Source organism: Lissotriton helveticus, chromosome 12 (genome assembly GCF_964261635.1).
Source record: "Lissotriton helveticus chromosome 12, aLisHel1.1, whole genome shotgun sequence".
Lineage (NCBI taxonomy): Eukaryota > Metazoa > Chordata > Amphibia > Caudata > Salamandridae > Lissotriton > Lissotriton helveticus.
Genome location: NC_136073.1, coordinates 806,276,334 through 806,348,422, shown reverse-complemented (window position 1 = coordinate 806,348,422; position 72,089 = coordinate 806,276,334). Strand labels below are relative to the sequence as shown.

General features: G+C 45.7%; 1 protein-coding gene across 2 annotated transcripts; it reads right to left on the bottom strand.

Annotated features, from left to right (window-relative positions):
- Positions 1 to 14,648: 14,648 nt before the first annotated feature.
- Positions 14,649 to 70,927, bottom strand: TNFAIP8L2 (TNF alpha induced protein 8 like 2). 2 transcript variants are annotated; one of them, XM_078671202.1, is made up of 2 exons: positions 70,715 to 70,927; positions 14,649 to 16,741 (listed from the first exon to the last, which is right to left on the bottom strand). In XM_078671202.1, exon 2 carries the CDS (start codon positions 16,734 to 16,736, stop codon positions 16,176 to 16,178), a length of 561 nt encoding a protein of 186 aa, XP_078527328.1. In that variant the 5' UTR covers positions 16,737 to 16,741; positions 70,715 to 70,927; the 3' UTR covers positions 14,649 to 16,175. The 2 variants fall into 2 exon arrangements, with proteins under 2 accessions (XP_078527328.1, XP_078527329.1); XM_078671203.1 differs by lacking the exon at positions 70,715 to 70,927 and adding an exon at positions 28,716 to 28,861.
- Positions 70,928 to 72,089: the final 1,162 nt, after the last annotated feature.

The window sequence follows — 72,089 nt, the reverse complement described above, 5'->3', positions numbered from 1 at the left end:
CTAAGAAAGTAATGCAATCGCCTTTCAGGATATCAGGTGAATTAAGTTTGCATTACTCATTTTTTGAATAATCTAAAAAGGTTCAACAAACACATTTAGAGAAAGCCCAATCCATGTAATGGGAAACTAAGACATGGGAATGTGAGGCAATATACAGGTTTAATTAATGTATTGCAAGCTTGCTGGTTTGCAAATGGCGACATAAGGTGACCAACAGTGTGGACAGAACAGGGCTCAATGTAAAGTAGTGAGGAACACTTCTGTGAAAACAGCCAGACCTACTGGACCGAAAAGATTTCCTAAAATTACGTCATGCTGTGTCTTTCAAAGTGTCCGCTTGTGGAGCCTAAAATTCTCATTGAGATGCTTCTGAAAACTTGATGTTTCAATCCAGTCATATAGAGTCAGGAGCCTTCATCTGGACTTTAAAGGTGTTATAATACATTTTAGGATTATGTCATTTGTTTCAGCGGTGGGGGCCTGTCAAGGTCCCTCTCTACAAAGAAAGTCGTGATCATTCTTTGCAGTGTTATTGAAGCAAAGGAGGGAACAATGATCAATGTTAATACGACATAATGTGACTGAATAAATGAAGCATTTAAAGTCCAATATATGAATGTAACGCCGCGCCATTTGTAAGCAGCCACGCCAATCCGAAGCAAGTTGTAGAGGGAAGACTTCCAAGTTCCATTGTGTGAATCAAAGGGCCATCACTACGCGTGAGAGCAGTTGTTTGCGCTAGTGGGGGTGGTGAGGGAGTTAGGAATGATAGTTAACAAATGTATGTAAAAGTTGTTTCTTGTGAGGATCACAGATCAGACAAGACTGTAGAAAATGAGCCCCTACAACATCTGTACCATCCTGTGCGTCCTCACCAACCAATAGAAGCAGGTCTTCTTTCATTATACTTCTTTTTTTTTTTAACTCTGATGCCATTTGCTACTAATGATGAAAGTGAAAAATGCCCGGATTTAACTTTTTATGGACAGGGAGATACCTCCTGATGTAAGTCAAATACAGCAAAGACTGGATGGTTGGTTACTGAAAAGTTGCACGAGTGTGCCAATGCAGTCTTGTTCTGCCAGCGCAGTATGCTACAACGTGCTTTGTGTCTCACCTGATGCTAGGGTGTGGCACGGCTGACAAGGCATGATGCATGACCCAACCAGGACTCATCCAGATTTGGGAGCATGAAAGTGGCTTTACACAAGAAACCTTGCTCTGAATGTTGCCTCCTGTGGCCTAGGAGGTGAAATCTGGGCCTTTAATGGTGGTAGCTTCTGTGAAGGATGTCAACTTTGTCTCCTCTCCAACTTCTCGCCTTGTTCTTGAGGTGCATAGGTGTTACAGATCTGCATGGCTCTGCTCTTCCAACCAGCCTTGTTGCACCGTTACATGTTTTTTGTCATTCCACTCATTTGGCAGGGCCTTGCATGTGTTACCATCTGGATTGCAGGGTGTTGTGTGGTTGCTGCCTGTTGTTGGTTAAATGCACACGTGCCCTCCTGATAGGTCAGTACTGTGTAGGTGCCTGTATGATTTAAACGCCGGCTCACCCCGGAGGTAAACTGGCATGTATATGAGGGCCTTTACCTCTGTTTGCACATATACCCTGGTTATTGTATCCGTGGGTTAGGCCTCTTTAACGTCAGTGTGTACTCCATATACTCCTGAGTTGGGTCGCGGCACCTATAATCACAATGTTCATTACCCTGTATTTGAAGCATGTCATTGAACTCCATGGACCTCACACAACTCCTCCAAAATTGGCCAAACTACATCCACCCGCCTATCAACCATGCACGCTGAGATGGTTTCCGGGCTGTAGGAATAGAATTATCGAATCCCTTGTGGCCTTTCCACGATTATAAACTGCTATGTAAATGGTACAACACACAAAAATTTACATTACTTAGATTAAAGAGTTGGGTAATGCATACCACCATCTGGGTTGTCCCATGAGGATTCTTCATGATAGTAGTCCTAACCCACCCACCCAATGATGCTTATGTTACGTACATTGAAAATAGTTAAGTGATACATTAGTGAAAGCTTTTTCACTCATTCCATTTTACCACAGTAGTCCTAGTGGCTTCCCATCGAAGGCAGATGCTTTTTCAAGACAGCCTGCATCACCCACAAAGTGCTTCATACACAAAAAAACAATACTTAGAAACCAGAATCCCAAGAGCTGGAAGAACCCGAACAGTGAGAACCTTCAACGCTTGTCTTCTCCTTCCTCAAAACTTCAAGAACAGATCATCTCAATCTTGTTCCTTCTCAGGTAATGCTCCGAAGATCTGGAACTCTCTACCTAAAGAGGTCAGATGTAACCCCTCCTTCCCCTCATTCAAACGTGAACTCAAATCTTTACTGCTCAACAGCTACTTTCACAGGCACACACACTGTTCTTCGTTCCCCTTGTTGATCAACACCTTCTAGATGGTCACATTACCTGCTCAATTGCCTCATTGTGACTTGCTCATTCACCTTTTTTCCCCCTGATGCCTTTCTCCTCCCTATAACCTGTGTTTTTCTTTTGACTCTATAACCATTGAGTGCTGTACTGCCTTTTACTTTTACATTAAGAGTTCATTTTGTACCTCTTATAAACGTATTTATGTATTTGCATAACCTGTAAAGCGCTCTGATACCCTCTGGTCTATCAAGCACTATATCAAACTCAAATAAATAAATTAAATACTTGTAAACCAAGTTTTTGTATGTCTGTTTCTTAAGACGTGTGCAATCATGATGCATTTGAATCATAATCTACATAGAATTTGTGTTTTTGTTGGGTCGTTGTTCAATGTAATTAATTCCAACTATGCCTTAATAGTTTGTGTGGTATGTTTCACATATAGTAGTGTGGGCGACAAATTGTATTTTCCTACATTTTAAGCGGTGGTGGAACAGCCCCCACAGTTGCAATGTTTGTAGTGTGTACAGGAATCCCCATCTCCTAGGTTGAGGGTCCTCCACGTTAGCACCACACTGTTGGTCCGCAAGCCTCGTTTTAACTGCTGAAGGAAAGGACTAAACTGAGTTCATCTGATGTGTGAGCACCTCAGATAACTCAAAAGAACGAAATAAAAGGGAGTACACTAGATCAGTGGCGGTTGCTTCAATATGGGGTGGTGGGGCGGGGGAGTGGATAAAAAATAAGTAAAATAAATGTAACTTCCCCGCCGCCGCACGCCTCTCCTCCGTACTCTTCTCTCAGCACCGGAAGCACCCAGGCTTACGGACTCTCCCAGGCACGCACGACGCTGCATGAGCAGCATCGTGATTGGTCTGAGCGTCCTGTTTGGCTGCTCAGGCAGGGTCTTGGAGCCTGGGCATGGTCTCCACCTGGCTGTGCAACACAGCCAAGTGGTGAACATGCTAAGTGCGCATGACTGTTTGGCCGGCCAAACAGTCATTCGCACTTAGGGAGTGCAAACCACTCCTCACTCTCCTCTAGGGAGCTCAGCCCCGCCCCGCCCCATCTCAGAGTCCAGGTATGCTCAGACGTGAGTCCCTTGCTCACTTTGCCACTGGATTCAAGCAAGCCTGGCTGAAGACGGCTGTAATGCCAGAAACCGGTCCTAGGAAGCTTGAATCCGGTCCAGGGAAGGCATGGCTTGGCAGTTCGGGCTGGACTGTTCCCATGAGGCACAGGGTCAGACTGATTTGCATATGGCCATGTCTGAACTGGGGTGGCAGAGTGGGCTAAAGAACGGTGATGGATTAAACCCAGATCTGTTGACTGGGTGTGAGTGTTTGATTGGTTCAGATGCTCCGTCCATCACCACCCCCTTTTGTACCATCTCAGAGTCCAGCATTGTTATTATCATTTATTTTTTATTTTTTGCACTACTCAAAGAGCAGTGGGGCAATGCTCCTCTGCCTTAGCGGAGAGCCACCAATGCACTAGATGTGTCTGCACTGCTCTGACTGAAACAGCAACAAATAGATGGACAGAAAGCTGTGGTCTGAGTGGAACATTCCAGGGAGGGGTCTGCTCTGGAAATGGGCATTTCAAATATATAGAACCAGGGAGGAGAGAAAGATACGGAGCTTTCAAATTATCAATGTCCATTCGTGGTTAGCTTCTCCGGTACAGGTCTTGTTTTACTTTGCATTTAAGCATGTGTTGTCCTGATTTTATAGTCGAGGTACAGGACTACAACTTACAAGTCCCAGAAAGCAAATACTTGGACTGGACAGACTGGTATGGCATGGTTATTTATATATAGCGCTTACTACGGCTGACGAAGCAATTGGGTGCTTAGTCGATTAGTAGCACACTACACCATGGGATGAGCTACTCAAGTGGACCTGGAAACCTTAAGGGCTCTGAAGATGTCTCCCATGGGAAGAGGTTGAATGTTCTAAAAAATCATCTTGTTTATCTTCAACAATGTTATCTTCAGCAAACCGAGTCAGAGCCGAATGCTTTACTGATGCCAACTCAGTGCAAAATAAAGACCGTCATCCAGTATCTGCACTGTACTTGTTGGATGTATGTGTGAGGGAAGATTTCAATGCTGATATCTGCACTCTACCTGTTCTATGTATGTGTGAGGGAAGAATTTCATTGCTGATATCTGCCTTGCACTTGTTCTGTGTGGGAGAGAAGATTTCCTTGCTGATATCTGCCCTGTACTTGTTCTGTGTGGGCGAGAAGATTTAATTGCTGATATCTGCCTTGCACTTGTTCTGTGTGGGAGAGAAGATTTCCTTGCTGATATCTGCGCTGAACTTGTTCTGTGTGTGAGGGAAGATGTCATTGCTGATATCTGCCCTGTACTTGTTCTGTGTGGGAGAGAAGATTTAATTGCTGATGTCTGCGCTGTACTTGTTCTGTGTGTGAGGGAAGATTTCATTGCTGATATCTGCCCTGTACTTGTTCTGTGTGGGCGAGAAGATTTAATTGCTGATGTCTGCGCTGTACTTGTTCTGTGTGTGAGGGAAGATTTCATTGCTGATATCTGCCTTGCACTTGTTCTGTGTGGGAGAGAAGATTTAATTGCTGATATCTGCCTTGCACTTGTTCTGTGTGGGAGAGAAGATTTCCTTGCTGATATCTGCGCTGAACTTGTTCTGTGTGTGAGGGAAGATTTCATTGCTGATATCTGCCCTGTACTTGTTCCGTGTGGGAGAGAAGATTTCATTGCTGATATCTGCCCTGTACTTGTTCTGTGTGTGAGGGAAGATTTCATTGCTGATATCTGCCCTGTACTTGTTCTGTGTGTGAGGGAAGATTTCATTGCTGATATCTGCCTTGCACTTGTTCTGTGTGTGAGGGAAGATTTCATTGCTGATATCTGCCCTGTACTTGTTCCGTGTGGTAGAGAAGATTTCATTGCTGATGTCTGCACTGTACTTGTTCTGTGTGTGAGGGAAGATTTAATTGCTGATATCTGCCCTGTACTTGTTCTGTGTGGGAGAGAAGATTTAATTGCTGATGTCTGCGCTGAACTTGTTCTGTGTGTGAGGGAAGATTTCATTGCTGATATCTGCCCTGTACTTGTTCCGTGTGGGAGAGAAGATTTAATTGCTGTCTGCACTGTACTTGTTCTGTGTGTGAGGGAAGATTTCATTGCTGATATCTGCCCTGTACTTGTTCTGTGTGGGAGAGAAGATTTAATTGCTGATGTCTGCGCTGTACTTGTTCTGTGTGTGAGGGAAGATTTCATTGCTGATATCTGCCCTGTACTTGTTCTGTGTGGGAGAGAAGATTTAATTGCTGATGTCTGCGCTGTACTTGTTCTGTGTGTGAGGGAAGATGTCATTGCTGATATCTGCCCTGTACTTGTTCTGTGTGGGCGAGAAGATTTAATTGCTGATGTCTGCACTGTACTTGCTCTGTGTGTGAGGGAAGATTTAATTGCTGATATCTGCCCTGTACTTGTTCTGTGTGGGAGAGAAGATTTAATTGCTGATGTCTGCGCTGTGTTTGTTCTGTGTGTGAGGGAAGATTTCATTGCTGATATCTGCCCTGTACTTGTTCTGTGTGGGCGAGAAGATTTAATTGCTGATGTCTGCGCTGTACTTGTTCTGTGTGTGAGGGAAGATTTCATTGCTGATATTTGCCCTGTACTTGTTCTGTGTGGGCGAGAAGATTTAATTGCTGATGTCTGCACTGTACTTGTTCTGTGTGGGAGAGAAGATTTAATTGCTGATGTCTGCACTGTACTTGTTCTGTGTGGGAGAGAAGATTTAATTGCTGATGTCTGCGCTGTACTTGTTCTGTGTGTGAGGGAAGATTTCATTGCTGATATCTGCCCTGTACTTGTTCTGTGTGGGCAAGAAGATTTAATTGCTGATGTCTGCGCTGTACTTGTTCTGTGTGTGAGGGAAGATTTCATTGCTGATATCTGCCCTGTACTTGTTCTGTGTGGGCGAGAAGATTTAATTGCTGATATCTGCACTGTACTTGTTCTGTGTGTGAGGGAAGATTTCATTGCTGATATCTGTGCTGTACTTGTTTTGTGTGTGAGGGAAGATTTCATTGCTGATATCTGTGCTGTACTTGTTTTGTGTGTGAGGGAAGATTTCATTGCTGATATCTGCCCTGTACTTGTTCTGTGTGGGAGAGAAGATTTATTTGCTGATATTTCTGCGCTGCCCCTCTTCTGTGTGTGTGAGCAAAGATTGCCTGTTTTTTGTGCGCGAATGAAGATTGTACTCTGCGTGCTTCACCTACACTACGTCTTTTGTGTATGTGCTTTCACTATAGCCCAATGTCCTATGCTTTGCTGTGTTTGTTAAGTAAATAAGTGCCACCCCAAAGGTAGTTTTTAGGAAGTTACTTTGGCTGGCACAACCCCCTGCCCATGCCAGTGTGAATGCCAATGTCATTGGTACCAGTTAACAAACATAATCATAATAGACAGTTTGGACTATTCTAGGTCACCATATGCTGAAATTATGGAATGGACTTCCTGGTTTATTTTTTTTAAGTATGTTGAGCTGATAAACGCTCTGCTCCTTTGCCATGTTCAACAGTAGAGATGCAGTGTCACTATGTGGTGGACCGTCATAAATTGGTGCAGTGTTTGGAAATAAGTGCTGGAGTCGAGCACCGGTAAACACTGGCGCAAATTAAGCACTGGGACCATGGCTGTTCTGTGTGTGTCAAAGGACTTCACAGTTGTGTTGCCTCAGCTCTGTGTGTAATCCTTGCATTCTATATTTTCTAGAATATAACTCAATCTTGTGTTGCGGCTGTCCGACGTGTTACTCTGCACATTAGGGGAAGCTTGTGTGCTGTCGCTGTTCTGGTTTCACAGGCAAGGCTGCACGTTGCTGTGCATGTGTGCTGTGCCTTTTCTATTTGGGCGAGGGACCTTTCCACTGGGGCAGCCCACACAGTAGCTTGTATTTGTGGGAGGGTTGCACTTTTCTTTCCCTATGCTGCTCACGTGGTGTGATAAGCCTGAAGTATTGCTCTCCATGTCTGTATGAAAGGGAAGCTTGGCTACTTCCTCTTGTGCTGTGCCTCTTCTGTGTATGTGAGGGACGCTTGCACTGATGCACCCCGTGCAATATCTGGTATGTGAGGAAGAACTGCATTTGCTGTGCCTGCACTGTTCCTGTGCTGCGTGCAAGAGAAGCTTCAACAGATACTCCTCCTTCCTCTTTGGGTAAGGGATGACTTGCTCCATCGGTTGGTGCTTTGGTGTTTTGTTAATGTGATGGAAGCTTGCACCACTGCAGCCCTGCTATACCTTTTGCGTGTTCAGAAAGCAGATTTATGATTTTATATAGACTGGTAATCCTCCACACCCAGTAGGCATGAACCATAGCCGGAAGGAAGGGAGTATGCTCTATTCACCATGCTGGCCTATGGATGACAGCCATGTTGGCATTCTGGATTTACTCTGTCTGCAGCATTCAATGTCGTTGACCACACAGTCGTGCAACAGTGATTTCACATGTAGCAACATGAGCCCCAAGGGACCCGTCTTCATCCCCAATGTTGTTTAATATAGCCTTAGAGCCCGACGTAGCCTGTTCTACCAGCCATTAAAGGCCCATTCCAGCGTTAACAAGTGAGCAGGCCTTTAATAGCTGGTAGATAGACCCCACTACAGAGGGCTTGAAGGCTATTAGAACATTCTGCCCCTAGAGGACAGATTGTACTAATTTGTCAAACAAAGGCCTCACGGAGCCCGAGGGGGTTGAAATCCCCTTGGCCTCCGTGAGGCCTTTGTTCACAGCAACACCTATGGACCGCAAACATTTGAATGTTGTAGTTCCGGGCTTCTACCGGCCATTGGAAGCCTGAAGCACTCCAATGTCTTCAAGGGAGCTCCCAACATTCCAGTGTTCTAATATAGCCTTATAGCCCGCCGTAACGGGCTATACCAGCCATTAAAGGCCCGCTCCAGCCCAGCTACGGAGGGCTATAAGATTATTAGAACATTCTGCCACTAGGGGGCAGAATGTTCTAACAAATAAAACAAAGGCCTCTCGGAGCCAGAAGGGGTTTAAATCCCCTCGAACTCCGAGAGGCCTTTGTAAAACAACATTGGAATGTTGCTTTGCTGGTCTGTAGAAGCTCGGAGCACTCCATTGTATTCAATAGAACTCTCAACATTGCAATGTTCTAATAATAATGGTATCCATGAACTCAGCCATCTGTTTGTTTCTCTTTTTTCCCCTGAAGTGTGTATTACACTAATCATAACATCTTCTATATAGGGCTTGCTACATCCCACATTCTTCCAAACACACACTCCATAAGAGAGCTAGCCGCCCAATAAAATTGCAGCGCTTTAACCTTTTCGATGCTTCGGACAGCCCCCGGTTGTCTGGCGTCAGGGTGGGCATGTGCGTCGGACGGCCGGGGGCCGTCCGAACTGCGCACGCGTCGTTTTTTTCCGCACCGCGGCACACTTTCTGCTGCGGCGAAGCGGTTAAAGCCTCGGAAGGGTTATGAACGCTGTAATACATTACAGTGGGGAGGTTGAAAATGCTTAAGCCCCTCCTTAGCGGTATGTAGACCAATCATTTGACGCAGAATAATAATATTGCCATACGATAGCTTTGTAATGTAAACCATTCACAAGCGTAGCCATGGAGTGGAATCATGGCAGGTAGTATCCATGGAAGACGTTGCAGTAGAGGTAAACGAGGGCTGATCAGGTCTCCTGGTGCAGCACAGTTGCCTAGAGCATTTGTTACAAGCCTCTCAATCTAAGCCATACTGGTTTGTTAAGGTGTGCACAGGTGACCACGCAGCTGCTTCCCAGGTGTCAGTTATTGAAATATTTGCAAAAGTGGAATACCGCAGGTGACCTTCCTCAAGAAATTGACTTGGGGTTGGAGGAAAAGGCAGTCGTCTAAGTGGTTAGTTACATGCTTGAATCTAGAAACTGAAACAGGGTCGTAGCTATCAATATTGCAGCAAGTGCAGTGCCACCAGGGCCGATTCTGGAAGCTGAAAAATATGCATAGGCTGTCAGTAGTGAACCAGGTCAGTGGGACATAAATACCTTACTTTTCTATATGACGCGCTAAAACCCACATGAGATTCAATGGCTGAAACCTCTTCCCCCAAAAGGAAATTCCATTAGCGGATCCAGCTCCCTTTATCACATTTTGTCCAGAAATCAAAGGGTTTTCCGTTGCAACCCTTCTAACTCAGGTCTTATGTATGGTTAGCAGGTTAGGTGAGTGGCCTTAGTGTATCATGCAGGTCATGGCTCAAGGTAACAGTGTAACAGTCTTGATAAAAATTTTCAAGGGTTTAAGCAGCTGCTGCAGGCATTTTATTTTACTAGTATGTTTCCCTAAAATATTTCTAGTGTTAATGCGTCAACCAGAAATTTGTATTTGAGCCTTAGCTTACAACTTTCAAACCCAGTGAAAAAACGTAATTTTCTTGGGCATCCTCTTAAGATCCACTGAAGGCCCGCGAGCGAATCCCAGAAGAGCTAACTCCGCCTCTGACTCTTGAAAGGAGCGTTGAACTGATTTAAGCCGCGAGGCACAATTCTGCTATATGTCCACTGTATGGCTTAAATAGTAACCGTAAATCCCCAGAGCCCTAGAGCTGTCCTACACATTGACCGACAGAGGGCCTTGGCTACTGTTGTACTTGGAGGCGGGGCCTGTTACAGTGACCTATGAGTGACATAAAGTGCATAAGTGTGTAATAAAGGTCAAAGAAATACACAAATTAGGTACATATACATATACAAACAGAATTTAAACAAGGACTAGGAAGTGGGGCCGTCCCTGCTAAATGTATACAAAGTTCTATCAACATCCTTAGGACTGGAATAAAATTGTAGGCAGCCTATATAAATAAAGATAATCAGAATAAATTAGGGGTTCTGGCTAATCTGAGTTGTTAATTAAAGCGCGAGGGCGAGTATAACTCAGCTATTTAGCAAAACTCCTCCAAGCCTGGATGGAGTATGAGAACGAGAGATCGAGTATTCGAAAGCCACATGTTTCCTTGGATAGGGCCGGGAGGAGTTCCAATGGATAGCTCCAATACGCGATCACTCAAGTTAATGACAAGGCTAGTATATGCTTTAAATAAATTAAATGTATTTTTATTTATATAGGCTGCCTACAATTTTATTCCAGTCCTGAGGAAGACCCGCTGTGAAGTTTTTCTAGTTTTGCATACCAATTAGTTCGAAACGTTGACGCTTCTTTGTTCTGTCCACTTCCCCAGTCTCTCCAACCCTGAATTAAGAAGGCGACAATACAAAGTGTTGATAGAACTCTGAATATATTTAGCAGGGATGGCCCCATTTCCTAGTCTTTGTATAAATTCTGTGAATGAGGTCTCCGCAGCCAAACAGAATGTTTCAGGTGGACTCCCCAACACTGGGCATAAAAGTCCATATGTTGCCCCCAGAACTAGATAGAATGCACAAATTGAGATGTCTAGGACCGGGTACACTAGACCTCCTGGGACGAGCACCGCTCTCAAGATGAGACCTGAAGAATATGCAAAACTTGAGTAAAAGAGCTTCCTGAAAGGGACGGAATATACCAAACGAGGCCTCAAAAACTGTGAAAACTACTCCAAGAAATGTGGTCATCCCAGGATACTTCAGATAGGTCTACAGAATTGAACACCATGTATAAGTTGTGGCCTTGATAGTGACATGTTCAGTGTTAACACAATTCCTATTTTTTACACATTCGATCTGTTTTTAAAGAACACGTAAGTGCAGGGACCCAAAGTATTTTTAGGAGCCAGGCGCCGTTGCTGCTGCATGCCGGGCTTGATATATATGAAGACTGCTTCATTCTGGTAGCACCTCACGCCTCTTTCTGCTACCTCACGCCCCTTTCTACCTGTGCCACCATACTCTCTCTTGTCATGGTTCAAAGTTTTGAGGATGCACAAGAAGTCTTGATCTCCAGGGAGTGCTGGTGTCCATCATCTGGATAGACCCCACAACGTAAGCACTGCTTCGCTCTTCTTGGCTTTAGCAACAGTCCCTTTCATCTTTTTGGAGACCTCGAGGTCTCAACTCTCTGTAGGCTACAGTCACTTGCTGTATCTTAGTCTCATAAGTACGCGGTACGCTCTATTCCCCTTTTAGAGTCCTCTTCTAAACCGTGTCTTATTCTTTTACGCACTCTGAGGAATTATCCATACATGTTTATATCGTCAGAAAATAATAACCTTATCCATCTTAACATCTAGCTTCTGTACAAAGTTCCATAATAATTTACAGCAAGTCACCAAAACAAGAATCCCACGTTTCACCTCCATAAAATGAACTCCATCGAGAAGCGCTGATTGACTCCTGTCAAAGAGCAAGGTCCTGTTTACCATCCAGGCTCCCGCTCCAAGAGTTAAACTTGTAACGTAATACAATAACAAAATTACTTTGGCCTTAGTCACAAAGATGTTCGTAGGTGTGACTATTGACTTGCACATTACTCCAGAATTTCCATGAATAGTTATCTTTATATTAATATAGATATTAATACAATTTATGTACATACATTTGTATTAATAGTTTTTCAATGCATTTTATGAATAGTTATCAGGAATGGCCATTTTTTCTTTGTTCAATGAGTAATCCTACCCATGGACCTAAGCATTGAGAACTGGGCCCCTTCAGCCTAAGTACAGTTAACACCCCCTTTTTCCAGTTACACTATTGCTCGGGTTTCCACGTCATTTGTCTGGCATGACATTCTCCCTTTTGTTCTTTTGGCTCCAGGCCCTCTTTGATATATCAGACACAACTTTCCTTTGGGGATATTCACGTCCACACCAATGACGTTCCGACTTGTGTTTTTTCCCATCTCTGCACTGTGTGGCCTTCTTCAGGTCCTCCTCAATATCACTGGGGCTAACTGACAGAAAGCATACACACTCCTAATATTATACTGAGATTTACTTGATTTTAAAAAGTCTAAAGTTCCCAAAGGTCTCCAAGAGTACTACAGGCAAGTTGTGGCAGTGACCAAAGGGGTATGTCAGGAATCGACTTGTGCTTCCATTTTCGCATGTTCAAACATACACTTGAATATTTGGCCTTGCGAAGAATCAACAGGAAAGTCGAAAATCAGTTGCTAACTTTTTGTGTTTTGCTTCCACTTGGAAACCAGTGTTTAATTTTTAAAGGAAAAAATGCCATGGCCAAAGTGTCACTCAACGCCCACCGGCCGACACTATTCAAAGTTGTTGTGCCAAACACCAAGGCTTCGTAGACTTGGCTCTACCTGATGCCTCTTTAGTTAACCACCAGTGACCAGGCACTCCTATCTGTATCAGTCTGTTGAGAACAAAGTGCCGGTCCCCAAAAATGAGTTCTTGCGGGCCCCATCTGCAACCACTGGCTCTAATTAAGTACTGACGGACACTATTTTGACCTGTGAGGAAAGCGGTTCCTCCGCACCCCTATTCATGTAGCAGGTGTTCCTTCGGCAGTGATGCCCTGGAAAGCAATTTACTCCTGCCCTTGACATGAGAAAGTCCCTGCTGGTTTCCAGGGCAGGGATGGAGAGAGAAAAAGTCTGTGAGCTTGAGTACAAACTTCCAAGGGCATCCCTTCCCAGGAATGAAGACCACAATTACCATATTTTACTCGAGCCCTGCAAGAGGATACGCCTTCACTCTCTGGAATAATAGAATCAGATGTTAATAGTTCGAATGACTGGATCCATGGTTCATCTACCAGATCGGCACCGGTATCCAAATGTATTTGTTATAGAACTAAGCCATTGGCCTCTTGGTATAAAGGAGAGCCTTAGAAATGGAAGGAAACACTGGAAACTTTTAGAGAGACAATGGTGGAAAAATTACAACATTGAGGAGAAAAGAACCTATAAGGCAGCAAAAAATGCTATTTAGAAGTATGCCTAGCCAAAAAAGCCTCTTTTGAGACAAGGATAGCGGAGTCTGGGAATAAGTTCAAGGAAATCTTTAGAATAGTAAAAATGTTCAAGAGCCCAGAAGCCGCCATTAGAGACCATCAGCCACTGTTGATTGGTGCAATCAACTCACTTCTTATTGTAAGAGTAAAATAACAACCATTCTAGCTAGCCTTCTATCAGATTCTCTGGCTACTGACATCCCACTTAAGGTTGCTTGTAGTAGTAAGATGACGACTGGGATGGCAAATTTGCTTAACTCCCCCCTATTTATCAGGAGGATTTATTAATAGCCATTAAAAGCCTCAAATCAGGGTTCCCTTCCAACCCATACCCGCCCAGTTTATTTGCAAACGGGGCTCCTATTATTAATCAGCACATAAAATCCTCAACGCTTCTTTGTCCACAGGAGTGGTTCCGGTACAATGGAAGAAGGCTAAAATCCTACCCTTGCTCAAAAAACCTTCAGCTGACCCAAGTTTTCAGGAAAATTACAGACCCTTTTCCTAACTCCCTGCTCTTTTAAAGGTTTTAGAGAAATGGGAAAACCAACAACTCCCACAATATCTTGAAAATAATGATCTTCTACACCTGAGCTAACCTGGGTTTAGACCCAATTTCAGTACTGAGATGGTGCTGATGGAGTTCTCTGAGCATAGACCAGTCAGCGGCCATGGATACAGTTCCCCATTCAAGGATGTTATCCTGACTCCAATCTGTTGGGGGTCAGTGGCATAGCCTTAAAGTGGCTCTCATCCTTTCTGGAAGTGAGGAGTCAGGAAGACTGGATACCCACGTTCTCTTCAGAAGTGCACAAGGTATCAGTTGGAGTGCCCCGGAGCTCAGCTCTACTCTACTTAATGCCTGTCTTAAACCCCTCTGGATTCATAAAAATATACATCGCATTGACAACATAGGAAAACTCCGATTGATTCGCCAATTCCCAGATGTGTTGAATAACGGGTGTTTACACCAGTCCTGATGATGATCTCGAATAACTGAGATCGAAACGCCGGCGACCACCTTACAACAAAACTCCTAATGTGTGTAAATTGTGTATAAGGAGTTTTTCTATGTTGTCAATGCGATGTATGTTTTTATGAATCCCTCTTTCTCTTATCACAGCTCGCTTCCTTTTCACTTATCTGTGAGCACCGTATCCATACATTTTTGAATACCTCTAAATATTGTAAAATAAATGAATTGACTTGCAATGTTCAAATGTGTCCCGCCCCATGATTGCCCTCCCATTTCTCAAAACTAATTATTTTTCCCATAGGACACAGGAATTAAGATTGATGTTCGTTAGTTAATTTAATATCTCTTGGACCGATTGGCCTATTACAAACCATTGTTTTGGTTAATCATGTACTACCCCAGGTTCCAGTATTGGGGCACCCTTGTTCTCTATATACAGTTAAGAATGTAGGCATCACATTTGATAGGACCCGGTCTTTTCAATCTCAAATTCGATCAATGGTAGGAACATGTTATGGGTTGCTACGTATTCTGAAAAAGTTACTTCCTTTGCTCTCCTTTCCTGCTAAAGAAATCTGTCATTCAGGCTTTGATAACGTCCCGATTGGACTATGGAAATGCTCTATACTTGGGTCTTCCAGATTATCTTAATAAACTGCATGTTGTTTGGGATTTGGCAGCTCAAATTCGTTTGAATCTCCCCCCAAGGTCTCCCATTTCCACTCACTCGAAGGCTCTTCATTGGCTCCCAGTAAAAATAGAATTCTCTTTAAAACACTTGTTCTTGTTAAGAAAGCACTGCAGACCACCGAGGCAAGCTATCTCAGAGAAAGGATTAAAGAGTATGCTCCTTCTTAAAGGATCCGATCTTTTGCCGGTCAGATGGCTAAGATCCAAATATTCATCGAGCAAGAATTGGAGGCAGGTCTTTCTCCTATCTCGGGTCGGTTGCCTGGAATAAACTCAGTTTGGAGCTATGCACAACAGCTGAGACATCAATCAATACTTGTATGTTTCAACAGGAATAGTGTCACTGTTTTCCTGTCCGGATAGCCGCGAGGCCAGCGCCCTCATTTGAGTATCCGTGCGCTTTATAAATCCCTTTATCACTAGACTCGCCATAACGCAGCAGAATTACTCCTGTTTAATGTCAGTCCTCACTGGGATAATGTGATTTGTGGGTAAATAATTTATGAGTGTAAATTCAGGTTTTGCAATACTGAAATTCAAATGGCTTTTTGAATGGGCTTGTGTCTAGAACTATTAGGCTTGTGTTTCAAATTTACGGAGGCGTATATCTGGCCAACACTTTATCCATGTGCAGACATGTGCTCGCAGCCCTGGAATCCCCCACTCCTACCAGGACTAATTATCTATTGTCCTCAAACGTCTCATTTATAACAAAGGATTGTTTTAGCAACCCCAACACACTTTAATTAAACTGTCTGGTCTTGTACTCTTCTGAATTGAGGGGCTTTCTCCAGAACTCTCAGTAACACAATGCACTTAAGAATCAGCCAAGTTTTTACTTAGCGCTTTAGTAAAAAATAACTGTATACAAAATACATAATTTCGCGTGTCAAAAACCAGTTCCCTTCAGCTGTGGGTGACAAAGTGCTGTGTACCGCTGGGTCCAAAAGCAGAAGGATGAGCTTGGGGAAGTTGATTGGGGTGAGAAAGATATGTTCCTGTTCAGAGTTCTTACTGCTGACAGAATCACATGTCCCTATGTCGCAGTCTTCTCCTTGTCCTCGCCCCACAGTAGAGTCTTTGCAGAGATGGCCCATGGTGGCCACTCTGGTCTTCAGTCTCTGTAGCCGCACGTGTGGTGGGCAGCAGCTCAGTTACACTCACAATGTGCCCTCCTCGATAAGTTTGTTCAGGCCGTCGCAGATCTTCTGAAGATGGGGTCTGAATGGCCCTTTGGGCTCATAAAGCTGGCTGAGCAGTTCTGTGTCGGCAAAATGGTTGAAGACGTGGCAGATGCGCCCCTTCGACTTTGGTGTCAAGTGCTTGTCCACCAGCTGAACCAGCAGGTCCCGGCACTTGCCAAGGATCACGGCTAGTACGTCCTTCTCGAAGGTGAAGTCCACCTCGTAGAAGCTGATGGCTGTCATGGCGCCCTGGTGCAGCTTGCTCTTGAAGTCTTCGGCCAGTCGCAACTCCTCCGGGCTGAAGCAGTCATTACGGTAGAGCACGCTAATCTTTACCGAGATCTTGATCAAGTTCTTGATGACCTTCTGCGAGGCGGCTTTGTTCTTGGTATACTCCTTAGATACCTGGTAAAGCTCGTCCAGGATCTCGCTACTGGTCTCGTCGATTAACTTGTTGACCACTGACCTGGTGGCCATGCGACTAAGAATCTTCTTCTGTGCCTGAAGCGCCAGGTCATGGGAACTGAACCGCTCCATTGTAACTGAAAGGAAGACACAAAAAAATAGATCTCTCAGTTACGAGGCAAATACATGACAAAAGATGATACACCTTTTAGATCAGAGAGAGAATTCAGTACATATCTTAGTTTAGAGGTATGAGGAAATGCACATCTTGGATCTGAGATGGAAGGAAAACATTCTTAGATAAGAAGCACAAGGATGTCTCTTAAGATTAAACCCACAGAGAAATCCATCCTTACATAAGAAACATTTCTTATATTAGAAATACCAGGAAACCCCTTAGGTCATAGACATAGTGAAATACATGATTTATATTAGAGGCACACGTAATGCCATCTCTTATTCCAAAAATACAATCCACATATGCCTCTTACATGAGATAAACAAGGAAATACATCTTTTACAATGGGCATACATTAAATAACACATAGTAGACCTTAGATCAAAGAACAGGAAAGAAGGGTTGGGATCAGATTCACAAAGTAGCACTTCGCTTAGGAAAATCCAATATAAATACATCTTCTAAAAAAACAGATCCATAAAAAATAAATCCCTTAAGTCGTAAATGCAAGGAAGTAAACACTTTAAATCAGAGATAGAAGTAAAATATTTAATTCAAATGATGGTTAGTACCACATATGTTTACAGCATCAATAGTAGAACAGCAGTCACAGAGCTTGAGCCTAATGTGTCCTCGACATTCATGGTAGTCTGTCAGAAACACGGGTCTCTGCCCACCCCAGACGAGGGCCCACCGACACATTTATAGATCCCTGCCTGACTGGCACCTCGAAGCCGGAAAAGAAACTGAAAGTGCGGCTAGAGAATTTGCCCCCTTGTCTTTCACAAACAAACTCCCAACCCCTAAGTATGTTTGTGGAAAAAAAAACATGAATGTGCGTGAGAGCATTATTTCTTTTCAACGAATGGGGAATGGGGTAGGGGAAATATACAATTGGAGAAACTCTCTACTATGAGCAGAAACCCAGTTGATCAGTGGTGGCAACCCTTTGACAGACTTGTACTCAGTGGCGGCTGCTACCTGGAAGAAGCAGTGGGGCAGGGTGGGGGGGTAAGGGATGGGATCGGGGTAAAAAAAAAAATCACTTACCTCCCATCCGGCTGGCTGGCTGTTGCCTCCTCTCCTGCGTCCTCTTCCTGGCTTCTTGGGGGAAACAGGAAGCAGGAAGCACCAGGGCTCCCACGCTCCCCGCAGCCAATCACAACTCTGCCATGCTGTGTTGTGATTGGTCTGAGCACTGTAACACGGTGCTCAGCCAGGGGATGGAGGTGTGGGCATGTTCTCCACGCAGGCTGTAATGCAGCCTGCATGGAGAACATGCTATGTGCGCATGACAGTTTGCCCGACACGTGAGGGCCGGCCAATCACTCGCAACGTGAAAAAATAAAATAATAACCTCAAATTATTATCATTTTATTTTTATTTTTTTACACTGCATAAAGCAGTGGGGCGAAGCTCCTCCGCCTCAGCCGAGGAGCCGCCACTGCTGGTACTGGCTTTTATTCTGCCACTGGTTATCACCCACTGGATCCTGCACTCTAAATGGGCCAATGGGATGCAAGTTTGGCAGGCAACAAAATCGCCATTTAATGGCAATTCTCCAACACTGCTGAACTCTGCATGACCCCTTAGTTCCCTCTATGGCATTCCAGAGGGAGAAAAGAGTGAGCCAGGGAGGACCGGCCGCCCCCATCGGCTCTCAGTGTCTGTTTAATTATGAATTTCACTATCTACAACTGAGGTGCAAAGCAACTGCCTCACTACAACAGCAACCAGCCCATCAACACCTCATTAAACAGAGATTGTTTCTCTGTTCGGATTGATACCGCTCAGATTCCATGCATGCCAACATTCCTTCTCCAATGTTACACAATCATTAGCTGTGAAAGAGATATGTATGTTCCACTCTCTGCTGTCTTCCCTGCTGGAGTTCACGACAAGGGAACAGGAGTTTATGATAATTCAATTTCTACGTGGCCTGCAATAGCTTCAAAATGCTTTATCTCTTATATTAACAAAAGGTTTTCAACTTCAGGGCTATAGCGTTCTTCCGCCAGACACAGAGAGATCCATTTAATAAGCAAATTATTTATGTAGGTATGTAGGGTGTTAAAATTGATTGTTATCGTTCATCAGATCATGAGGTTGAAAATAATTATTCATGTTTAAGAAAGGAATCTTCCTACTAAACACTATGGGGCAGATTTACAAGCCCCTTGCGCCTCTTTGCGCCGCCATTGCGTCACTTTTTGTGACCCAACGGCGGCGCAAACAATGCGCCCTATTTACAACATGACGCTTCTAGGGAGATGCGTCACGTTGTAAAGCCCTGCGTCAGGTATAGTGTATGAGGGGGCGTTCCTACACAGGAAAGCCTCGTAAAAGTGACGCAGTGAAATCTACAATATTTCGCTGCGTCACTTTTAGGACGCCACAGCGGCAAAACTTTACGCCAGCTTGAAGCAGGCGTAAGGAGTGACGCAGTATAGTGGGAGTAGGCCACAAAATGCTTTGCTGGAGTTGTGTCGTGCTTGCGACACGACTCCAGCAATGCGTGACTTTTGCCCCAACAGATGCGTCAGAATTTCTGACGCATCTGTCAATCCTTCCGCCATGGTGCGCCGTATTGTAAATACGGCGCATCCATGGTGGCGCAAGCAGTTTTTAGGGTAGCGCAAGGAAAGTGACGCATCTCTGTAGATGCGTCACTTTCCTGTAAATCTGCCCCTAAGTAAATATGGGCAGTTATTACCAGTTCTGCGGTGCTCCATTAGTAAACTGCAGAAGGATGAGGGGCTGTCAAGCCCTGCTATGATCTAAGCCTGAGGCTCAGGCGATCGGTGGGTTTCTGAAGTGGACAGACTAGCCCACTGGATTACTGACTGGTACAGGTTTGCTCCGTTTCATGCACATTTTTATCATTTCTCGCCTATCCACCTCTGCTCCCATGCTGACAGGATAGTATGTTTTCAGTTTAAGAAATCAGTGCATTCTGGGAGTTGTAGTCCTAGTTCTCTTCAATTGAACCAGTTGTAATCCTGCACCTGAAAAGGATGATTTGGAAATGGAGGCCCAGGAAAGCCAATGCCCTGTGACCATGGTGCCTTCCTCCCCCCGCACAGGTAATACCGACCCTACTCTCACTTCAGGGGTGGCGTTACTGCAAGGTAGTTTTTTGTCACTTCCTATTTTTCCACGAGTTAGTGGGTGCTGAATTGCCCCTAGAAGCACCCCTAATTTCAGGCCTGGTGGTTTATGGGACTAATGCATCCATCCTAGGAATCTGTATTCGACCTCACGGTCAGAGATTTACCTCCAAGCAGGTTCACTCAGCCTTTCATCCTTCCAAGGACAATAATAGGACTACCGTTGAGTTGGGCAACAATAAACATCGTTTATTCTGCACCAACTTGCCCCCACAGTGAAATGTACGCTTTACGAATATATGTTGTGCTGCCAGGGAGGCAAACTGTCACTTTGCCTAGGCTGCAGCGACTCCTAAAATTGGCCATGCCTAGAGAGAGGCCTCTGTCTGGCCCCGCCTCCTCCTCTCATCCTTGGCACCTGAGCTCCACTGAGAGCAGGGACAAGTTCTATAATTACTCCTGCATCCAGAGCTGGCACCGAATCCTGCCACAGGTGGCTTCTCTCCAGCCGCCCACAAACAGACAGAGAGGAGAGGTGCAGACATGGTGCCAGGAGCGGCTGGCACACATCTGTTCTTCCCTGTAGCCTTAGCTGGTGAGTGTATATGTGAAGGCCGGGTCATATATGTATAAAGACCCTCGAGGAGCCAGACATGATCGCTCTAGATGTAAAGTTAATGTTGGGGTAAATCATCCAATATATAAAAAAGAACATTTATAAAAAAAAATAGAATCTTCGTTCATTATTCTACACTTCGTAAAATCAAAGACCTATCCAAAAAGTGCTGCACCATAACATCATCCTCATCTTAAAAACCATCATCATAAAACTGTATATTAAATTATTTGGTTTTCTTCTACAATTCCTCCTAATTCCTTTAGATACAAATGTATGAATTTAACCCCCCTGCATTAAGATCAGTTTCAGCAGTCCAAGTGGGATGAAAAAGGTTGGGTGGCTCTAAAAGGGGGGCTGCCAATGACGTGCATCTAAGAAACGTCCACAAGAAGCCTGGCCGAAGGAACTAATGCATATGAAGGAGAAGGCTGTGTTTAAATGAAAATCACAGAGTTCTACTGGGAAAATAATACCAGCATCAGCTGATAAATTATTTATTGAACAGTTTATATAGCGCCATTACCCTGGGTTATACCAATACAGTAACAAGGGGGTACCTTTACTGCTTACTATCACTAGCCTTGGAGGGTCACGTGGACAAAAGGAATCATTTAGTTACTCAGTTAGACTGAAACAGCATCTTAGGCCTTGGGACATCATCACATTGTCCTCATCTGGCGGTGAAGCTGTGTGAGACTTTGAGGCAGTGGCGTAGCAAGGTCAGGTGGTACCCAGTGCGGAAAATTTCTTGTAAACCCCCTACCTGCGTCGAGTTCGGCCGCGTTTTGTTGCGTTTGTTGACTGAACTAAAAAAGTTTCAATACGTACATATTTTTGCCATTTTGTCACCCCCCGCAGTGATGACACCCGGGGCGGCCTGCACCCACCTTCCTACGCTGCTGCTTTGAGGTACATTTTTGTTTCATATGGCGAAGGGCGAAAGTAAAAGACTTCATAGGGATTTGGTTTAAAATAGTTATATATAAATTGTTATATATATTTATTTTGGGGGGGGTAGTGATGAGTGTGGAGTGCGGACTATAAAAACCAGGAAGGATCACTTTTTGTGTGGGACCCCTTTACAAGACGCAACACGCCGGTCCCTTGAGCGGCTTTAACATACATAGTGATCCAACTGGGTTCCTACCGCGCCCCTGACATACGAGGTATCAGCGACATCTCCCATTTAACTCATGTTACTCCCATTTATTTTGCTCACGTTCATTGGCTGGGATCTGCAGCACTTTCATTGGTCCACTGGTGACCTTATAAAGGTTTCCGTCGGCAACTGAAGTCTGATTGGACTTGTGAGGATGCGCAATCCGTGAGTGAACAGGCATGTGCCTATGTTAAGTGTCTGTGTCAACTTCTGTTAGTCCTGAATATTGTGGTTGTTTAGAGGGGGAAACCAAGAGTTGCAATACTTGATAGAGCACCTTATGATAAAGGAAGGTATGAGATACAGCTTATAAAAGCATGAAGAGTAAACTTTAATACCTCTATAGACAACAAGTGTAATCACTCCATGTAGGCTGTGCTATTGTAAGGGCTGATGACTGTATGTTAAATAGGCTATAGGAACCTGGGTTCATCATTAAATGTGCCGAAGGCAACTGTAGGCTACTGAAGGTCATAACTATATATGCGAAGACATTTATTTAAGCCAGGACCAAGGACTATTAGTTAAGGCTTCTGTAGGAGGCCAGCTGACCATCCCAGTTGTCCGTTTTTACAGATTTTTACATATAAATACAGACAGAAAACAATGTGTTTCCAGTCTGTTATTTTTTTAAAGTGGAAAAATACAGAAAATTTTGTATCTTCTCAGTGACTCTCCTTGTTGTTCATGAATTCCCCGCCAATAGTCGTGCAGATTCAGTGCATGATTAGTCAAAAAACACGTTAGATTTCCTTAAATAACTGCATATCTTAAGATACGTTTGTGCTATTATGCATATATTTTCCTGTGACTTTATAGTTGTATTACATTTATCTGCTAAATGTGCTAAAATCGGACAGGCATCAAAGTACGAGTGCACATTTATTGGTTAAATAAATGTGGATATATACAAGTTACTGCTTCATTTATTCACAAAATAAATATGGATAAATACCGCGAAAATGGCCAAAAAATAAATGTTGATGGAAATGTTGAAAAAATAAATACTGTAAAACTGGGAGCCCTAATGATTGCATACATCAAGGCTGCTACAGGAGCCTCGGCGGATCACTGTAGATGATAAGGCCACTGAGGAACCAGGTCTGCACACTACATATGTCATGCCTAAGGCTCCCTGTTTTCCGTTTTTACGGATTTTTACAGATAAATACAGACAGAAAACAATGTGTTTTCTGTCAGCATTTATTTTCAAAAGTGGATAAATACAGACAATTATGCATCTTTTAAGTGACTCTCCGTGCTATCTTTCATGAATTATAGGCCAGCAGCTGAGCAGATGGACAGCATGGGAATTAAAAAACAGGATGACATTTCTTTAAATAACGGAATATGTCAACATACATTTATGGTATACTGCTAGTATTTACCAGTGGATGTATTATTATGTAATATTTGGCAGCTTAAATTGCTAAAACGCGACAGACATCAAAGGATGAGTGCGCGTCTATCAGTAAAATAGATATGGAAATGTACAGTTTTACAACTTTATTTATACACAAAACGCAAAATATATATGGATAAATACAGATAAAATGGCCAAAAAATAAATACCATAAAACCAGGAGCCCTAGTCATAACTCAAGACTGGTCCACATCATCTCCATCAGTCACAATCAGCTGAGAAGGAAATGGGACTGGGCCTCCATTTTACTACTTCCCTTCTTGCTTCTGAAGGAGCTGGAAGGGTCCGTTGCATGTGTTAAGCGGACTTGCTCTAACTAACAAGATTGTCCACCATGAATGGAGCCAGGCCTATCTTAAGGCCGACGCAAGAGCCGGAGCTTGTCACCCAATGAGAGTTACTGTCAATGGACTGAAAAGGAATCTCCTGAACCTTGTGTAGATTCATTCATCTCTTGGCCTTGTACCAGTCTTTATTTCTTTTTGAGACGTTCTAGGTTAAATAATTAAATCACACATACATCTTTTAGAATAAATAGCCTGCTATACCTGGCCTCCAAAGCTGGGTGTAGGGGTCTCATTTTTCTGCGTTTTTGTTAATTTTAACCCCAGTCCACGTCCATTGGGACCTCAAACTGCTCTTCCCTTAGAAGAAACAGCACAGCGGGCTCAGAGCTAATGAAATAACTTAGGGTGGTGTGGAATCAAGGGCTTTAAAACCCCGCCCAGTACCCATCCCTGCAGAACTCTAGAAAAAAAGTAAGTACCTACCTGGCTGACCAGTGTTATAGATACACCTGTTTTGGGAGGGTGAGGGGCATCACCTCTAAATGAGAAAAATTATGCCAAATGGGCTAGGATGGAGGTGAGTGACATGAGCAGTAGCCAAGCGCACGTTTTAAAGGCAGGGGTACCGCCTACTACTGTACAAATTCACTTATGCTGGGGAAACAGCGTTTACCACGCAGTCTCAACCACGGAATACCTGAACCACTCAGTCTGAACCCCGGGTAAGTCTTAGTCTTAAGCCTTACGCTGTGCCGCAAGATTAGAGCACCTCTCTGGTCACTCATGCACAACACCAAAACGCTTCGCACATTGGATGAGAACATATAACACAGTAAACCACGCACTGGTCCATGGTGCACCACTGTACCCATCCGAAAATGTGTTTCGGCGCCCCACAACAGGGTATGAAGTGCTATATGAAAGCCACAATACAATCGACAGGCACTCCCATCTCGAGGAGCACTGCCCCGTGTCGATGTCAAGATCAGTTGACAAAGATACTCGCGGTCGATGAAATCTGCAACTTCCTCTACGAGAAGAGGTGTGACCGTTGTGGGTGGCAGAAAATATCAAACAAAACCCAAATGTAAATACGTGGCTTTTGCTACCTTTTTGTATCTTACAGACATTTCTGTCAGGAAATTGTAAGTTCACAGAAGTTTCAAATAATACAAAACAGCTGCAACATCATCCTTTACTTTTAGATCATGAAGCACTGAAATAAATGTTTGTCTATGAGAGCGAAAAGTTGGCTGATAAAGAATACTTTCAACTTTGATTAAATATAAATATATTTTCAATTGTTAATTTTATATTTAAAAAGTTACTGTAATATTTTACTATATACGTCTGTAGGGTGCACAGTTGAGGCACAGGGTCAGACTGATTTGCATATGACCATGTGTGAACTGGGGTGGTGGAGTGAGCTAAAGAATGATGATGGATTAAACCCAGATCAGTTGACTGGGGGTGATTTGATTTGCTCAAGCGCTCCGTCCATCATCCCCTTTGGTATCGCTTTGTTTGCACCGCAGCCCACCTTCAAATTGATGTGCTGAATGCGAACACGGACACTACGCCCTATTACTGATAAAGCGATTCCCTCAAGCAGATGTGAATTCGCTGGTGCCCTGGGGGTGCCGCTCTGTATTTCACTGTGCAGGCCGCTGCAGCGATACCACTGTCTGCGGGTAGACTGAGTGACTGTGCCCTCCTGCAGGTGGATGTCTGTGAGGACCCCATGGGGCCTCATGTACCCTCTCCAGAGGCAACCTTCAGGAGGCGCACTGACAGTGCACCTTTTAGTGGCACACATGTAGTCGCTTCCTGAAGGCCTCTTTGCCTCTGCACCTGCGTCCATAATACGGCACAGGCATAGAGATAAAGTGATTCCCTCATTTGCGCTGGGCCATCCGCTCATAAAGTGAGAACGCCCACATGAGAGAGCGCCAACACTATCAGTATTACAGAAGGGGTCACACAAGCGTCTGCGGTCCATTTATAAAACAACAGTGCCCTGAAGGTGCAGAAAATGGGTGCACACCTCTTTGCGTGTCCCGTGGCACTGTCTGTAATGCGGCCCCTGGTGTATGTGCATGTGGCTTGCACAAACAAACCTAACTGCAAAGCATCTGAGGTCTTTACTATAGGGATTTACAGTGGGTGTTGGAGGGGGAGTTGGTGCAAGGAAACTGCAGACAGAGTTTTAGTTTTGTGTGTCTAAGGGAAGGGAACAGCTTCCGGCAGGAAACAAACTGGGAGAGTGGCTGCAGAGAGAGTAGACGGATATGTGTACGAACTCTACAGGGGGGGTCTACCACTTAGGTGATGACCAGCCAGAGAAGTAAAAATAAAAGGAGTGAATAAATAATTTTGCATCATTTTGAAATGTTGGTTTGAACAGCATCGTACAGGAGGAATTGCATGTACAGGTAAATGAACTGAAAAAATAGGTCAGATAGCTTATTGAGAGGCAAGTACATCAACCCTTTTAAAACCGAAGCAAAAATGTTGTTGAAAATTAGTCAAGTTATATATTATTTTTTTACCACACACTTTTTCATTTTGGGTCACAAGGCCAGGAACCTTATTGGAAAGAGCTGGAATTCCTGGACATTTATGTGGGATAAATGTACATATGATGAATCTAAACTGGACCAGTTTAACATACTGGGCAGCTATCAAGGTATGCAATGAGCTCTGCTCTCCAGGAGCATTATTGGACTTGCCTTTCCTAGACCCAGGTCAGACGTCCCAAGATGCACCGCGACTCATAAGGTTACACTTTACGATGCAATTTAACCACTTGCATCCAGGTTTTGGTTAAATACATTTTATTTTAAACAACAAATGCACATGAAAATGCCATTGCATAACCCATATATGCAGATTACAATATGCAGAGGGAGTGGAGGAATAATCATGGTCCCACCCCAAACTCAATGGTAGTAAATAGCATCTGCATATACTATATATATATATATATATACAGCTGAGGTCCGGGTGCTCCTTTGTACGTTGGGTACTTTGGAGCTGGAATATATATATATATATATTTTTTTTTTTTTTAAACAACCTTTTAATAACCAACTACACCAGAGACGTAAATCTCTACTCAGGACTTTAAAGTACTTCTTTCTGCGCAACACTGGTGGTGTAGTTGGGTTAGACATACAAGCACACAGGTGAACCGATGGAACCGATAAGGTAACATACAGGGGTACAGTGAGCTGGAAGAGAGGATAGGTTCCTGATTTGTAGAGCACAGTCGCCAAGGAAAAGGTTATCCTGGGGCCAGGCTTGAAACAGACAGAAAGAGAATATGTGATATAGAAGGAAGAGGAGAGAAAGAAAGTTTTTAGAAATTTTCAATACAGCAAGTGATTTTTGAGAAAGGAACAGAGATAGGAAGTGAGTTCCGTGCTTAGCCAGTCAAAAGCAAAAAAAAAAAAAACCCGGATATGACTTCTTTTGAGTCTGGAAGTAGCAGATAAGAAGAGGCGGACCAAATCTGCTCACTTGGGATTTGCCTCTTAAATATGTTCCCAGTGAAATAAAAGCCTGTTTTTGAGGACCGCGGGCCAGCATAGGCATTTAAATAGGGCTCGTTTGGCCACTTAGGACCAAGGAGGAGACTCCAAGTGGTTAGAGATAGGGACGCGTTTGCGAAGACCCCCTGTTAGACGAGCACCGCGTCTTCAACTACATGGAGTTGTGCCAGCAGGTGCCATGGTGGACCTAGGAGAAAAGAATGTCAGTGGTCCATTAGTCACAGGATAGCAGCTGGCCTAGTGGTTTCCCTATCAGTATGAGTAGAAGAATCTTCCACATCACGAAACACGTAAACGCTACATCACAAGGTTACACAGGGAGTGACATGGCATGGGGTGCCCACCACAGGTATGACCAGGGGATAGAAAGTTGACCACGGATGAGTGTTTCCTCTTCACCTGAGCTGAAGCCGGGGTTACTCCATATCCAGGTGATTGGCATCTTTTGGATCAGTGTTTGAATGCATTGGCGTCTCCCGTTATACGGATCGTAAGTTACGTATCAATGGAATAAGACTAATAAATAAGTTTGAAGGATCAGATGAGAGTGGCAGGGGGGCAACGGAATATAAGAAAGCATTGCCAGAGCTAACAGGTCTGGCCTTGGTGAGTGTCCAATGTTAGTTTCTTTTCAACATATTGTGTGGTAATTGCATTTATATAGCGCCTACTCCATATGCAGCATGCAGATAAATATAAAAATAAAGAAGCAGCCCATAATCCCTGGTGCACTAGTCTAGGCAGTAAAGTGCATTCCTTTTTATGCACCTGAGGTCAGAAAAATGCTAGACAGCCAATGGATGGAATGGGCTGACCCATTGCTTTGGTAAATGGCAGAAAAACACCAATGACAGTTGAGCAAACAAATGGATGAAGAGTGCTGATCACAAGCCCCCTGTACGTAAGTCATTATTTTGTGACCATTTCACTCCAGGTCATTATGGATACCATCTGCAGTTCTGGAATTTAACCTACAAATCACTGATTTTATGTGTGTTAGACTAATCAGTTTAATAGGAGCACAACAAAACTACAACACCCAGAAAGCATCAGGGTATCACTTAAAAACCCAGACCTGGAAACCGAGAACACTCCATAATTACATGGAAGGAGGTGAGGTTAGGTGGTCACCTTAACATAGCTGTGAAGTTTTCGAGGTCCATGCGAGATGTGATGCTGCGTTCCAGGTTTGTTTCTTTGAACTCTGGGACTTATCCTGCTTTTTAATGAAATAAATAAGACTACAAGTCCCAGAGTTCAAAGGGAAAAAACTGGCCTGGAGCAGCACATCCCACATGGACCTGGGAAACTTGGTAGGGATGCCCCAATCATGCAATAAAAATACACAGGCAAGCCAACAAGGTTTAGGCCAGACCTAAATAAGGGTCACGGTTATAGCGCCCCACACTTAAAGGCCTAGAGAGGGATGACCCAAAAAACAGACAGGGGTGGAAAGTAAATCACATTGCCTGGTCAGTGTGAGATAAGACGATCCCCTCACGCCCTTCACCTCGTAAAGATGTGATGTCACAAGCAAACAAGCGTGGTGTAAAAATGAAACAGTGCCTTCCGGAAGCGTAAGCGAGGTCAGACGCACACTGGACGGGGTCATATGCTGACGCAACGATGGGAGGTGAGCACTGGGGTAAAGGCTTGCAGGGTTTAGAAGGGGGTTGCTCGGGAGGACACCTACACGTGTCAACATTGGGGTATCATCCCCTCAGACGGAGGCCCCATCACTGCTCGGCTCCGCCTTTCATCCACAGGGCCCTGCACTCTTAACGTACCCCGGTCAGCCGGCCACGAGTCTCGCTGCACCTGTCTGCCTCCGAGGGGGCTGGGTCTGGCACGGGCGAGCTTCCTGGTGCGGCGTAATGAGCCGTGAGCCTCATAACAGGTAACGCGAGCCTAATCCGAAGCGTGCCCTGCGTCCCAGAAGGACGGGTGTGCTGGTGTCTACTACCAGAGGTGCGGCCTCCCTCCCAGGCCTTGGCGTGAATCGCCCTCTCGTGCTTTTCGCCTCCTCTGTTTATTGTGGAGCGGACTCCAGGGGTCTCTTTCACTCAAAAAGGTTTGCACCTTTGGCAGAGTAAAATGACAAAATATGTTCCTGTTTTGAGATTCTGTTTAAGTAGAACTTTATATGAAATCGTCCATATACATCTTTAACATGGCTTTTCTGCCATTGTTTGCTTAATTGTAAGTCAGGGGTCATTAGGGCATCTCTAGAACACATTTTAAAGTTTTATTTCCTTCTTACATTAACTGTTTAAAGTATGTACTGATAAGTGGAAAAAATACTGGCTTTTTCAAACATTTGTACCAGCCTGGACATTAAAACGCCAGTCATGCTGGCATAAAGCTGGCAAGGTGGCAGGCCTGTGAGGTGATGGTCTTCTGCCTTCAGCCGGCAGGTGAGCCAACCAGAGCCGGGGGCACAAGCAGGGAACCAGGCTCTGCGTGTTACCCGCTAAATTATTGTACCTGAGGGAAGAAGTGATGTAATGTGGATGGAGAAGCCGCTTGGCCCTCGTGGGTTGGGTTGGATGGCGTAGGATGACAGCAGTGCTTAAGTTGAAAAAAATAAAATAAAAAATAGGGACAGGGGCCCAAAGTTTTCTTACCTTGTAGCTCGCTATGCCAGATGCTGATACGGAGTCCACCCCATGACTCTGTCTTCCATCACCCTATATCTCCTGTCTCTTTATCTCTTGCCTATTCCGTTTCAACCCTGCTTTCTTCCTTTGTCACTGTTTCCCTAGCTCTCTCTTCCGTTTTTTGCTTTCATTCTCTTATTCTGGAAGTCTGACAGTGAAATACAAGTTCCTGTCTCAAACAAGCTTTTGCAATGCAATAGGTCTCACATTTATGCGAGTTTGAGCTATTGGCACTGTAAATGACAATGCCTTTTATTTATGTTTTGGTTTTTAAAATATAAGTAAAGGGCATTGTCATTTACAAGGCTAATAGCTTAAACTGTTGCAAATACGAGACCGAAGTCAGGCGAGACCGAAGTCAGGCGAGACCGAAGTCAGGCGAAGCACTGAAACCCTGGAGCTGGGCTGACTGCCGCTGCCTCTGCGCCCGGGCTCCGTCCTTGCCTCGCGTGTCCTTCTTCCATCCCACTCTGCCACTGCTAACGGCCGCTGCTGTCCCCCGTGATTTCACCCAAAGCAAAAAGTCAGCTGCATCATTCCCAGCAACATTGTAAAAAAACATCTCACCGTTATTTTACGATGTTGCTGGGAACGATACAGCCGACACTTTGGTTTGTGTGAAACCATGGACAGGAGAAAGGCATGCGGCTGCCATGATTTTATTGAAAAGAAAAACGAGTTGGGTGAGCTGCGCACAACAAAATGCGCAGGTGCCATGATTTAATATAAAAATAAATAAAAAATGAGCTAAGCGAGCTGTGTGCCCATCCCGCGAGTGGTTGGTGTGGCCCCATTGTATAAGTGAAAGCATGCATAGTGTGCTGCAAACACAAAAAAAATTGCCCCCCCCCCATTGCTAAAGCTTGTGTGCTGCCAGTGGTGGTTACATTTATTAAGCAAAGAGTTCTTGCTAAGGGCGAATACAAGCTATACAGTAAGGACACAGTAAAAGGTCCAGTCCTGATGGGAGGTTACAAATGAAGACAAGGCGGTACTAAGGAGGGACTAATAAGCCTATTAACGAATCAGAAGCAAGCGTTTACGAAGGACAATGACACAAGTCAATGAAAAATTTGGGCGGGGCTTCAAGTCCATACTCCTATACAGCATGCCTCGCAGCAGCGCATGCGCTGCCCGGGCTCGACCTAAAAATTAGTGCATTCCCCCCCCCATCTGCAAATGCCAGCATAAGTTAAGCGCTGGCCATCCAGTGAACAGACTATATCACATAGTGAACACTGAGGTGAGCTGGAAACTTTTACACAGCGCAGTCTTGCTTGTGTGCTGAAACTGTCCTAAGCTGTTGGCGTATGTGTGGCTTCTCTAGGGAACGTGCTTCAAGGCCCCTCCTTCGTCTCGATCACCTAGTGAGAATTTTCACCAGATTGCCGGGTGTGTCAACTCGTCAAGCCAATTAATTCTATTTTCTGATACTGTGCCACTTGGGAAATTATATTTGTATCAAATATTCTTGCAACGCTACTCTGGTACCGCACCCTTCTAAGACGCGTTCCATTGCTATTGATTTAATAGCAATGTTTGGAAACACTTTTATAGATTTTGGCTTGTGGTTCACATAGTATTCAAATGTGCACTCAGTGTGGCTCATACATTGTTTGTTTTGCAACACCCAGATTTCAAACATTGTTCAGTGTGGGCATCGTTCAGAGACACAACATTTATAAATTAACTGCTGCTATTTTTGGGTGGCACTTGTAAAGATCAACATTTGCAAACGCCGTGCCCTGCGGGCTGCCTGTCTTATTTTAGGTTGTTGGATGGTGTGTCTCTCTAGAGATGAAACTCCTCGAGCTCAGAAAGCTGTACTATTGATTTTATTTCTTTCTGGAATTAATGTTAGGAAATAATGCTACTGTAAAATGCAGCTGTATATTACATCACAGAAAAAGCCATGTTATCAGTAGCTTTTCTGAATTAAAAAAGTGTTGTTTCTTTTTGTGAATCAAAAGGCAGGTTATTCCAACATTTTGCTGCTAGAGAGAAGGCTCCGTCTACCAAGCTGACTGGTTTAACCCCTCTCATGCTCATGAGTCACAGTGGAGCTGTGCTCATGACGATCTGAGCTTGTCATAACGGCCGCGGAACGCCCATGCGCGGCAAATTCCACGCCTGTGCGGGAGAATTAATCAGTGGGCGGGTCTGTGAGGAGCTCAGCTCGTCATGAGCACAGCTCCACTGTGAATCATGACGCACTGAGCTCGTCATGGGCACAGCGACGCCGCGGACCCCCCCTCCCCCCGCACTGTGGGGGAATTACCCCAGCAAGCAAGGGTTTAAAGTTTGCGGTATTTAAAAGGAACAGCCCTTCTGACCTCAGAGACCGACAGGGTTTACAGAACGTGAATCCTCCTGCTAGCTGATTGTGCCGGTATCTTGCAGAGCCTTCTGCACAAGGTATAAGGATTTGATTTAAATTCTTTGAGCTACTGGAAGTCAGAGCAGACAGTAGCGGCCAGTGTGTCAATAGAGTGGTGAGGTGGGGACGGACGGACAACAAAATCTCACTTACCTGTCACATCGCACCCCTCTCCACTGAAGGCAGAGGGTCCCAGAGTCCACTGCAGCCAATCTTGATGCTGCTTTCATGCTGATGAAAGCAGCATCCGGATTGGCCTGAGCACCAATGATTTGAGAGAACTTCAGTGTGCATGACTGTTTGGCCGGCCTGAGACAGCCAGCCAGACCCTCATGTGCACTGTATAGCAGTGCAACCACTCCTCCACCAGCCTGTCCTCCCCTGGCCCCACCTGCAAGCCTCGACTGCGAGAGCAAAAAGAAATCGATAATAAACAAGTGTTTATTTTTGTTTTATTTTTCATTTTTTTGGCTGCTAGCAGGTGGGGCGACGCCCCTCTGCCATAGCAGAGGAGCTGCCACTGAATGTAGATTGGTCAGTGGAGATCCCAGTTGGTCAAACTTTTTAAACTCCTTCCATGCTCATGACGAGCTGAGCTCGTCATGAGTCACGGTGGCTGTGTGCTCGTGACGAGCTGAGCTCGTCATGACACGCGCGGCGCTCACACGCGGGGCCTATGCCCCCGATGTGCTGAGCGTTCCATTAAACGGGCGTGGTCATGACGAGCTCAGCTTGTCATGAGCACAGCACCACCGTGCCACGAGCACCGTGGCGCTACGCGCGCCCCCCCCGCGGGGGGTTAGCCCCATGGCGAAGGTGTTAACTTAAATATATCTCAACCGTACTGACTTTTCTTGACCCCCCACCAATATTATTTTCCCCTCTGAGAATTCGAGAATGCGTGTTTTTTCTTGCTCAGTCAGCTGAGAAGGTGGCTCTGGTATTCCGGAATGAGTCCAGAGTTAGCCTCCACACATGGTAGGTGGTGGCAACTTCTCCCTTACTTAGGTGAGGTCTGGTTGGGGCTGATTTTTAGGTACAGTGGCACAAGCACCTTTACTGTTACTCCTGGAAGAGTACCGGCCGATCCTCTAGTGCTGCGGTTCTTAACCTTTTGACTTTTAATATTATTTAATATTGTCAAACAGTTGCGGACCTCCTGAGTAGGCCTCGCGGTCCCCCAGGGGTCCTCAGACCACAAGTTAAGAACCACTGCTCCAGTGCATCATGATGTAATGTGCGATGTGCATGGTGCATTTGTGTGTCGATCGATCGATCAACTTTCTGGTAGAATTTGTGAAATCCGCTGGGCAGAGCTCCGCTAGACAATAAAGCTCTTACTAAATATAGACCTGCCTTTACAAAACTTTTGACGGGTCCTTGCATGACGTAATTCCATTTAACAAACCTTTAAAACAAGCTCTGGCAAAGCCTCTAGGATCGCCTTTTCGACCTATTGCCTTTGGCTTTTGATGGTGCTCTAAATTGTCTGGTTTTTTTCTCGATGCTATGCAGAATAGTAAAAATAAATACATTAATTAAACAAGCATTTGCAATGCAATAGGTCTCGCATTAGGAAAGTTTGAAGTATTGGTATTGTAAATGACAATTTTTTTATTTATGTGTTGGTTTTGAAAATAGCGAAATTAATAGCTTTGTCATTTACAGTGCCAATAGTTGTAACTTTCGCAAACGTGGCACCTATAGCATTTGTAATGCAATATGTGTTGTATTCACATGACTTAGATGTATTAATATTACAAATAACAATGGCTTTTATGTTTTTTTAATAATTAATACTTAAATAAAAGTTATTGTAATTTATAATGGCAATAGCTTAAACTTTTGTAAATAACTTTTGGGAAGATTATGTTCAGTGTATTTTATTGTGATGAAAATCCAAGAACAGAAGTAAAATATTAACATCTTATTGTGACATTTGTAATAAAGCTTGAAACATTGAGAGAACATATTAGAACCAGTTGTTGTTGAATGGTTGCACAGAATGATGCTGTGGCGTTCAGTGGTGCTGAGTGATGCTGTGGCCTTCAGTGGTGCTGAGTGATGCTGTGGCCTTCAGTGGTGCTGAGTGATGCTGTTGCCTTCAGTGGTGCTGAGTGATGCTGTTGCCTTCAGTGGTGCTGAGTGATGCTTTGGCCTTCAGTGGTGCTGAGTGATGCTTTGGCCTTCAGTGGTGCTGAGTGATGCTGTGGCCTTCAGTGGTGCTGAGCGATGCTGTGGTATTCAGTGGTGCTGAGCGATGCTGTGGTATTCAGTGGTGCTGTGGCGTTGAGGGATGCTGTGCGCGGAGTGGTGCTGTGGCTTTGAGGTGTGCTGAGTTATTCTGTGGCGCTGAGTGATGCTGTGGCGCTGAATGGTACTGTGGTGTTGAGTGGTGCTGTGGCGTTGAGTGGTGCTGTGGCGTTGAGTGGTGCTGTGGCGTTGAGTGGTGCTGTGGCGCTGAGTGGTGCTGTGGCGCTGAGTGGTGCTGTGGCGCTGAGTGATGCTGTGGCGCTGAGTGATGCTGTGGCGCTGAGTGATGCTGTGGCGCTGAGTGATGCTGTGGCACTGAATGGTACTGTGGCGCTGAGTGGTGCTGTGGCGTTGAGTGGTGCTGTGGCATTGAGTGGTGCTGTGGCGCTGAGTGATGCTGTGGCGCTGAGTGATGCTGTGGCACTGAGTGGTGCTGTGGCGCTGAGTGGTGCTGTGGCGCTGAGTGGTGCTGTGGCGCTGAGTGGTGCTGTGGCGCTGAGTGGTGCTGTGGCGCTGAGTGGTGCTGTGGCGCTGAGTGGTGCTGTGGCGCTGAGTGGTGCTGTGGCGCTGAGTAATGCTGTGGCGCTGAGTAATGCTGTGGCGCTGAGTAATGCTGTGGCGCTGAGTAATGCTGTGGCGCTGAGTAATGCTGTGGCGCTGAGTAATGCTGTGGCGCTGAGTAATGCTGTGGCGCTGAGGGGTTGTGTTGGAGGGATGATTTGGAGGGTGGAGTTTGAGTTGGAGGGTGGAGTTGGAGGGTGGATTTTGATTTGGATGGTGTAGTTGGAGGGGTGTAGTTGGAGGGGTGTAGTTGGAGGGGTGTAGTTGGAGGGGTGTAGTTGGACGGGTGTAGTTGGACGGGTGTAGTTGGAGGGGTGTAGTTTGAGGGGTGTAGTTTGAGGGGTGTAGTTTGAGGGGTGTAGTTTGAGGGGTGTAGTTTGAGGGGTGTAGTTTGAGGGGTGTAGTTTGGAGGGTGGAGTTGGAGTTGGAGTTGGAGGGTGGAGTTGGAGTTGGAGGGTGGAGTTGGAGGGTGGAGTTGGAGTCCGGAGTTGGAGGGTGGAGTTGGAGTCCGGAGTTGGAGTTTGCGGATGGATTTGGAGGGTAGCTTTGGAGTGTGGATTTGGAGGCTGGAGTTGTAGTTGGAGGGTGAGTTTGTAGGGTGTATTTGGATGTTAGAGTTGGAGGGTGGAGTTGGATGGTGTTTTTGGAGGGTGGATTTGTAGTTGGAGGAAGGAGTTGGAGTGTGGCATTGGCAGTAGTCGAGACCTAAACATACATACATAACTCTATTTTGTGCACAGGCTTGGATTGCCCTGATGGTGGTGGGGGAACGAGGCACTGACCGTGCCCATTTTCTGACATCATAAGTCACTGACAACATGAGCAGAACTCGTATGTACTTGCACTTGATGCTGCCACAAACATAAATTATTTAAGAAAAAGAAACAAACAAAGAAATGGTGACAAGTTCTTTGTTCCCACTGTGTTTTTAATGTGTGACCCCTAATTTGGGTGGGAAGGTTGGTGGCTGGGGGTTCCTGCTTTTGAAGCTTTTATTCAGTTTGGGGCTGGGTTCATATAGGTTTGTGAGGATTTTCTTTCAAAATATGTGCTTTCTGCTACATTACTAATAGTCTCCTACTCTCCTTAAATTGAAGCGAGCAAGTCCAAAGCAATCCTTTCATAATAGTATACTAGTTTATATTGACACAACATGTGTCAGCCAGGGCGGAAAGCCTCGAATAGATGACAATAATGTCAAAGCCTGGAATTTATCACGATAAGCTGACGATGGTCTCAGAGGAGAACCCCGCCCAACACAGAGTCTTACTATGGCATACACTGTGCACCCTTTAACACACACTCATGCACCAAGGGGTATTCGTCAGCTATTGACAATAAATAATCATGTTAGTTTATTCATCGGTTCTCTTAGCCCTGTGACTTCCAGCGCCCGCTGTCCAAGGGAGAAGCGCCGTTTTAAAAATCAGAGGCACTCGGTTTTATCGACCTCAGAAGCATGAAGGCTTGGGTCTTCAAACGGAATTCTGCAGCTGGTACACTATTCTCCTGAGCTGCCTACACAGTTCTGAATGCACGGTTCTATTAGTTCCAACTAGCAAAGTTTCCAAGGAAATGAACATCCTTTTCGAAATGTATCAGAGATATAACCTGCGTAACAGGAAACGTAGGTCTGACTGAGCGTACCTATTGTAGCATGGCGCCTTGTCAGCTAGGAGTGTTTTAAGGCGTAATGCAATTTGAATCAGCTTGAACAAGAGTTTAAAAATGCTGTCAAATAGGAAGCGCTGTATAAATGCAATTTAATATATCAGAGCAAACAGGCTCCAATATTGTGCATATATTTCTGTGTCGAGTGTGTTTTCGTTTCTAAATTACAGAAACACATGGATTCAACTCTTACTCCCTCACTTGAGAACTCCGTGTGATCCTGAGCAAATGATTACTGTTTTTTTATCCAAATGTGCCAATCATTGGGGCGTCTAGATGAGGGTTAGCTAGCTCTATGCTCTGCAAAGGGACATGCCGTTAATAGGAAGCGCTGTATAAATGCAATTTAATATATTAGAGCAAACAGGCTCCAATATTGTGCATATATTTCTGTGTCGAGTGTGTTTTCGTTTCTAAATTACAGAAACACATGGATTCAACTCTTACCCCCTCACTTGAGAACTCCGTGTGATCCTGAGCAAATGATTTCTGTTTTTTTATCCAAATGTGCCAATCATTGGGGCGTCTAGATGAGGGTTAGCTAGCTCTGTGCGCTGCAAAGGGACATGCCGTTTTTATGAATCATTTCAAACAGAGTAGTTTGTAAATGTTGGCAGTTTTAAATAAAGCTCCGTTAGAACTTGTGTTTGGTTTGCTGTGGTTGAATTGACCGCAACCCCAATGGAAGGGGTTCAAAGTTTAAATGTCGGGTTTATTAGCATGTTAGTTAGCCCTGAGATTCGTTGTTTGTGTGCATGGACTGTCTTGGACGTTTCGTGACCAAATCAAGCCCCGTGTACGTTCACCCTGCATTGGGAGGAAACCTGTATCTCACATTTTTTTAAAAGACATGTTTTGAGCGTAGGGTCAGCTCCTGATTTATCGATTCTGGTTTCCTGCAGATTTCTGCTTTTCCAGCGGGGAAATGCAGGGTGCTCAACCCTGTGGGTCTGTCGTGTTCAGACGTGAAATGTTTACCCTGCCTCTGATTTACACCTTCCAGGTGCTTCGAGCCTGCCATAACTGGCCCAGACTCCAAAATCACAAACCATCTCTACAGCCTCCGTTAGATAACAAACAGAGTGTAACGTTTTTTGCGCATTTGCAACAATATTTATTAATGCGTTTTTATAAAGCGCGGAATTTACCTGAAGTTGTCAGAGCGCTTTGATTGAGGGAAAGTGGCCGCTCTCAGTGAGGTGGGGGAAGAGAAGTCTCCATGCCGGGCAGTGGTCACAGCGCCGCCCGGGCTTCGCTGTCCAACTACCGTCCTACGAGAACAGGGCTAAGGGGCTAAGGATAGGTCTTGAACAATGTCACGTGACAGAAAGGACGCCAAAGGGGAGAGCGAATACGTTCTGTGACGTAAGGCGGACTTCCAGGAAATCCTTGTTGTGCTAGAGAGACGTTGAATGCGGCGTAGTGCGTCAGCTCTACATCCTGTAATTCTGGGTAAGTCGTTTAATCACCCGGTGCCTACCAAAAATTAATTTGTCTGTGTGTAATGCAGCCACCACCGCGGGATGAGAGCAACCTGAGACACCCGGTGAGTGGGGGAGAGGGAGGCTGTGTGTGTGCGCGTGAGCCTGTGAGTGGTGGTGGGGGGGTGTGCGTGCGTGGCTGTGTGTGCGCGTGAGCCTGTCCTGTGAGTGGTGGTGGGGGGGGGTGCATGGCTGTGTGTGTGCGTGTGCGTGTGTGTGTGTGTGTGTGGTGTGTGTGTGTGCGCGCATGTGTGTATGTGTTCTCGGCTTCCTGGCAATCTGAGGCAGGGGATGTGCACGGCGCCGGCGTGGACGTGCGCGCCCACGAGGTGCAATCGGCGCGCGTGTCCGAACCCTGTCTCAGATTCCCAGGAGACTGATAACAATAGTTGTCGAGCTAGACGCATGCTACGCATGCGCACTCTAGCTCGACCTAAAAAGGGACAGTGGCGCGACATCTGGTGATAGTCATGTCACTCCACTGGTGCACGGATGTGAGATGGCATGCCTGTTCGTGCACCAGAATGCTTATGCAAGCTTGTGAGACGACACGGTTGCCATTTGCTTTACTATTGTATTTCTCAATCCAAGGTGATGGACGTGTATATTTTAAAATTTGCACGAAGGAAAGCGCGATAGTGGGCCAGGGTAGAGAAGCCCACATGGAGAGAAGAACACAGCGCAGGAGATGGGAGAACACAGAAGCCACTGGTGTAACAAAACTTGAGGGCCCCCCTGCAAGGTATGTGGAGGAGCCCCCTCCGGACTCAATCAGGAGCTCTCCAGCCAGAGTACTGTGCTGAGGAGACCCCCTGGAGTTTGCCCCCCACCACACCGCGGGGGCCTGTGTTACACCACTGCAGAGAGCTTGGGTAATGGGAGAAGCACTAGAGAGCAATGAGCACATGAAAGTGACAGCAGCGTTGAGAGCGGGGAAGAGGAACATGAGTTCGCGAAGAACACACAGCATGAGGGCAGTGGTGGGATAAGTACAAGAGGGAAACACAGGAGAAGAAGACTGAAAAATAAAGTTCTCTAAAATTGAGCAGAAGAAGGATAGAAGCCAGCCAATCATAGAGATAGTAAAGAGGCTGTGCTCTAGGGGAGGGATGAACTCAAGATGGCAAGGAAAGACTTCAAGTAAAAAGCAAGCAAATAACCAGAGATTAAAACCAACCAATGGTAAGCGATGTATGGTCTGTCAATCCCTGAAAGTTCTTGGTTAGTCCAAAATAGGTGTTTTGCAACCAGACAGCTTGCGCTGTCTGATAGTCTTGACCTAAAAATGGAAAGTCAAATGATGCTATTTTTGGTGCGGCATTCATCAAGACTTTTTTTATTTTACTAGAAATATATGCACATGATCCTTAATTACAGGGGCTTTCAGCCACCCCTCTAAATCCGTTGATTGTTATTGTGGCATTCACATTGTTCTTCTGCCCTCTACAGCTTGCGGCACAGCACAATAGGTCAACCCACGTCAGACACTGGCTAACTTCACTTGGAGTGACTCCACTCTTCTCTTTCACATAAAGGTTCGCGACCCCGCCACCAGGTAGTTGTGACCAAACCTGAAGTGGCTCACCGAAGGATCGAGATGCCCTGGGCTATGGGAGTACTGCGCCTGTTGGTGAGCATCCGTCACCCTAGGATATCGGAGTGGGTCCTGTTGCACTGATGCAGTGACCATTTGAACAGTCGATATTTAATGCACGGTTCCTGGGAGGTCATGGTTTAAAGGCCAGAAACCTAAATTTGTGTTCCCTCGTTCAGTTGGCAACTAGTGGGCTCACTGTGTGCCTGAGCCTGATTGGTTCTCCCTCAACCCCAATGAACCATTCCAGCGTAAACCATCGTTTATACGTAGTAGGCCTCTAACATTTGTTACCCTAGCAAAATCACTCTGGGAGCCAACCCCATAGTCCACACTGCTAGGTTCTCTGTTGGAAGATTAACTGTGAACCAGTTTGAGATGTTATGCTATAGGAATTTATTGAGCGCAAACAATTACCCGGAGGTGTCAAGGTGCTAGCTCCGCGTGAGAAAAGGCGAGAGCCCCAGTGTTTCTGCTTGTTGAAAAGTATATTCTACTGAGAAGAGGTGGTACCTAATACTTCTACTTAGCAACAGCCAGGTTTTTAATGCTTTCTCAAAGAAACCCTGCAAGTTTGACTTGGACTAGTTTTCCCCTTTATCCCAGGAACATGAATGCTTTGTGGGAAGGAATCTCAATTCAATTGTGTGATGGATTTTTGCACTGTTGAGTAACACTGCTGCAGTGTGGCCTCAAACCCACTGAGATGTCATCCTTGAACCCAACGCCAAAGGAGAAACTAGTACAAGTGTGTGGCAGACCGAGCACCCGCAATAACTCCATATCAAGCACCATAGACCTCCAGGTTTGTACTAAATGTCATCTCTGAATGTTTTTTGGGATCACACTATCGCAAGAACGTTGAATTCCAGAAAGCGTACGCTAACTATGGCCTGTGGACACTAATATCTTTTTGTGGAATTTCATCGAACTCGCGCATATCCCTTCTATACCCTGGAAACCTTTCTGGGCTCATCAAATTATACTCTAAGACCCACTATCCAGGTGAACTTTATGTGCTGTAGATGCGTCAGGCTGGCTCCCTAAGGACGCTCAGCACTGGCTTAATTTCAGCAGAGGGTTTCCGGTGCTCAGCAACGGCACTTATTCACCAACACCGGCTCTTTTCATGAGCACCAGTAAAGGACTTATTCTTCCAGAATCACAGGATGTTAAGCTGACATAGAGACTCGAACCTGGTTCCCCGGTTCCGGAGTCAGCAGCTCTGACCATTATACTACATCCATGCCCCACTTTCAAGGTTAGTAGTTGGTTCTGTTTTAGGCGACGCTAACCGGCGAAATGGGATGGTGCAATCGGCCTCCTGATGAGAGCCTGACATTTATTTACAAATTAACCACTGGGGTGAAAGATTGTCACTTGCCTTGGACTTTATGCATAGAATGAAGTCCTAGGAAAAACCAAAGGAAATGATGGACGGAGCGTTGACAATACAAGCACTCACCCCCAGTCAACTGATCTGGGTTTAATCCATCACCATTCTTTAGCCCACTCTGCCACCCCAGTTCAGACATGGCCATATGCAAATCAGTCTGACCCTGTGCCTCATGGGAACAGTCCAGCCCGAACTGCCAAGCCATGCCTTCCCTGGACCAGAAACAAGCTACCGCGGACCGGTTTCTGGCATTTCAGCCTTCTTCAGCCCGGCTTGCTTGAATCCAGTGGCAAAGTGAGCAAGGGACTCACGTCTGAGCATACCCTGCCAACTAATGGCGAACAAAGAAAAACCAAAGGAAATGTTGGACGGAGCGTTGACAATACAAGCACTCACCCCAGTCAACTGATCTGGGTTTAATCCATCACCATTCTTTAGCCCACTCTGATACCCCAGTTCAGACATGGCCATATGCAAATCAGTCTGACCCTGTGCCTCATGGGAACAGTCCAGCCCGAACTGCCAAGCCATGCCTTCCCTGGACCGGAAACAAGCTACCGAGGACCGGTTTCTGGCATTTTAGCCTTCTTCAGCCCGGCTTGCTTGAATCCAGTGGCAAAGTGAGCAAGGGACTCACGTCTGAGCATACCCTGCCAACTTATGGCGAACAAAGAAAAACCAAAGGAAATGATGGATGGAGCGTTGACAATACAAGCACTCACCCCCAGTCAACTGATCTGGGTTTAATCCATCACCATTCTTTAGCCCACTCTGCCACCCCAGTTCAGACATGGCCGTATGCAAATCAGTCTGACCCTGTGCCTCATGGGAACAGTCCAGCCCGAACTGCCAAGCCATGCCTTCCCTGGACCGTAAACAAGCTACAGAGGACCGGTTTCTGGCATTTCAGCCTTCTTCAGCCCGGCTTGCCTGAATCCAGTGGCAAAGTGAGCAAGGGACTCACGTCTGAGCATACCCTGCCAACTTATGGCGAACAAAGAAAAACCTGGGAAGCTTGATTCCGGTCCAGGGAAGACATGGCTTGGCAGTTCGGGCTGGACTGTTCCCATGAGGCACAGGGTCAGACTGATTTGCACATGGCCATGTCTGAACTGGGGTGGCGGAGTGAGCTAAAGAACGGTGATGGATTAAACCCAGATCAGTTGACTGGGGGTGAGTGTTTGTATTGTCAACGCTCCGTCCATCACCACCTTTGGTTTTCCTAGAATGAAGTCCTATCAGCCCCCTGGCTACAGCCTTCCACCAACATGTTCAAAACAGCCACCACAACGGTGTTGTTTGTACACTGTCCTCTCCAATCAAGTATCACCAACATAAGATGATAAGTGCCTAGAGGTGCTAAGACTCAAAGTGTGCGCTATACAAACTTTCTCAATCGACCAATCAGCATCGACTCCAGCAGGCTTTATTCTGTATTTTGTATGTTGGTAAATGTGCCCTGTCCTGCCTCACCTCCCTGGAAATAAAGAACTATTTCGCCTTCTTTTTTCTTCCACCTCTCGTGTCTGCCAGTTCACTCCCAGTGGCAAGCACAAATATAAGTACCAAAATATGGGACAGGCTGGCCTGTGACGTTCTGATAGTGCTGGAAACCGAGGGGGGGGGGTGCATTTCGGGGAATGGCTGCACTGACTCCGCACCACTCCTGCTGAAGATCCAGATTCACAGCTAGTTATTCCACATAGTATTTCGTAGGGCTGCGCAAAATGTGCGTAAAATGCTTTCCATTTTGCACTCGAGGATGCATTTTGCTCTTAAAAAACATAACGCTAAAAACACAAATTCCGTAAACGAGAGCCCCTTGCTTTGTGGTTGTTGTGATTGGTCCTGCTTCCCTGCCCTAGAATATTACCACCAATAAAACGTAATTCCGCGAGGTGTGGCACTGGCTAAAGTTCACGTGACCGGAATTTCGCGAAATTACATGTGTGTTGTGGGATTTCGCCCGGGCCTATTATTTGTAATCTGAGCCGCCTATCCGCCTACACTGTTTCTGACACTCACGGGTGGCACGCCTTCCGGCTTGCCCAACAGTTAAGAACTGTGGGTGGCTGGTTGGGGTGAGAGTTGCTTGAGGAGCCGAGGAGACAGGCCCAGGAGAAGCGAAACTCAGCCTTGCCTCATTGTCTTTTTTAAATGCCGCCGAGCATCCTGGTTTCAGCTGCCACCGAGCATGTCTGAAATGAAAACAAGCTCGCCCAACACAAAGGCCGGATTGCATGTGTCACCTGCGAGGTACTTAGCAAATTATAGTGGAGCGGCTCATAATTGAACCTTCTTGTTTACAAGACATTGTCTCATAAAGAGGTGTCATCAGGCGGCGCTCTGCCAGGCCCGCCTATTCTCTTGTGCCACCAGGGTGAAATGAGGGACAGACCTGTGCGCACCCAAACACTGCAGACAAATTGACTGCAGATGTGACCGTCTCTGGGGCTGCAGTCGCGTGTCACGCTGCTCCTCATTTTATCATCCTCAAGATACTGGTATGTTTTCATTTCACAAGTCCTATAAAAGATGCTCTACATGTTTTTGATATTTCCCACCGGTAGAGTGCTAGACTCGTTTGGGTGATATGGGCACACACAAGGTGGCACTCCTTGTATCCTCTTAGGAGGTGCCTGGTTTTTCACTGTGGGTGTGCTGCTATTTATTTTCCAGGAAGGCTATTCAAATATTATCTCACTTACAAAATAACATTGGTGTGAAACATCTGATTAAAAGAAGCATTGGGAAAGCCAACAGGCCTTGCCTTGTGTAACGAGGGATAGCTATTTGCCCTGCCAATGCTTGTTTGCCCCACATAATGAAATTCCAAAGTGCCCCTCGGTTTCTGGAATCCAGTATTGATTCAGTGCGGTTCCACAGAAGTCAAAAGGTTAAGAACTACTGCCCTCAATGTCTACTGTACATATAATTTTAGTAAAATCAAAAGTTCTTGGTTAATGGCAGATCCAAAATTAATCGAATGTATTTTAAAAAAAAACAATATAAAAAAAATGGAAATTGATACTTGTATAGCGCACTACTCACCCGCAGGGGTCTCAAGGCGCTTGTACGAATACCGCTGTGGAACCCAGCCTGGCTTTCCCTGTGAGGTGTCCACTCCTGGGCACCCCCAATGGTGGAGGCCAGGCATCCTTAGCATTGTGGGGGCCGTTGTGGAGATTAAGCAAGCTATTGCCCAGAGTTGCAGAGTGGGACTCCATGATTGGAATTGGCACCGAGGCGAGAATTATCAGGTCCGTGGAATTTTTAGCCCAAGATCCGCCGAGGCGGGGAATTGAACCCTGGTCCCGGGCTAGACCTCTGCATCAGGGTCTGCCGCTCTAACCATTGAGCCACACTTCTCCACTACAATGAAGCATAGGCCCGAAAATTCAGGGGTGTGGGACCAAAATACAAAGGGGGAAAATTTGGTCCCAAATAGCAGAAACAGAGCTGCTTGGGAGAGGGAGGGAGACAGACTGTGCTTCAATAGAGTGACAAAAGTAAAGTGAGATAGCAGTTTGTGCATGTCAGGCGTTGACATATACAACTCCTCAAATCAAAAGGATGGGAATGCAGCAGCGTTCCAGTCGCTGGGCAAACACAATAATACAAAGGAAAACCATTGCACCAAGAGCAAGGAATATAATAGATGAGACGGTCATTCTATCGTGAGCAGGGGCCTGCCCAAAGCCCACTCTGGGTATTTTATTGTATTGTTTAAAATAAGTCTTCAACTAAAACTTGCAGTTGGGAAGACTTAAACTGCTGTAGGCCAAAAGGCACAACACAAGTTGAAAAAGAGGCTTGCAATTACCCTCCCCATGATGTCCTCCCCCCCTCATTTCCATAACCCATAAATGGTACCTTCCTTTCAGTTTGGGTAACCAGCTGCAGCCAATCCTGACCCTTCCCACCGTTTTTTCTTCCCTCCAGCCTGTGAGCTGTCCATTAAGACATCAATAACCCTGGCTAATCTCTGCTTTAATTTCCCCTCACTCACAGCAGGGCCTCTGGAATTATGCGATTCTATGACTGCAGCTTTTTTCATATAATTAAAGATTTGCCACATAATCATTTGCTGCAGAATCTCCAGGTTTTAACCCCCCAAAAAATTGTTTCTAGCTCAAACGGATCAAAAGGTACTTACTAATAATATGGCAACGTGCTTGTGTGCAGTGGAAGTCCCTTTGTAAAGGTTAACGTGCCATCTTTCAGTTGCTGATTTAAGTTTTTTATTGTTAAACTGCTATATTGAGCTGACATCTTTGTCCTGGCAGTAGTATCTTGAGTAAAAATGACAAAACAATGAAGGAATACTATAAAAAAAAAGTGCTGCACAGCTTGCGTTTTCTTGCTGCATAATTTAGTGAACCCTGTCGCATAATTTGGTGCTTCCTTGCCATACAATTCCAGTGGCCCTGCTCACAACCCAACCGCACCATGATCTAATGGTGCAAAGTGTTACATGGGCCTCACCAGCTCTTTGACTGCCTCAATGCCCAGTTTGCTGTTCGTTTTAAGTGTTGGGGTTAAATCCACAAGGTGAATTTCCCTAACCATGATCCGTGTCGCCAGTGCACCCACGCCAGCACTTGATATCGATGTGAAAAGGCGGGGACGCCATCTTCTCAGGGGATAAGACCTCCCACAGGTCGCTGCTCATGACCAGGACACTCATTGGCTGTTTGAGTTTACGCAGTGCCACCAGGAAGTTCACAACCATCCATGGATCCAAATAGCCGCCTTATGCGTTCCATCACGGCGTGGACCAGTTTTTGTGGCCCTCGCTCACTGGGACAACACAAGTGGAGAAGTTTAGTCAAAAGCCATCTTCTGCGCACCCGCTCACCTACGCTTCCTCTTGCGAAAGGGCTGATAAGGTAACAACAGACTGATTGTAGCAAGCTTGAATCCAACACAGTGCTTCTCTTCAATATAACACAATAATTAGAATTAATGCACCTGGAAATGACTTCTGCTTTTATGTGCCTGATTGCTGTAACTTGGCATCTCACCACTCACACCTAGAACAATGCTGTTCCATCAGAACACAGTGAGCCCATCCCACATCCTGGAGCACCACAAGGCACTAAAGTTTCAGGATGTATGTCGTTACAACGCATGCTTTTTCCACGCATGCCTTTACAACGCAGGTTTTACAACGCAAGTCGTTACAACGACTTGCGTTGGGGGGCGCTGGATAGCTGAATAGTTTAATTTACTGTTCCAACTCCAGTCCCCGTGGATAGTAGGGAAGGTTTTGGATAGTAAATTAAACTATTCCCTATCCTACAGCGCCCTCCAGCGCAAGTCGTTGTAATGACTTGCGTTGTAATACCTGCGTTGTAAAGGTACTGCGTGAAAAAAGGTTCGTTGTAAAGGATGTTTCCCAAAGATTCATACTGGTGAACTCGAAGCTTTCTAGAATTAAAACTCACTCCTAACACAACAGTCCCTCACCAGTCAGTAGACAACAATACACAGCATAGCACCAATGATGGAGAGAAGTTAGTGTGATTCTCATAGCTGTGAAACTCACTTCTCACACAGATTCAACACAAATTATGCAGTCCATCTACACACTGGGAAGAGGGTCGAAAACCGTGGTGCATTCTACAGAGTCCACAGCAAGACCATCCCAATGACATTCAAGCATTGTCAAAGCCAGCAGGTCTGGCCTTAGCAAGTGTGCTTTAAAAAAATATATTTTTCGAAACTTATGCAATATACTAAAAAAAACAACTGCCAAACGAATAAATAATCTATAATAATAAAGAAATGATCCCGCAGCCGGGGGACCAGCTCTGGCACTGAAGAGCGCTCCTTTTTCGGCGCATGTGCACATGTGACCAGTCAAAATGCCCTCACTTGGAGTACAATAGGGTAAGTCTCTGAAGTGGACTGAACCATTGCCCTGTGCTGCAGGAGGCAAAAGCAACATGTGCATGACACTTATACAAAGGAAAAGATGAAGACACCAGACCTAAATCCACTCCGTGTAGATCTATATATGTTTACAATGTTATCGTGAACTTTCAGGAAAACATGAGGTTCGCGAGATAACTAAAGCTGCCTCGTGCCAGACCCAGAGTGCTCTGAAATGAATCACATAACATTCCTGCTCTAAGTAGCGCTGAAGCTTGTGCAAACAATTGCTCGCCATCCACTTACTGACAAGGCCGAGCGTTTACGTGTGGTCGGTAATCCAAGCGCCGACAGGCAGACGCAAAACGAACCGATTTGTTTGCCGGGATCCGACGTGTAAACGCGTGGTTTTGTGTTTCCAGAATAAATGTTTAGAAGCCTGAGTGAGTCACGCAGAAGGAGCGCTGTTTGCACAGATGGGGCTGGGGAGGGCCACCAGAGCCCGAGGGGCGAGAGACTGACTGCCCTAGAGCTACTGACCTCTCGAAGTTAAGAGCCTGTCGGCTGATCTACCAAAGCAGAGAGTAGGGCAAGAATTGGCAAAGCCAATAGGTCACGCCTATGCGAGAACTTTTGGCTTTGGCAATGTGCTTTAGCCATGTTGTACACCAGCATGGGTGCTGTTCAGCAGGGCTAAAAGTTAATGGGGTGGAGGAGAGTGGTGTGGAGTGTCGGAGAGTGGAATGGTGATGAGTAGAGTGCCGTAGAGTCGGGGGGGGGGGGTAGAGTCTCGTGTGTTGGAGTGGCATACAGTGGAGGCGCACAGAGTGGCGTACAATGGGGTGATGTACAGTAGAGTGGACTGGTGTGCAGTGCATTGGTGTAGAGTGTTGCAGAGTATAGTGGCAAAGAGTGCCGTCGCGTAGGATGCAGTGGCATAGAATTTAGGGGTTTGCAATGCAGCATTGTAGATTAGAGTGCTGCATAGTAGAGTGCAGCGGAGAAGAGTGAAGTGGTGCAGAGTGGTACAAAGTAGATTGTTGCAGAGAGTGCAGAGTAGAACAGAGTGCTGTAGAGTGCAGAGACAAAGAGTGGAGTGATGCAAAGTAGATTGCATTGGCATAGAATTCAGTAGTGCAGAGTAAAGTGGCATAGAGTTCAATGGAGTAGAGTAGCGTGTTGTAGAGTGCAGTGGCGTTGAGAACAGTGGTGCAGAGTAGTGTACAGTGGCGTACAGTGCAGAGGTGTAGAATGCAATGGCGTAGAGTGGTGCAAAGTAAAGTGACAAAGAGAGTGCAGATTAGAACATATTGCTGTAGAGTACAGTGGCATAGAGAGGAGTGATACAAAGAAGAGTGACACAGACTCAATTGGCATAGAATGGAAGTGCTGAGTAAAGAGGCATAGAGTTCAGTGTTGTAGAGTGCAGTGGCGTTGAGTACATTGGCGCAGAGTAGTGTACAGTGGCGTAGATTGCATGGTGTAGAGTGCATTGGGGTAGAGTGTTGCCAAGTGCAGTGGTAGAGTGCAGTGGCATAAAGTGCAGCAGCGTACAATGCAGTAGCGCAGATTAGTGCTGCATAGCAGAGTGCAATGGCGCAGAGTAAGGTGGCATGAAGTGCAGTGGTGTAGAGTAGACTGGCAGAGAGTGCAGTGGAGTGGCATAGAGTGGAGTGATGCAGAGTGCATTGGCATAGAGTGCAGAGGTCAGTGTCCTAGATTGTTTCAGAGTAGAGTGAAGTGGCGTAGAGTGAAGTGGCGTAGAGTGAAGTGGCGTAGAGTGAAGTAGCGTAGAGTGGAGTGGTGCAGGATAGAGTGCAGTGGTGTAGCGTAAACTGGTGTAGAGAGCAGTGGCATAGACTGCAGCGGTGCAGAGTAGATTAGAGTGGCATACAGTGGATTGGTTTAGAGTGCAGAAGGTAAAGTGCAGTTAAACAGAGTAGAGTGGCATGACCTAGACTGCAGTGGTGTAGAGTTCAGTGGCGAATACAATAGTGTAGAATAGAGTGCATTGCTTAGAGTGGTGCAGAGTGAAGAAGAGAGGCGTAGCGTGGTGTGGTGCAGAGTGCAGTGGTGTGGAGTGGTGCAGAGTAGGGTGCTGTGGTGTGAAGTGGAGTATGAATGGTGTGGTAGCTCACTGCCATTACAGACAACATATTTTCAATTGAAATGAAGCTGGACATCTAATGTGGCGAAGACATGCATTTTGTGGAATTTATATCTTTGTGTTGACGAAATGATACGTGTGCCTTCTGCGTGACCTCCGAACAGGATTTATTCAGAACTGTGCCTTGTCACAGTGAGTCGACAGGAAGTGGTGTGGAGAAAGTGCCTTACGCCACTATAGGAGTTACGAAACTGGTATCTTCAAAGAAGCGTAAGGCTTGAAGGGTGATGTTGGAGGGCAGACCTTTAGCAGTCCAAAGGTTGGTAGCGCTGGTGAAATCTTTTAGGGTATATAGAGTTTGCAAAGCACAACGATCATCACTTAAAAGTATTCTGAGGATATGTGTAACCTTCCCCCAGATTGGCTTCCCACTGCTCCCCAGGCTTTCGTCTCTTTTGCCACTACCCTATCTCCTCCATTTCCACAACAGAGCGAGTCACCCAACTTTTGATTGGTGGTAAAAGGCCACCGTTTATTAGCATTATGGTACATGATCGAACAATAGACATAAAGTATTACAATATGAATAGGTCATTAATCTGTCATAGTTCTTGCATTATTGACCACCATAAACATCGGCAATCGTGGCTCCGTGTTCCTTCTTTTTTTTGTTTTAGAGTTTTTTATATAGCGCAAACTAGATCCGAGACATCGGGTATCAGATCGCTTTACATAGTTTCATTACATGAGGACACATTCATTTTTGTTAGGCAAAAGTGATTTGCCCGTATTCACAGTATGTTGAGAGTCGTTGCCGAGACTCGAACCCGGTTCCCCAGCTGCGAGGTCGACCACTCTAGCCGCAAGGCTACATCCTCTCCTCTGAGAGGATTATACCTTCAAGCCAGAAGTCACCATTGTGACAGCTCATTGCGTTGCGTGCTGCAGATCTAGGCTGCCCTTGCAACCAATGTGTGGAACTCAAGCCTTTCTCCGGCCGTGCTCTGGTTGCAAGTGCCTTGTCTACTCTGCCACTCTCCTTTTGTCTCCTTTGTTGCCCCTCGGTGTACCTGCCATGAGGCATCCCATGGACTACCTTTCAGGCAACTTCTTACCCGCCTAACGCCCGCCTGTCAGTGTCTATTGGTGCAGGTTAAATGGTGCTGACCCCACCCAAGTGGCTGCGACACCTGCCTGGCTTGGTGGTGTGGGCGGTGGGACAACAATGGTGAACGGCAAAACAGACGTTGCTCGCAGATCCCTTTCAATTGGGAAGCACCGCCTCCAATTCTTCCAATTGGCCCGTTCATCCTGGACCCAGCCAATTGCACGTGTGCAGCATTCCTGAGCGCGCCAAGTAGCAACAACAACAAGATTGTGGGAGGAGACGGGGTGGGTGAGATCAGGACCCGCTCCTTCCCTAGCCCATGCCTCCGACTGCCTGCCTCACTGCTGTGCTCTTGGTGCCTGTTAGCAACAGCTTTTTTAGAGTCTGGGTAGTGCATTCCTGGCTACTTGTCAACTTGCCCCAGTCAGGCTACCCGTCGTACCCCAGGGTTACAGCCCTTTTGTCAACTACTACCCCGTCCCCTCCATTGCCACAACAGAACGAGTCACATGACTTCTGGGTGGTAGTGCAGTTTATTAGCATTAACTTAACAATGAACATAAAGCATCACAACATTAATTGGGCAATAACCTGTCATAGTTCTTGCATTACTGACCACCATAAACCTCAACAGTCATAGCTAGGGTACCTTTGGGAAGAACTATTCTGTCAAATCATAAATCCTCATTTTGTGGCACCATTGTGACAGCTCATTGTGTTGTGTGCTCAGTGGGCTTCCCTTTCTACTGATGTTTTGCATAATAGTTCTTCTCTGGCCGTGCCTGGGCTGCAAGTCCTGTGTCTGCTCTCCCACTCTTCCGTTAACTTTCTTGTTGCCCCTTGGTGTCCCTGCCGTGAGGCATCCCAAGGTCTACCTTTCTGGCAAATCCTTACCCTCCACCGGCCTACCGGCTGCCCTTCAGAGTTATATGGTGTTGACCCACCCACGCTGCCGGCGATTTCTTGACCTTTGACTGCTCCTCCCTTTACAACATCCCCATCGTCCTCTAAAGTGCAAACCACAATCTCGAGAGCCCATGAAATGTTTAGGAGGAACATATCAACACCCACTCCCGAGAGGTCAACTCGGTCCTCCGACTAGTAACCTGGTGCCTTCAAATTATTAAGGCTGTGCCTAATTAACTTAATAATAATAAATAAATCCACATTTGTAAAGGGCGAACAATCGTCCCTAAGGGTCTCTAGGCGCTAGGGGCCGTCGGGAAGATTAAGCAAGCTATTGCCCAGAGTCACATGGTGCTGGGCTAACCTACCACCGGAGCCGGGGATTGAACCGTGATCCCCAGATTTCAGCGTCAGTCGCCCTGGCCACGGCGCCACACCTCTCCCTCCATCCTACTTCCATCCTATGCCCCTGCAGAATATGCTATGATTTCCGAACACACACATCTTTGGTTCACACCTTCTGGCCACTTCGGGCAGGCCAACTTTCATGTCTTGGAGAAGCATTCACCTGCTCAATCAGGAGGCCCTCCAAGTGAATCACTATGATGTCTGGTCGCCTTCTTGCTTACAGTGCAGCACCTACCACTGGAAACAGCTGGGCCCATCTTATCCCTGGCTCATCCAGCCAGACCAGGTTTGAGGCTGGGGAATCGGGTTCGAGTCTCGGCAGGGACGCTCAACATCCAGGGACGCTCAACATCCAGTGAATCTGGGCAAATCACTTAATCTCCCCATGCCTAACAAAAAAATTAATGTGTCCTCATGTAACGCAACTGGTTCTCATGTTAAGCACTCTGATACCTTCAGGTAGAGTTTGCGCTATATAAAACTGCAGAAAAAAATAAAAACAACCCTCTGAACTGTTTCTGCTAATGTTCCCATTGTTGGGACTTTTACATTTTTTTTACATCAGCCATTATTTCATATCCTATTTGCCTCAGCTGGGGTCGCTGTTGACTTTCCACCCCAATCTCGAGGTCTTATGAGGCCTCAGAAACTGGAAGGAATCATAATTTTAACAAATTCATTAAGAAGTTTTTTTTACAGTTTTTAAAATCAAACTTTAGCTCAACTGACAAACATATGTAAAATAAACCTAAAAGCCTGAGCAGCCGGTAAAAACGTGTCATGATTGTGCCTTGAGAATATACCACCTTGTGGCAGTGAGCTACCTTGCCTCATGTGCCACCTCTCTCTCGCCCGCGAGACTCCCATGTGAAAAACATCTGGAGTATGGATTATGAAGACTCGTGGCTATCCTATGAGAGTTTACCATAATGGATGCCACCAGAGCTGTTCTTGGTGCTAAATATTTTTAACAGCAGCCACGGCTCGTGCAGGGCGTTACACCGGGTGGTGACGTCAGGCAGAGGAGGGGCAGGGTGGGGGGTTGTAAAATGCGGGATATAGACGATGTCAGGTAAGTACCGGGAAAAAAAAACCGAATTTCGTTGCGCGCACTGCATCACATTTGGCAATGCAGCGCGGGTAGCGAAATTTGTTTTTTTCCCCCGGTACTTACCTGACATCGTCCATATCCCGCATTTTACAACCCCCCACCCTGCCCCTCCTCTGCCTGACGTCACCGCCCGGTGTAACGCCCTGCACGAGCCGTGGCTGTTTAACAGCCCGAACTGTCGGGTCCACCTTGAACCAGAACACAAAAAGTTCAAGGAAGAACTGGCCTGGCGGATGGCCGGACTGTTCCTATTGAAGCAAGGCAAAGACTGATTTGCATATGACTGGGTCCAAGCTGGGGTGGAATGGTGGGCAAAAGAACAATGTATTGGAATGCCACCCAGAGCGATTGCCAGTGGTTATGCTTATTGTAAGCATTCCTCCCATTACTTTTTGTGTGTTTGATGCCACTTTTGACATGCCAGCCTGAAGTCACCATTGATATTATTAGATGTTACACCTGAGCTGGAATTTGACTACCCTGCACCCCTCACCAGTGACAGCCCTGCCTACGGTCAGCATTAACCCTTCTGCATCAAGCCACACTTGACGCATTTACCTGAGGTCACTACTGACACCAGTGCCTAAGGTCACCCTTGACTTGCCTGCCCAAGGTCACCCTTGTGACTCTTTCCTCGTGTCACCATCGACACGCCTGCCCGAGGTCACCACTGACACTCCTGCCTGATGTCACTGCTGACTCTTGGCCTGAGGTCACCGTTGACATTCTTGCTTAAGCTCACTGTTAAGAACCCCTGGCTGAGGTTGTAGCTGGCACCCATGTCTGAGGTCACAGACCGCACGTATCTGAGGTCGCGGTTGCCACGCAGGTCTGAGGTAGAGGACGACACGCCTATCTGAGATTAAATCAGACTTGTATGAGATTGCAGCTGACTCATCATCTTGGACTGCAGCTGACACAGGTGACCGTAATCCTTACCGGCTCACCTGGGACGAGGGACTTGAAACCCAGCCAGCTCTGAGTACGACTCACCCTAGAGGCGCTTTATTGATTCTTACTGATGAGAACCGATCCATCCGGTGGATCACTGAAAGAATATCGATTGAAAGAATATCGACTACCCAAAATATCGTTGAGAAAATATCGAGTACAAAATATCGAGTTTCTATCTACAAACAGGTAAGTACAAAAATATCGAGTACAAAATATCGTTTACAAAAATATCGTTGTTAAAAATATCGACTTTACTAAAAACAATGTTTAATTACATTAATATAAAAAATTAATTACTAAAATATAATTAACAATACTTAAAATAACTTTTAATAATTAAATAATTAATGAAAGTAAAAAAATATTTTTTTTTCATCATATTTCTTAAAACATATATATATATAGTAACAAAATTTAATTAAATAATAGGCAATATTGTATATGTACCCCAAAAACCCCAAACTGACCCTGAACCCTAAAAATACCCCTTTACCCAAAAACTGAAAACTGACCCTGAACCCTAAAAATACCCCTTTACCCAAAAACTGAAAACTGACCCTGAACCCTAAAAATACCCCTTTACCCAAAAACTGAAAACTGACCCTGAACCCTAAACATACCCCTTTGCCCAAAAACTGAAAACTGACCCTGAACCCTAAAAATACCCCTTTACCCAAAAACTGAAAACTGACCCTGAACCCTAAAAATACCCCTTTACCCAAAAACTGAAAACTGACCCTGAACCCTAAAAATACCCCTTTACCCAAAAACTGAAAACTGACCCTGAACCCTAAAAATACCCCTTTGCCCAAAAACTGAAAACTGACCCTGAACCCTAAAAATACCCCTTTGCCCAAAAACTGAAAACTGACCCTGAACCCTAAAAATACCCCTTTACCCAAAAACTGAAAACTGACCCTGAACCCTAAAAATACCCCTTTGCCCAAAAACTGAAAACTGACCCTGAACCCTAAAAATACCCCTTTACCCAAAAACTGAAAACTGACCCTGAACCCTAAAAATACCCCTTTGCCCAAAAACTGAAAACTGACCCTGAACCCTAAAAATACCCCTTTGCCCAAAAACTGAAAACTGACCCTGAACTCTAAAAATACCCCTTTACCCAAAAACTGAAAACTGACCCTGAACCCTAAAAATACCCCTTTGCCCAAAAACTGAAAACTGACCCTGAACCCTAAAAATACCCCTTTAATTTAACATAATTAGCAATTAATCAATTAAATTACATTAATTACCAATTAAATTGTAAATAATTAACATATATTATTTAATTACCAATTAATTAATTATTACTACCAATTAATAAATTTACATATTTAATTTATTATAATTAAATTACTTCCCACCCTATTCCCCTATAAACCCACAACCCGCTACAGAATAAAATTACACAATAATTAAAAAAAATTATTAATTAAAAATAATTATTTTAAAAAATGACACTTTTCACATATATTATAACATAAAAACACTATAAATAATTAAATATTATTGAAAAAACTATATTTTTTACTATCTAGATTATATACTTGGATATTTTCACTGTCTATATTATTTACAGTCGATATTACTTCACTTACCTTAAAAACGATATTTTGACTGTCGATATTCTGTCTAGTCGATATTTTCTCCAAACGATATTTAAAACTCGATATTCTTTCCAGTCGATATTTTGGAGTCGATATTATGTCTGTGCACCCCATCCGGTTATAGCTGGACCACGGCCAAACCCCGGAAACAACAACGAGAAGGATCAAAGTGAACACGACACAACCAGAAATCATCACAATCAAGGATGGCCAAACCAGTTTAGAAGCACAATGGGGAGCCACCAAGAAGGAGTAGGCCTACTAACTAAAAGGCACTCCCTACTCCAAACTCTAAGAAACGTTTAATATTCGGGACAGATCTCAGATTCAGAAGATATCTCGATTTAGCTAATAGATGTTCTCCGCTAACAGAAAAACAAAGTCGCGAGCACCAGGATCCTGCATGCAACACAATGTGAAAATATAGGATTGCGATGATCCTCGGTGAAAACCTTTTTACTGTAAAATCCTAACAATCCCTGGCCAGTAATGCTCAATCAGACTGGTTTAGAGTTTGAGAGAATTGGGACATCTGTCTAAAAGCGACAGATGTTTCATCTGCCCTATTAAGAATGTACCTTGGTCTGTGGACTGTAAATAGGGTAACAGTATATGTACACATACCGCTCTTTGGCAGAAGTTTATGCTGCAAATTATAAATCCGGCCCTACGGTATCGGTAGCAAAGATGCCAGGTATGGCTGGTTGTATCTGAGCTCGTGGTCCATGGTCTGCTGTGACTATGAGACGGCAGATGTTTGCTTTGGTAATAAACAAAAGTTGACTAGATCCATAAACCATTATTATTTGGCCTTCCCTCAGCTCTCTGACTTCTTGTATCCAGGGAATATCTGATATCTGAGGACCTCCAATTTGTACTGTGGAGATTCTCAACTAATTTTCTTCCCTCCACTGACCTACGCGGCTGTGCATGGCCTGAACATGTTCAGTCCATGCAACGATTTATTCATTAGCAAAACTAATCAAGATGGTGCTGTTCTGATATATCTTTTCCCATAGAACACCCTTTCTTTGGTCGTCAATGGCCGTTTTAGATTTATGTGATAAAGATTGCATTGCAGTGAGTCTGGACTCACGTGTGACAGCTTGCATTTCTCTTTATTGCGAACAAATCTACAATGGGTGCTTTCCATTTCGAGAAAATGAACCAAGCTAACCTCTTGGGTTAGTTCCCTTTTGTGGTCTTCTGTAAGTTTCCTGTTCAGGGTGTTTCCTTCTACGGTCTGCACAAGCTCTTGTGAGTCCTTCTTGTATGTACCCCCTTACTGATGATCCGTTCTTATAGCAACTGGACCTCCAACACATCGACACAGATTTAACAGCTTCTGTTCGGTGGCCCTTGCTACATCATATATGCATTTCCCAACTAGCGATGAACGGAGGTTTTTAAGAGCTAGCCTGTGTTCTCTTAGCTCCAGTTGATGTATGTGAAGAGAAGAGCTATTAAAAATGAAGACTCCCTAAAACTTTATAAAATAAAAATAAAATAAAGTGAGAATTTGTCTTAAAGAATTCTCCAACCTCAAAGGTAGGCATCTCTTACCAAGGACTGAAGATGGTTTTCACATTGATTTCCTTAAGCCTTCTATCTGGGGTTAACCCTGAAACCTAGTAGTTTTTCCTAACATGTGTGTGGCCTTAGGTGCAAGTTTATCCTCTGTCCATTACTTTAATGATGTTATTGATCCTGATGAGACCTTTGGTGTCCAGATGACTTGGAGAAGAATCTTTGTTTGATCTATTGTTTTTTTTTTTAAAACGACCTTTTCTGCTTGAGGTATTTAGGTGGTGAAGGATTCCTTTGAAACGTTGTCTGTCTTAACTTACACAGTTGTGATATCAGTTGTCAAATTTTAAAGAACAGGTACTGATGTAAAATGTAAAGAGTTGTGGATCCAACCAACAATATCATCAAAAGGTAAATACTGAATCCAACATCCTTCCACTCAAACACACTGAAAGGGCGACCAATCAACAAGATGCAAATCGGAACTCTTCGTGGCCTTAATCCCGACTACAACACCCACAAACTGACTAAAGAAACTAGTGCACAGAGGATAAGCCATATATTTTTTAGTAAAACTTGTGTTTGACGTGTTGTTTGCATTAAGTGTATCATCGATTATTTACCTAACGTAACTTAAGTGAATCTGGTACTGTCCACGACTGCTAGAGTAATCCTACTTTAAAATGGGTGTCTCATCCATGTGCCTATTATGTTTATTTCATTCTCATATAATGTGGATTCAAACCATACAAAGTCTATGAACAGATGTAGAAATTAAATTAAAAACATAATTATGGTTAAAAAAGAAGCTATGCCTAGAGCTGAGTGAAAATCCTGGTAGTACCGTCCATGAACACTTGTAATGTTGCAGGGTGTCAAAGAGAAGTTTGTATTCCTCTTATTTTTATTTCCTTTTTAGACACTGGAAAGTCTTGTTTTTGTAAATGCCTAGCACTGCATTGATCTAGAAGATAAAAACTCTATTTTGCAGAAAGTGTCAATGTACTTTTTTGTCTTGCTGCTCTCTGCCCAAGTAAACAAGAAAACTGACACGCCCCTCCACGGTGTTCCCTGTGGGATCCTGGTCACTGCTTTTCAGTCGTGACTGTTTTTTGCCATGGAAAACCTTTGTCTTATAAATGTCCACAACATTGACCCATATCCTTCTCACTCCGATGATGCAGGAACCCCAACAACTCCATCTTACTAGTCCTTGAAGCATTCTCCACGTCCTCCACTTTGGATTCTGGAAACGTCCATGATGCAACAGCATATTTTGTACCAGTGCCACACGAGGAGGGTGGGTTAAGTTATTAACATGGGGGCAATGTTCTGTGCAAATCAGCAAACTCATTGCCTTTGCTTATGCACCGCACTATAGATGCAGGTGCACAGGCAAACAAGCTTCTTGGGGATGTATTTTTGATCCTGAATCACCAATGTATGCTGGTAAATTAGAGCTTCTGCGGTTCAATTTGCGTTAGTTACCTTTTGTGGTCTCAACTGTGATGTGTGTTTGTGCCACCACCAGATTCACATCTGACACTTTCACAGAGATGTCACAGGAATACTATTAACTGCTGGAGATATAATCCCTGATAAGTATATGTGCAACTTAAACCTAAAAAATAGTGCCCTAACCAAACCACCCTGCCATGGTGGGCCTTCCAGCATTCCACAGGTTCTCTGAAGATGCTCCCGCCATCTTGAGAATCCAGGGAACTTTAGAATGGACGTGGCAGAGGAGGTCTTTTCAATGCTCTAGGTACATTGCAGTCATTACATCTAATGCTAAAAAAGGCCCTAAGGCTGTTTCTACTCTCCATGTGAGAAGTCCACAGATCATGACGCCATGATTACACCTCTTGGTACTCCATGCTTCCTCTTTTGCCCGCACCACCCTATTTTCTGTATCATATGGTTTTTAGCATTTCTGTCTGCTTGCATGCCTCTCAACATGCTGAACAGAGATGGCAGCATAAAGTGAAGTAAGGTGGAACCTTACAACACACAAAATTAAACTCTAAAAAGCTCACTGTCTGATGTACATCAAGCAGTGGGGCAACGATGTTAGGGTCGATGTTGCATACATGCCATGGAAAGAATGAACCCTATTTTTAAGTCAAGCAATTGTACCAGCCGTAAATTAGCCAATTGATTACCAGAGACGTGTTACAAAGAGTGCACCTGGGTTGCAGTGGGCGGTTGCACCTGCTTCTTGCGCTCCTGGGATGCGTCTGGATTATAGAAGATGCCTGTGCACCCACTTCTGTAACATTGTTCGTGCTGGTCCACAAATGGCAACAAGAGTGGATGTTACCGAATCAGAAACGGATTGGGAACATAAACCGGCCCTGGCCAACTGCTTGGCTGCCCCCGCCCCACCCTGGGTGATGGGGGTTCAGCCAAGCTGTATGTGAGGGCCGATTTTGTTACAGGGGGCCGATATTACCGACCCCGACCCCGGGTATCAAATATGGCTCTCCAGGGGCCCAAAGCCAGCCCCCAACCTGGCGGCCCACCGGGGAATTGCCCGGTGCCCGCTCTGACCAGTCCAGCCCTGTACCTAATTTGAATCCCATGCACATGAGGGAACACTTTGCCTTTGCACCTGCACCTTATTACAGACGGAAGTGCTCAGGTAATACATGTAAACCGACTATGTGCCAACTAGAGATGACATTAAGTCAGCGCGCCACCACAGAGCATTCCTACCGATGGGGGCATTATGGACCCTTTAAAAAGAGGCCGGTCCACCTCCTACGATTGGCGAAGGTGCGGTTTTAAATCGTGGCACTGTCTCTTTTTCACATATGCGCTCCCTCCGCACAGATGCTCCTGTCAGTGTTTGTGCCTGAGCTGAGGACAACACATTTTTTTTGTAATCCGGCGTACTGTCCCTGGTGTGCACATCCAGAGAAGTCTCAATAAACATGTCTTAGATCTGCTGGCAACTATACACGACAGCCATAAGCTGGGCGCAGATGTACCTCTTTCGACAGATTCTGACACATCACCTTGGAACTTGAAAGCAGCGTGACAGGTGTGCGAAGCAGGAGATGGTGACGCAGTTAAGTGCGAGGGAACCTTGAGCACATCTGTTTGGTCTTCTGTTCTCTTATATTTGATTCGGTTTCTTTCCTCTTATCCTTCAGTGGGAGCTGCCCTCACTGCAGTGACACTGAGAGATGTACTCAATGGAGTGATAACACACTGCAAGCTGCATTACAGCGTGGAAGAAAGTTTCACTGCAGTTTATGACATGAACCTATGATCACTACAGTGACATCTCACTATAGGTCGTGCTCAATGCAGTGACGTAACAGAGCTGCCTTCACCACTGAATTACCACACTTAAAGCTGCCTTCTCTGCATCAATGGCATAACGAAAATTAAGGGGACCTCCCTGCAAGGTACGTGGAGGGGCCCCTCCGGGCTCAATCAGGAGCTCTCCGGCCAGAGTGCTGTGCTAAGGGGGCTCCCTGGAGCACGTGGCCCCACCGCACCCTGGGAGCATGTGTACACCCTTGCTCTGCATGGACACACATTAGGTGATGTCTGTCCTCACTTAAGTAACATCACACTAGGGCAGTGGTTGAAATGGAAAAATTGATGTGCAGGTAACTCTGCGCCAAAGTACCTCAGTGTTTCCGAGAAGTGCTGGCACTCTCTAATTAAAGGTATTACATATCTCTTGAGAAGTGCCGATACTCTCCCACTCAAAATAACAAGCATTTACAATGCAATGGTCTCGGCATGTTTTTTGGAACTTGCCCTGTTCAGTTTCTAAAACTGAGCCCCCCCCACGTTGCGCCCGCAGAACACAAGGACGCAACCCTACACCTGACACAGCGCTACACAATACATTTATTTCAGATTCCAAAATGATTGATTCACAGCTGGGAACAGGGCTCCCCGATCCGTCAGTGGGGGAGCACAAACAGCACTGTCATCGTCTTCCTAGCTGCTTGTCAGATGGATCTGTGACTTCTTAGGGTCACATGCCTGCTGCAGGCGGATGCAACCTTTTTATCCACTCATTGTGTGTGTGTATATATATTACAGTGAAAGTGCTTGTACAAACGACCTTATCTTGTGTTATTTAAAAAGAAAACATTTTATGTAACACCACCTGCCTATTTATTATTCGTTTTTACAAATGATCAAACTGAACACATGGCAATGTCATCAACCTCGGAAGGATGAAACGGTGGGACAGCCTCAACCATAGTAACGTGAACGTGCAACTTTTCACAACACCCGGCTCTTGATGACTGACAAACGTCGGTGTTGTGTAAGATGCACGAGGGTGACCTTTGTGCCTTCTTTGATTTGGGGTTAGCGTGACAAGATGCGACGCATTTCAGACACAATGGTGATGTTGGAGAGAAACGTCGACTCTGACATGGGGTTAGAGGAGGCGCACGCGCGTCTGTATGGAAATAAGACTCCTTTTAAGCATCAGAACTCGCAGAGTCTATAAGACACGAACGTTCGCACATGGCACATGGCCTATGACACAGCGCTCCTACTACTACCGCAACTCTCGACCATGAAACCAAGGACTTCGCTCATTTTGATCAAACTGTGTGATCTTAAGCAAACACTGCCCCGGATCCCGGCACCTCATATTCCACGAGAGGCAGTACAGACTCGGGCAATGCATTTCACCAAACGCCGGTTTTTAAGCGCTACCTAAATACAAGGTAGGCTTCGTGAGCGAGTGAAAAGTACATCTGTCACTCCCAGGTCAGACGGATTAAACTTAAGGAAACCTGGGCATGCGGGCGGGGACCGCACCGGTTAACTTTGTTGCCCCGGACCCGTGCGAGAACATGAAGAAAATGTATTGTAAAGGGGGAAGAAAGCATGACTGGAAGGAACATGGTACACGCACCCTGCCTAAAAGACCCAGCCTTGCACTGAGTCATATTTAGGAGGACCGAGCGAGCTGGGAGGGAAAACAAAGCTGGCGCTTGTTTTATCACACACAGGAAGCCTGAAAACGGCACACGGGGCTGAGGACTTTACAGTGAATGCAGCAAGCGCGTTCGCGTGCGCGTGATCGTTTCAAATCGCCTCCAAGGCGATGCACGCGGCCAGGAATGTCTCCTGGAAAGGAGACAAGGCCACAATAAGTTCTCGGAGACGCGCTTCCGCGCGTTCAGCCGAGCCCTAAAAAAGTGTCCGTAGTCAGTAATGGACAGTACCAGCCTATTTAAAGCACTGCACTAGGGGCTGTCCTCTGTGTATCACATATTCAGCTACACTCAATGCCACTGCCACAGCACCATGTGTGACTGCTGAAGGTGCAATATTAATGGACAACCACTCTGTGGGTATCTCTGCAACAGGATACTTGGGGTATCCCTGCTAAGGGTGGAGGGGTGCGAGACAAAAACCAAGACTACCTCTGAAGGCTGCCTGGAAAATAATTACATTTCGAGCACAGGGTCATTGTTTGTGCCTTAGCACACCCTTACCTGGCCTGCTTGCCTCGCATAGATCGGGAGAGTATGACCTATTATTAAAATATGCTGTTCCAAACGTGAACTCCGACTTGAACCTTCTATAGTGCATTAATGGAAAGTGGACCAGTTGTTTGAAGTTACCAGTCCGCCTTTTGCTGCAGTCGGCCCACCTTGCCCGGAAGGGGAAAGAGGGATCCCACGCAATAGGATTCAATGTGTCGGTCTGCACCCATCAGTGAGAGTGGTCCCTGGTAGTCCATGGCAACTTCCAAGTGGCCTGATCGCATTAACCCCTTCGACGCTTTAGGCACAGTGGAGCTGTGCTGATGATGAGCTGAGCTCGTCATAACCGCCGCGGAACGCCAACGCGGGGCTAATTCCCCTACTGTGCGGGCGTTCCATGGGAGTGGGCGGAGTCGTGACGAGCTCAGCTCGTCATGAGCACAGCTCCACTGTGCAGCATGATGAGGTGGGCTCGTCACGAGCACAGCTGAGCCGTGCGCGGCCCCCCTCCCGCCGCACCGCGGTGGAATTAGCCCCGCTGCGAAGGTGTTAACAATGTGCACCAACTCATGAGCAATTCACAATCAGTGTGCCTCCTGACGGCTTTCTTCCCTGTGCGCCTGCATCTGTATTATGGCGTGTGCACAGGAGAAAGGGGTTCCCACATTTGCCTTAAGCCACGCCCTTATGTAAACGAGGGCTCATTCATCGTTGATTCAATCCATCTCACAGAAGGCATAATGCGAGGACCTGCAGCCTCTTCTGTAATACCCAAGTGCCGCAATGGGGTCTAAAAGCGGGCCCAAAGGCCCTTGATTCAATAGAGCCACTGAAGTGATGAACAGCTGTCTGCAGATGCCGCCGTACAATGTCATGACCTAGATTCGGTGGTAACCTCTGAGGGAGGGATGTGGTGACTGACCGGCTCGCTGGCTGAGAGGTGATGACCAGTACCTTCTGGGTGCCTCTGCAGCACGCTTCCATCTGAGGGGCCACTAACATGTGGTACCTTTGTAAATACTGCAGGGTGATCAACCAATGCCCTGGCCTCCGTTTACCTCCAATGCAGATGGAGAGGAAGGAGGTACCGCTGCTGGCACCTCAGCACGATGTGTGTTACGCAAACAAATGATTGACAGAATGCTGAATTATTCAAACAGTGAAGAGATCTGGGTTCAATTCATCGTTCTTTTGCTCACTATGCCACCCCAGTTCAGACATGGCCATATGGAAATCAGTCTTGACCCTCTGCCTCATGGGAACAGTCCAGCCTGAACTGCCAAGCCATGTCTTCCCTGGACTGGAAACAAGCATCCTGGGACCGGTTTCAGTGTATCACCAATCATCAGCCAAGCTAGCTTGAATCCAGTGGCAAAGTGAGCAAGGGACCCACATCTGGGTAAACCCCTCAGGAGGCACAGATGTGCAGCTGTCGCCTGCATATGTCTGAAAGTTCAGAAGCTCTAAGGAGGGTTAAACTTTGTTGAAGCCACCGGTCTTTTCCCTCCCAACCACCACGACAGAGCATTCAGTCGCATTTCATGCGTGTTCAGCGACATGCCAGTATTTTCAGTCTCTTTACATAGGTCGCTTGCGTATGAAACTATCTGTTTCTTTTATGGACCTGCAATAACATTGTGCCCAGAATATCGACTAACAATATTATCAAGGTAAATATATGTATGTACGTATAGATTTCCTTCACTATTCCTGACTCCACAGCTATGTACCTTGACGATAGATTTATCGCTTTAAGACAGAGGAGTGAAGTTAGAAGTGAGATGTCAACCGTTTGTGGCAGAAACGTCGTTTTGCGTCAGGTGACGTTGCTGCCATCGGAAGGGCGTGACGACACCAACCGCACGCTTCCGGTTTGAAGTCTCTGTGAGAGGGAGTGTGCGACACCCACTCAGCTGAAAGCCAACGACGCATTTCGCAACACAGGTTTCTGCTTGTGGCTCGTATCCTGAGGTACCCACGTGACACTGAATTAGTCAAAAATGTTTTCATTTTAACACTTGCCACAACCCGTAACGAAGCAAATAATATTAATGCAAAATCTCCATGGAATTAAGAAAATTGTGCCGATTCCTACAATGGATGAAAATGTCCCAGTAACTCACTGAAATGGGCACTAGTGACGAAAAGGCCACACTCCAGCCTCTCCTACTGGGCCTCGGCTCGGCAGAGGTGCGTGCCTCGAAGTCTGCCGGGTCAGGCACCGCAAGACAAGACCAGGCACCACTTCCGCCCGGGAGGAGGAATCCGGAGACATTCTCGAAAGCCCAGCGCGTGCCCCGACACGAGGGGCCCGAGGGCCGCAGCGCACCGCATGCATGGCAGAGGCACGCACCGCAGGGGGGGGGGGGCTGAGCACACGACGCACCCAACACACACGTCAGACACACAACTGCAGGGGCCCGCGGGCACAGAGACCTGCTACGCACCAGCACTCACTCGCCGCAGCGACTTCCGGTTACCGAGGTCCTTATTGCACACTGCGCATTCACACACAAAAGGTAGGCCCTCCCAGAGGCACGCGCCGCAGCCGAACTCACGCGAGGCACGCAACTTCCGGTTACTAAAGCCCTTATTGCACACAGCGCATCCACACACACCCACACACACACACAGGGGCCTAGGCAACGCAGCCGGGGAATGAAGCTGTGCACACAACACATCCACACACAGACACACAACTGCAGGGCCCCAGAGTCTTGCTTCACACTCGGCTCGCGACTTCCGGTTACTAAATCCTTTATTGCACACAGCACATTCTCACACACAGGGGCCTAGGCGCCGCAAGCCGGGCTCACGCGAGGCACGCGACTTCCGGTAAATAAAGCTGTCACTTCACACTACACATCCTCACTCACGACAGGAGAGGCCTGCAGCCGCCCACAGTCACGCGCCGCAGCCGCACCCACGTGAGGCACGCGACTTCCGGTAAATAAAAAGCTGTCACTTCACACTACACAACCTCACACACGACTGTAGAGGCCTGCAGCCGCCCACAGTCACGCGACTTCCGGCGAAGGGAGCTGCTTAAACACCCAACGCATCCAGACATTCGTGGCTATCATTAGAGCAGCAGGTGCAGTGACACCAGGTTCCAGGCCCGCTGGGCCCCACGTGGCTGAATGTGGGCCCATTTCCCCTCCTTCCATCAGGCCCAGTGCAGCCTCAGGATGGCGCTGAAGGGCAGGGCCTGCGGCCGCCCCACACTGGCCACAGCCAGCGAGTAACGCTGCTTCTGCACACAACAAAACACAATCCTGTCAGACATACGCTCAGGAGCCTGCGGCACACACAGCATTTGTGCCAGTATACAACCACAGGGCCTTGTGACCGGTTACACAAGCACACCATGCATATTCCTGCCAGACACGTCTGCAGGGTCATCATGCAGCCATGAACATGATACACAGCACAACCAAATTCATGTCAGACACACAACTGAAGGTTCCTGCGGCGGCCACCACTGCCACACACAACCGAACCAAATTCACATCAGGTATATATTGTATTATATTGTAATTGCATTTACATAGCGTTTAGTACCCCTGACGAGGCGTCGAAGCGCCTTTTCGACAACTGAATTTTGTCTGAGTAAGGTACAGAAAAAACTCAAACACATTCGTGTCAGACACTCCTACAAGAGACTACAGCCCCTACGCAAAACACACAGTACACACTGCTGCGTTCATGACAGGGACGCAGCACTTGGACCATCTTTTACATACACCTGACCCCGCAGCCCCTTTGCTCACTCACTCGCTCCCTCTCTCACAGACCACCATCCTCGCCCCAATTTGGGCACATACCTGCAGTTCAATGAAATTATCGAAACACACCACAGATAAACATAGGCGGGGCGATCAGTAGCTTGTACAGACCCACACACGTGCACAACTTATTTAGGCACATAAATGCAGGTACTCTTTCTAACTCACACTTGATTTTCATTTCAGTTTTTGAGCTGGAATCTTTCAAAGAGTACGATTTGTTTACGTTGTCGGAGGCACACGTGTCAGCGAAAATCAAAAGCAGTTTTGGTCTTCATGTGAAAAGGACCGAAAAGTTTGTTTCATTATTTCTGTTTACAAAGTGATCAACAATATTTATGTGACATTTTATGGAGAAGAGACAGAATACCAACCCGATCGCCTTGTGTACGAAAAAGGTTACAGAATTCCCTGGAGGGTAAACGTGCATGAAGAGATCATAAATCATATGGGAAAAATGAAAACATAAGAAGTCTGCCGCAATGGGAGGGCCAACTCATGCCGCCTGGTTGAGCGAAATATGAGGCAAGAAAAGGGTAAATGGTGTGGCAAATGGAACTTAGTTTCCTGCAATGTTATTTAGTAAGTTTGTAATCTTAAGACATATTAATAATGTCTAAGCAAAATGCCACCTTGTTAGCACCAGTTTAACATCTGAATATGACAATAAGCAACTGAAAGGGGAGCAGTTAACTTTTCTGCCAATGTCCTGCACCACAGGTGGCACATTTGAAAGTAACTTTCGAGCCATCCGAGATAGAAATATGTTTTTTGTTGAAATCTGATAGTTATCCAACAGGTTGTGGTTTGCGTGCACGTACATTCACGGAAAGCGCCACTGGCGCGAAAACACAAAAAAATTGATGTGTCCATGAACATAAGTGAAAATAGAGCAGGAAATAATGAAGCAGTGACGTGGTTGCTAGAAAGCAAAATCATTTGTTAGCAGTGCTTAATTTGTGACATAGTGCCAGGGCCCAAGATATTTCTCGGGTGGCCACTGCTGCTTTTCCTACTTCAGGCCAAATACGAGAACCAACGGCACCTACTATCCAGTGTAGGAATAAAAAAACAAGTGTGTATACCCAGTAATGCATCTGCTCATTGCTAGGACTAGGAGAACTCATTTTCTGTTTCGAGGAACACGTTCACCAAATGGCTGCGGTATCGCGAAACGGGGATGAAAAGACTATCAAAGGTTAACAATGAAAGGAGCCGCCTAAAAAGAATGAAATGCAAAAACGATCACCAAACCTCCTCGGTTTGACAAGTCGCGGAGGGGGGTGTGGGCGCGAAACTCTGCGTAAATCCGCCTCGACCGCGAAATTTCCCTATATGGCGGATTTCGCGCGTTTCATGTTGTAGTGGAATGATTTGTTCACACAAGTCTTCACACTGGTTGACATGAAGGTAGGCCAGGGTGCACTGTGTAAAGGTAGGGTGAGCATTAGGAATAGCCATGTCAACATTGCAGTGCATAGTCTCACTGCATGAAACTGCATTTCACACTGCATATCATATCCTAAGTAAAGTGGACTTTTCATAGCACTGAATGTTCCACTGCTGTTAATATATCACAGTCACTGCACATCCGAGGACAATGGCAATTATCCACCAAGCACTCGTCTTCAAATATAGTCTCAAAGATCTCAATGTTCAAAATTCATTTATTCCAATAATTCTTCTTCAGATTTCTTCATCCAATTTACGACAAATACCAGCCAACACGTGTTTCGTCTGATCAGTATATGATATACAGACTTCTTCAGGGCTGTAATTAATACATTAACCAAAATTACAAGAAATACTTAGTATTGGGCTCAACATTCACAATACAATTCTCCATACAATTCACCAAATCCGTGCAATAAGAAAAAGTAACTCAAAGAAGTACCCGTCACCAAGAGTAAAGCTTGAAAGCCCAATGTGTATCTATCAAAATCTAGTACCCAAGTATGAGTACATATGTTGAAAGTCATATATTTATAAGTCACCTGCAGTACCAGTTAGGACCCAGTCACCAACCACACCAGCAGGTTGGTCATCGTAGTAATAATAATAGTAAATCATCTGTAACTCACCATTACACTTAGTGCAAATGGTTTCGATCCATAATCCTCGTAGTAAAAAACAAAATCTTCAATCCAAAACAATCGCAGTAATACTCTGTAAAGAAAACTAGTGTCTCTTAATATACACTCTATTCGTATTGTCACGCTCATACGTCAAACTGAGGCTTGAACATACTTCACTATCTCCCAACTCAATTGCTGTATCCTCCAACTTGGCCAGCATATAATATAAGTATTAGCTAATAATATGTATCATTCTCTCACAACTTCTCTATGCTCAAAATTTATACAATCTGTCTTTAAATAATAAACATTTACAACCTTCCAATAATTTGAGGCGAATCAAATTATTGGAAGGTGATTCAACTTACACATTAAGGTATTTAATGGTAATTGATGTAAATGTTTATTATTTAAAGACAGATTGTATAAATTTTGAGCATAGAGAAGTTGTGAGAGAATGATACATATTATTAGCTAATACTTATATTATATGCTGGCCAAGTTGGAGGATACAGCAATTGAGTTGGGAGATAGTGAAGTATGTTCAAGCCTCAGTTTGACGTATGAGCGTGACAATACGAATAGAGTGTATATTAAGAGACACTAGTTTTCTTTACAGAGTATTACTGCGATTGTTTTGGATTGAAGATTTTGTTTTTTACTACGAGGATTATGGATCGAAACCATTTGCACTAAGTGTAATGGTGAGTTACAGATGATTTACTATTATTATTACTACGATGACCAACCTGCTGGTGTGGTTGGTGACTGGGTCCTAACTGGTACTGCAGGTGACTTATAAATATATGACTTTCAACATATGTACTCATACTTGGGTACTAGATTTTGATAGATACACATTGGGCTTTCAAGCTTTACTCTTGGTGACGGGTACTTCTTTGAGTTACTTTTTCTTATTGCACGGATTTGGTGAATTGTATGGAGAATTGTATTGTGAATGTTGAGCCCAATACTAAGTATTTCTTGTAATTTTGGTTAATGTATTAATTACAGCCCTGAAGAAGTCTGTATATCATATACTGATCAGACGAAACACGTGTTGGCTGGTATTTGTCGTAAATTGGATGAAGAAATCTGAAGAAGAATTATTGGAATAAATGAATTTTGAACATTGAGATCTTTGAGACTATATTTGAAGACGAGTGCTTGGTGGATAATTGCCTACGTTCAGTCATTTATGACATTTACTGAGTAGTGGTAACCTACTCGCTCCGCTTTGAGCACCAATTGGACTTGCTACTGTGTTTACCTGCTTATACACGCTGTGCGCTTCATAATAACTGTTACCATCATTTTTCAAACATCCGAGGACAAGTTGCATGATCTGTGTGCACTGCAGCGCTCTGGATTTTGAACTGCATAATGAACATTATCCTATAATGTAAATTGCTCTTAATAGGCAGTATGCTGCGCGGCACGGTGCGCTGTACCACGTACTGCATTTCTTTTTCATTCACACTGCCTGTCGCGCTGCGTATTGTCTATCACACACACTACACTGTAAATGGGGCTGCATAAAACACGCATGCATACGTCAAGTACACCAAAGGGTTAAAATATGATACCGAGTATTGCACTGCAGTTCACACTCTGCATCGCAATGCTGTTGACACTGCACGCTGCACTGCATAAACTGTCGACAGAACCGGGCTGCACAAAGGAGGTCGTATTACATTTTGCATAAAAAGATCGCATTGTTTATCGTTCCGCGTGCAGGTATACATACAGCACTGCAATGCACACTGCATAGCCAATCGCAGTTAACTTCCTTATGCATTCACTCCTATGAGTCGCACTGCATGTCGTACACTGTAAAGTACTCACCTCACGAAGCTGTTTCAAACTGACTGTGCTGAAAGTCAATCTGCATAAATCAGTGTGTGTATCTATCATTGTACGTCGCACTGTACACTGCACTGTAGAGACAGCCCTGTGCCAACAGACCCCCCACAAAAAAAGAGAAACGATGTATTCTACTCTGTACTGTATGTTGAATGTTCGCAGTTGCTCGCTTCTCTTCGTCTTCTTGTGGGGATGACGCACCCTTCCGCACCGCTTTACTACGTGCGCCCCCACCCACCCCCTGTGGGCGGCAGCCGCGTCTTCAATCCACATTACCTGTCATAGCTTTCTGTCGCCCTCCGTTTCTTTTAGTCTCCTGTGCACAAGCGTCTAGATAACCCCATCCTGGCGGAGTACCCACATCTGAAACTTCCCTTGCTGCTCTTGTTCTGTGTATGGGGAAACGTCCCTTCTTCGACACCAAACAGCGCCTAAATCCACAAGTAACTACTTCTATCTTCCCTTTTCGAGAAAGTAGCGCCTAGGGGTCCTGAGAGTTGTGCGAGTAAGCTATAAGTCACCACGCTCCGTGCCAGCACTGCATAAGGCTCTGCCCCCTCTGTTAATTGGCGAACATCATCATATCTTTCCACCCTCTACCCACATCACTGCCATTCTGACTGTAGTACACGACTCTAGGCGCTATACGAACAGATAACCACCCATCCCCTGAGTCTCGCAGCCCGCACAGTTGCACTGAAACCACTCATAACCTCGCCTCTCGTTGTCCCCCCCTTCTATATCACCTCGGATCTCACCAGTTCCCCTAACTCTACTAATATGAGCTTCCAGGCGCTATTTGACTCCACTCTCTGCTAGGCGCTCTCCCGCAACCTCTACAGCGCCCACCAAGGCGAGGACGGATGATAGATCGCATCTCCCCGATCTCTCTGAATTTCCTGCACAGCACCTGGATACCTGGGAGTTTAGGCACTATATGGCTCGTGACTCATAGCGCTGTGTGCGAAAGTTCATTTTCTAGAAAGTTTCTTACCTCGTAAGGTGTGCCTGTCTCTCCCAGACCCCCACACATGAACCGAGTAGCGCCAACTCGAGGCGCTATAGGGCTTCTGTCCGCTCAGACTGCGGGCGCGGGGAGGTGGCTGCGGTCGGACCGATGCCTCCGAGGGTGTGGGCGAGCAGCAGCCGGAGCCGAGAGCCGGGCGGCACTTCCTCGAGGAGCTGTGAGCGCATCTCCACGCCCTCCTCAGCTGACCCGAAGCGCTGCACTCCTCCGAGCTCCCGTCTCGGCTCTCTCTTTACTTATCTGCAACCGCACAGGGGCCGGGGGAGGGACGGTGAATCACATAAAGAGTGATTCGGGTCAGGCTTCAGCCCCTAAACTTTCGCTGGGGGAGTGAATGAACGAATGAAGGTGAGCAGGGCTCTTACCGTGCGCCTCAGTGCACTGACTCGCGTCTGGCGCCTTGACTCACAGGTGTGTCGAAGGTCACACGCCTCGTAATCTGTCAGACACTGAAATCGTCCCTCGTGTGACACGAGGGACGATTTCAGCTCTGGCAGCTGGTGATCATTAGTGCAGCAGGTGCAGTGGCACCAGGGCGAGGGGCTGTGAATGCACACCAAGCACCGAAGTATACAAAACAAGTTATGGGTGGGTGGAATTCTTGAATTCACCTCAGCCGCTGGGGACGACTGGGGGCTGCATCACCACAGCCCGTCCTTGTTTTGCACCCCATGTCACCTCAGTTTGGACCCAGCCATATGCAAATCAGTCAGGATGGACTGGAGTGCGGCCAGAATTAATGACCAGTGCCTGAGATTAATTCAACTATTCTGATCATCACTTTTTTTGTATACTTTGTTGCTAGCCGCGGGCCGTGCTGGTAAGAGTGGTGAGGCTGTGTATTTCGACAGACTCCGAGGGAAAAATAATTATTTATTTAATTTTCTCGACGACAAGGGAAAAATAATTATTTATTTAATTTTCTCGACAAGGGAAAAATAATTATTTTCCCTCGTCATCTGTCTAAATCACCCCCCCACCCCCCGACCCCCCCCCCCCCCGCCCAAACGAGATGACCTGCTGAGTGTCGTCTGCATAGGAAAGGGCTCTGAACCCACAGGACTTAACTGGTTGAGCTAGGGGTGCTAAGAAGATGTTGAAAAGTGTGGGGCTCAAGGAAGAACCTGACGGGACCGCCTTGTCCAAGAGGATGATGTTGGAGTGGTGGGTGCCTATAGAAACTCTTTGGGGCTTGTTCCTGAGAAAGCCCTTGAGCTAGTCGAGGGCAGTGCCCTGAATGCCACAATGATCGAGACGCTGAATCAGAGTGGATTGCGAGATGTTATCAAACGCCGCGACAGGTCTAGCAGGACCAGCATGGCGGGGTTTCTCCGGCATCCAG

What these genes read in the sequence shown, in the direction of transcription:
- TNFAIP8L2 (XM_078671202.1), bottom strand. Translation starts at nt 16,736, where the DNA reads ATGGAGCGGTTCAGTTCCCATGACCTGGCGCTTCAGGCACAGAAGAAG.